The sequence below is a fragment of the Oryza sativa genome, chromosome 10 (assembly GCF_034140825.1).
Source record: "Oryza sativa Japonica Group chromosome 10, ASM3414082v1".
Lineage (NCBI taxonomy): Eukaryota > Viridiplantae > Streptophyta > Magnoliopsida > Poales > Poaceae > Oryza > Oryza sativa.
In genome coordinates, this window is record NC_089044.1 from 15741097 (window position 1) to 15812280 (window position 71184).

The 71184-nt window shown below is 45.8% G+C and overlaps 6 protein-coding genes and 1 pseudogene across 8 annotated transcripts in view; 6 read left to right on the plus strand and 1 right to left on the minus strand.

Annotated features, from left to right (window-relative positions):
• The first annotated feature begins 24019 nt into the window (after nucleotides 1–24019).
• Nucleotides 24020–25804, plus strand: LOC4348669 (BTB/POZ and MATH domain-containing protein 2). The gene has a single exon (XM_015757981.3). It carries the CDS (start codon nucleotides 24325–24327, stop codon nucleotides 25489–25491), a length of 1167 nt encoding a protein of 388 aa, XP_015613467.1. The 5' UTR covers nucleotides 24020–24324; the 3' UTR covers nucleotides 25492–25804.
• A 2510-nt stretch (nucleotides 25805–28314) lies between these two features.
• Nucleotides 28315–29296, plus strand: LOC9271544 (BTB/POZ and MATH domain-containing protein 2-like). Its single transcript, XM_026020623.2, has one exon. The coding sequence runs from the start codon at nucleotides 28682–28684 to the stop codon at nucleotides 29030–29032; it is 351 nt and encodes a 116-aa protein (XP_025876408.1). The 5' UTR covers nucleotides 28315–28681; the 3' UTR covers nucleotides 29033–29296.
• Nucleotides 29297–32404: 3108 nt separating this feature from the next.
• Nucleotides 32405–33565, plus strand: LOC107279093 (BTB/POZ and MATH domain-containing protein 1-like). The gene has a single exon (XM_015758173.1). The coding sequence runs from the start codon at nucleotides 32405–32407 to the stop codon at nucleotides 33563–33565; it is 1161 nt and encodes a 386-aa protein (XP_015613659.1).
• A 12724-nt stretch (nucleotides 33566–46289) lies between these two features.
• Nucleotides 46290–47792, plus strand: LOC4348670 (BTB/POZ and MATH domain-containing protein 1-like; annotated as a pseudogene).
• Nucleotides 47793–60449: 12657 nt separating this feature from the next.
• LOC4348671 (BTB/POZ and MATH domain-containing protein 1) lies at nucleotides 60450–62186 on the plus strand. Its single transcript, XM_015758108.3, has 2 exons — nucleotides 60450–61209; nucleotides 61347–62186. The coding sequence occupies exons 1-2, from the start codon at nucleotides 60610–60612 to the stop codon at nucleotides 61833–61835; spliced, it is 1089 nt and encodes a 362-aa protein (XP_015613594.1). The 5' UTR covers nucleotides 60450–60609; the 3' UTR covers nucleotides 61836–62186.
• A 696-nt stretch (nucleotides 62187–62882) lies between these two features.
• On the minus strand, nucleotides 62883–65408 carry LOC107279064 (uncharacterized). Of its 3 annotated transcripts, none has more exons than XM_066304947.1 (4): nucleotides 64993–65399; nucleotides 64734–64876; nucleotides 64539–64638; nucleotides 62883–63269 (listed from the first exon to the last, which is right to left on the minus strand). In XM_066304947.1, the coding sequence occupies exons 1-4, from the start codon at nucleotides 65095–65097 to the stop codon at nucleotides 63234–63236; spliced, it is 384 nt and encodes a 127-aa protein (XP_066161044.1). In that variant the 5' UTR covers nucleotides 65098–65399; the 3' UTR covers nucleotides 62883–63233. The 3 variants fall into 3 exon arrangements, with proteins under 3 accessions (XP_066161044.1, XP_015613596.1, XP_025876477.1); XM_015758110.3 differs by having other exon boundaries at nucleotides 62883–64001; nucleotides 64993–65398; XM_026020692.2 differs by lacking the exon at nucleotides 62883–63269 and having other exon boundaries at nucleotides 64106–64638; nucleotides 64993–65408.
• Nucleotides 65409–68687: 3279 nt separating this feature from the next.
• The window catches only part of LOC107275981 (protein NEN1), a 9600-nt gene continuing 7103 nt past the window's right edge, over nucleotides 68688–71184 (plus strand). The window contains exons 1-3 of the mRNA XM_066304553.1: nucleotides 68688–68811; nucleotides 68965–69261; nucleotides 70044–70201. Coding sequence (XP_066160650.1) covers nucleotides 68688–68811; nucleotides 68965–69261; nucleotides 70044–70201 — 579 coding nt within the window. The remainder of the gene's footprint in view (nucleotides 68812–68964; nucleotides 69262–70043; nucleotides 70202–71184) is intronic.

Sequence of the window (71184 nt, forward strand, 5' to 3'; positions counted from 1 at the left end):
CCAATGAGGCATTGTTTGGTCGACGATGTCGTACCCCGCTAATGTGGTCCGAGACTGGAGAACGGGCGGTATTTGGACCTGACATTATTCAAGAAGCTGAAGAAAAGGTTCACTTAATCCGTGACCGTCTAAAAGTAGCACAATCACGACAAAAGAGTTACGCCGACACCCGAAGAAGAAACCTGGAATTTAAGGAGGGAGATTACGTTTATCTAAAGGTTTCTCCGATGAGGGGAACAAAAAGGTTTAAGGTCAAAGGAAAACTGGCACCAAGATATGTGGGACCATTCCAGATCATCGCCAGGCGAGGAGAAGTTGCATATCAGTTACAGTTACCAGAGAATATCGCGGATGTGCACCCAGTCTTCCATGTGTCTCAGCTAAAGAAATGTTTACGAGTGTCGGAAGAGCAAGCTCCGCTGGAAGAGATTCACATTAGCAATGATCTCACATATCCAAAACACCCGATCCGGATATTGGATGAAGCCGAAAAGAGGACTAGGAGCAAAGTGTGGCATATGTACAAGGTACAATGGAGCAATCACACTGAGGATGAAGCCACCTGGGAAAGTGAAGAATTTTTGAGGACGGAATACCCGCACCTATTCGAAGACTGGTAAGAAATCTCGGGACGAGATTTATTTAAGGGGGGTAGGTTTGTAACACCCTGAAAATTCGACCGACAAAACCAAAACTCTAAAAATACGGATTTTCAAAAACTTTTTAAACTAATTGCATCATGCCGATCTTATTCGTCTATTTTATCTAGAGTTGATCTCGAAGATTATTAATCGTGAGTAAAGAATAGTTAATTAGAAATAAACCTTAAAAACAAATTGGTAAAATAAATATAAATTAAAAATAAAGATTAGGTGTGGATAGTAATAAATAAAATATTATCGCGACCATATTTGGATCAATTAAATTTCATTGCGATGGAATAAGAATTAACCCTAATTAAAGCTCAAATAAATTATATAAAAATAAAATATGAGTAATATTAATCTAGGGTGAATTCATTAGTTAAGATAACACGAATATTGAGTAAAATGCATATATGTAAAATTAGGAATTGTGGAATCAAATTTAGATGGAAAATACACTAAAATCGGGATAAATAGGAAAAGTCACTGTTCATTGCGCCTAAGGTGTTCGATGTGGTCCCTAGCCTTCCCCCTCCTCTCCCACCTCTGCCCCTAGCCGCCCCGAGCCCGTCCATCGCGTCGCCGCTGCCGCGCCGCGTCGCCGTCGCGTCGCCGTCATCACGCGCCCCGTGCCGCCGCCTCGAGCCCCGTGCCGCCGCCTTGCGCCCCGCGCCGCCGCTGCCACGCTGTCGCCGCGCCGCACGCCCGCCTGCCGCCGTGCAACCGTCCCGTCGCCGCGCCGTGCGCCCGTCCCGTCGCGTCGCTGTCCCGCCGCCCCGCGCGCCCTCGCGCCCGTCACCGACCGTCCCGTCGCCGCGCCGCGCGCCCGTTGTGTCGCCGCTGCCGCCCCGTCCCGTCGCCTCGCGCCCCGCGCGCCGCCTCGCGCCCCGCGCCCCGCGCGCCGCTCGCCCATCGCGTCGCCGCCTCGCGTCCCGCGCCGCTGCCGCGCCGCGGTATCGTCGCGTCGCCGTCGCCGTCACACCTAGCCGCGCCGAGCCCCGCGCGCCGCCCCGAGCCCCGCCGCCCCTCCCCTCTCCTTCTCCCCTCTTCCCTATAAATATTCCCCCTCCCCCATTCTCTCCACTCCATCTCCCCCTTCCTCTCCCCTCTCCCCTCTCCACTGCGCCGCCGTTCCCGTGCCGCCGCGCTGCCGTTCCCGCGCCGCCGTGCCGTCGCTCCTGTGCCACCGTGCCACCGCTTCTGTGCCGCCGTACGCCACCGTCGCCACCGCCGTCGTCGCCGCTGCTGCCGTCGGTGAGCCGCCCTCCTTCCCCCTCGCGTCCACCGCCGCCACCGCTCGGGTAGGAGGGAGAGCCGAGAGAGAGAGAGAGAGAGCCGAGAGAAAGAGAGGAAGAAGAAAAGAAACCGAGGGAGGGAGAAGCCGAGGAAGAGAGAAAGGAGCCGGGAGGGAGAGAAGAAAGGGAAAAAGAAAGAGAGGAGAGAAAGAAAAGAAAAGGAAAAGAGAGAAAAAGAGAAAAAGAAAAGGGAAAAGAGAAAAGAAAAGAAAAAGGAAAGGGAGAAAAAGGAAAAGAAAATAAATAGGAAATTAGAGGGAGTTTGGGGAAGTTTAGAAAATTTAAAATAATTAGAATTTAATTATAGATTAATTATAGTCGTAGAATTGCAAAATTTAATATAAATTATGGATTATTCTTGGTAATTTCTATAAGAAATCAATTCGCGGTAGTAATTTAGATGTAATTAATAACTAAACAAATAGATGAATTCTTACAGATTATTATAGATTATTTTTGGGTAATCCCTATAAGTAATTGATTCACGGTAGAAATTCGGATTTAATCGCTAGGAATTTTAGACGTATATTATATTTAATCGTTTAGTCATAGACTAAATTAAATTGTATAATATTTCTAGGATTTCGTCCAATATTTAGCTCGTAATAGAAATTTCTAACCTATTATATACAATGCTCGGGGAGAGTAAATTATTGACAACGAAATAATTATACCCGCAAAGTAGTTTAAATCGAAATTGGGTTTGCCGTAGTTTGCAGATAGTAAAGTTAATAAGAAGGAATCGACTTTCGCATTCGACTTTCATTTGGATTTATTTGGAATTTTATTTGAATTCTAACCGAATTCAAATCAATTTTTTTGCACGTAACTATAGAGCCCGAGGGAGTTGCGGATCCAAGCAAAGGCCAAGACCCGCAAGACTTTGAGCAAGGCAAGTCATCACTATTCCTTGAACATGTTGATCCTAATTGCGAAATTGTTTTGTTTACAAATAAAATTGCATGCAATGATGAACATCCCACTTGTGATTATGCCATGCCTTGATTATTGTTAACCCTTAAATCTTTGTAACCATGTTTACGTATGAGTCCCTAGTCAACTATGACAATTGCTTAGAAATGCTGTTCTAGAATCATGCATACTCATATTTGTCAAATGCTATATTGTGGACCCCCGTTTTTATAACAGGAATCAATCGTGTAAACAGTACCATTTCCCTGGATCAAGTAGTTTGGTACACACGAATTCATAGCTGGAATACCAAGTGCACATACACGAGTGTCTGATACGAATTATTACATCATAGGCCCGCAGGCATAGCCTTAAATCATCGAACCGAGCGGTCCGGAATACATCCAAAAGCAGAAGTAGATAAGGCAGCGAAATTCAGGCAGCGGCATGCCATTGCCACAGGCAACGACCGTACTAAGACCTACTGGACGCCATCGTCTTCATCTCCCTCCTGATAGTAGGCATAGGGATCCTCCGAGGCTTCATCTCCCGCTTCTGATTAATTTTATATTTGCAAGGGTGAGTACCAACCGTACTCAGCAAGCCACCACAGCAATGATGCACATGACAGAGAAATTCAAAGGATGGCTATGGTTCTTTTGCGCAAAGCAAGTTTTGTAATTCTTTTCACAAGCCTAAGACCTAGCATAGACTGATCAAGTTTTTAATACCAGTGTTCATATTAAACAATGACGGTTCTGTCCACCATCCATTGTGATCCCAAGGATAGCTTCCCGTCATTGAGTCGTTATGGTTTTCTGAGGACGTCCACATTCCCACCTCTCAGGAAGTGGCTCCATCAGCATAAAAATCATCATGCAATATCCCATCCCACACAAGTTAAAGAATTTAGAGTCTAGCCAAGTATAATACATGTCCCAGTGCTCAATAACCGCGAGCACGGCTATTCGAATAGTTTTGGTTTACTCACACTGCAGTGGATGTACACTTTACCCGCACTCCGCAACTGCCCAACACATGAGCCTCGTCCCAACACATGAGACGCGTCACGGCAAAGCTTTTCGATAACCTCGCATTGGCAGTACCCGGTCCATGAACTTAAATCCTCATGCACTCTAGGCGTCCATGTTTCTAGCAGTGAGAGGAGTTCTGGCGCTCCCGGGAAAGAGAAGTCTCACACACTTATTAAATTATGGTTCAAGTTAAGTTCTCTCTCTTACACACTCATGGCAGTCCTACCAATGGCGACACCGATGTAGGGCACGCCTCTCGGCCCTACCTCAACGGCTGTCCCATCGTAGCACACCTGCCTCACTCAAGGGTGAACCATCTATGCAGGGATACTGCCTCCGCTCGGCTATCTAATCCGCTAGGTCTATACCCATTCGAGAAGTACGGTTGTACGGGGGTCGTTTCATGCTTAACTTCATGGCTCGGTCCTTAATTGACCGGGGACGGTACTAGCCTTTTCCAGATACCACCCAAATCCTCCGTCCGCCCCAGTCGAAAACAGTTGTTTAATTTTATTTCTCCTTTCACAAATCATGTCATCAACATCTTGGCAATGTGGCGCTCATGTCTTCACATGCCGCATCTCAATTACCTTCCCTAAGGTAATTGCCCAAGCATATAGCATTTGACAAATATGAGTATGCATGATTCTAGAACAGCGTTTCTAAGCAATTGTCATAGTTGACTAGGGACTCATACGTAAACATGGTTACAAAGATTTAAGGGTTAACAATAATCAAGGCATGACATAATCACAAGTGGGATGTTCATCATTGCATGCAATTTTATTTGTAAACAAAACAATTTCGCAATTAGGATCAACATGTTCAAGGAATAGTGATGACTTGCCTTGCTCAAAGTCTTGCGGGTCTTGGCCTTCGCTTGGATCCGCAACTCCCTCGGGCTCTATAGTTACGTGCAAAAATTGATTTGAATTCGGTTAGAATTCAAATAAAAATCCAAATAAATCCAAATGAAAGTCGAATGCGAAAGTCGATTCCTTCTTATTAACTTTACAATCTGCAAACTACGGTAAACCCAATTTCGATTTAAACTACTTTGCGGGTATAATTATTTCGTTGTCAATAATTTACTCTCCCCGAGCATTGTATATAATAGGTTAGAAATTTCTATTACGAGCTAAATATTGGACGAAATCCTAGAAATATTATACAATTTAATTTAGTCTATGACTAAACGATTAAATATAATATACGTCTAAAATTCCTAGCGATTAAATCCGAATTTCTACCGTGAATCGATTACTTATAGGGATTACCTAAAAATAATCTATAATAATCTGTAAGAATTCATCTATTTGTTTAGTTATTAATTACATCTAAATTACTACCGCGAATTGATTTCTTATAGAAATTACCAAGAATAATCCATAATTTATATTAAATTTTGCAATTCTACGACTATGATTAATCTATAATTAAATTCTAATTATTTTAAATTTTCTAAACTTCCCCAAACTCCCTCTAATTTCCTATTTATTTCCTTTTCCTTTTTCTCCCTTTCCTTTTTCTTTTCTTTTCTCTTTTCCCTTTTCTTTTTCTCTTTTTCTCTCTTTTCCTTTTCTTTTCTTTCTCTCCTCTCTTTCTTTTTCCCTTTCTTCTCTCTTTTCCTTTTCTTTTCTTTCTCTCCTCTCTTTCTTTTTCCCTTTCTTCTCTCCCTCCCGGCTCCTTTCTCTCTTCCTCGGCTTCTCCCTCCCTCGGTTTCTTTTCTTCTTTCTCTCTTTCTCTCGGCTCTCTCTCTCTCTCGGCTCTCCCTCCTACCCGAGCGGTGGCGGCGGTGGACGCGAGAGGGAAGGAGGGCGGCTCACCGACGGCAGCAGCGGCGACGACGGCGGTGGCGACGGTGGCGTACGGCGGCACAGAAGCGGCGGCACGGTGGCACAGGAGCGACGGCACGGCGGCGCGGGAACGGCAGCGCGGCGGCACGGGAACGGCGGCGCAGCGGCACGAAAACGGCGGCGCAGCGGCACGGGAACGGCGGCGCAGCGGCATGGGAACGGCGGCGCAGTGGAGAGAGGAGAGGGGAGAGGAAGGGGAGATGAAGTGGAGAGAATGGGGGAGGGGGAATATTTATAGGGAAGAGGGGGAGAAGGAGAGGGGAGGGGCGGCGGGGCTCGGGGCGGCGCGCGGGGCTCGGCGCGGCTAGGTGTGACGGCGACGGCGAGGCGGCGACGCGATGGGCGAGCGGCGCGCGGGGCGCGGGGCGCGAGGCGGCGCGCGGGGCGCGAGGCGACGGGACGGGGCGGCAGCGGCGACACGACGGGCGCGTGGCGCGGCGACGGGACGGTCGGTGACGGGCGCGAGGGCGCGCGGGGCGGCGGGACAGCGGCGCGACGGGACGGGCGCGCGGCGCGGCGACGGGACGGTTGCACGGCGGCAGGCGGGCGTGCGGCGCGGCGACAGCGTGGCAGCGGCGGCGCGGGGCGCAAGGCGGCGGCACGGGGCTCGAGGTGGCGGCACGGGGCGCGAGGCCAACGGCGACGATGGCGACGGCGATGGCGCGCGGCGTGTGATGACGGCGACGCGATGGCGACGCGGCGCGGCAGCGGCGACGCGATGGACGGGCTCGGGGCGGCTAGGGGCAGAGGTGGGAGAGGAGGGGGAAGGCTAGGGACCACATCGAACACCTTAGGCGCAATGAACAGTGACTTTTCCTATTTATCCCGATTTTAGTGTATTTTCCATCTAAATTTGATTCCACAATTCCTAATTTTACATATATGCATTTTACTCAATATTCGTGTTATCTTAACTAATGAATTCACCCTAGATTAATATTACTCATATTTTATTTTTATATAATTTATTTGAGCTTTAATTAGGGTTAATTCTTATTCCATCGCAATGAAATTTAATTGATCCAAATATGGTCGCGATAATATTTTATTTATTACTATCCACACCTAATCTTTATTTTTAATTTATATTTATTTTACCAATTTGTTTTTAAGGTTTATTTCTAATTAACTATTCTTTACTCACGATTAATAATCTTCGAGATCAACTCCAGATAAAATAGACGAATAAGATCGGCATGATGCAATTAGTTTAAAAAGTTTTTGAAAATCCGTATTTTTAGAGTTTTGGTTTTGTCGGTCGAATTTTCAGGGTGTTACATATATGCTTGGGCAATTACCTTAGGGAAGGTAATTGAGATGCGGCATGTGAAGACATGAGCGCCACATTGCCAAGATGTTGATGACATGATTTGTGAAAGGAGAAATAAAATTAAACAACTGTTTTCGACTGGGGCGGACGGAGGATTTGGGTGGTATCTGGAAAATTCTAGTACCGTCCCCGGTCAATTAAGGACCGAGCCATGAAGTTAAGCATGAAACGACCCCTGTACAACCGTACTTCTCGAATGGGTATAGACCTAGCGGATTAGATAGCCGAGCGGAGGCAGTATCCCTGCATAGATGGTTCACCCCTGAGTGAGGCAGGTGCGCTACGATGGGACAGCCGTTGAGGTAGGGCCGAGAGGCGTGCCCTACATCGGTGTCGCCATTGGTAGGACTGTCATGAGTGTGTGAGAGAGAGAACTTAACTTGAACCATAATTTAATATGTGTGTGAGACTTCTCTTTCCCGGGAGCGCCAGAACTCCTCTCACTGCTAGAAACATGGACGCCTAGAGTGCATGAGGATTTAAGTTCATGGAGCGGGTACTGCCAATGCGAGGTTATCGAAAAGCTTTGTCGTGACGCGTCTCATGTGTTGGGACGAGGCTCATGTGTTGGGCAGTTGCGGAGTGCGGGTAAAGTGTACATCCACTGCAGTGTGAGTAAACCAAATCTATTCGAATAGCCGTGCTCGCGGTTATTGAGCACCGGGACATGTATTATACTTGGCTAGACTCTAAATTCTTTAACTTGTGTGGGATGGGATATTGCATGATGATTTTTATGCTGATGGAGCCACTTCCTGAGAGGCGGGAATGTGGACGTCCTCAGAAAACCATAACGATTCAATGGCGGGAAGCTATCCTTGGGATCACAATGGATGGTGGACAGAACCGTCATTGTTTACTATTAACACTGGTATTAAAACTTGATCAATCTATGCTAGGTCTTAGGCTTGTGAAAAGAATTACAAAATTTGCTTTGCGCAAAAGAACCATAGCCATCCTTTGAATTCCTCTGTCATGTGCATCATTGCTGTGGTGGCTTGCCGAGTACGGCTGGTACTCATCCTTGCAAATATAAAATTTATCAGACGCGGAAGATGAAGCCTCGGAGGATCCCTATGCCTACTATCAGGAGGGAGATGAAGACGAAGGCGTCCAGTAGGTCTTAGTACGGTCGTTGCCTGTGACAATGGCATGCCGCTGCCTGAATTCCGCTGCCTTATCTATTTCTGCTTTTGGATGTATTCCGGACCGCTCGGTCCGATGAATTAAGACTATGCCTGCGGGCCTATAATGTAATAATTCGTATTAGACACTCGTGTATGTGCACTTGGTATTCCAGCTATGAATCCGTGTGTACCAAACTACTTGATCCAGGGAAATGGTACTGTTTACACGATTGATTCCTGTTATAAAAACGGGGTCCACATAGCTGGTGTAACATCCCAGCGTAGGGCTTAATAGGATTAATAGAATACTCATATCAACAAGTTGCAACTTCTTTTCCGGAAGCCAATCTCCAAAGAACTCCAGGGTTAAGCGTGCTTGGCCTGGAGCAATTTGGGATGGGTGACCGACCGGGAAATTCTTCCCGGGTGCACACGTGCACACGAGTGAGGACAAATTGTCTCGTGTGCACAAATTGTGCAGAAAAGACATGTGTTGGTCTGTGAGGGCAGTCTATGACCTATGAAAGCTATCATATGTAAGCGGGCCCGGCCTGGGGGAAGGCGGGACGTTACAAAATGGTATCAGAGCCGACTCTCGCGGTTTCACGGAAATGGTATCAGAGCCGACTCTCGCGGTTTCACGGGCGCGTGTGTCGCAGTTGCGCAGGCATGATGCGCATGGCTGGTGTAGACCGGGAGTGGTTACACAGCATGGCACATGTGCTGGCACTGGACACATGGACGTGGCCAAGAGAGGACGTTCCTGGCCTAGGGTTGATCGACGGGGGCGTCGATCTCTCTTAAGGGGGTGAGGGTGTAACATCCCAGCCTAGGGCTTAATAGGATTAATAGAATACTCATATCAACAAGTTGCAACTTCTTTTCCGGAAGCCAATCTCCAAAGAACTCCAGGGTTAAGCGTGCTTGGCCTGGAGCAATTTGGGGAAATTCTTCCCGGGTGCACACGAGTGAGGACAAAGTGTGCAGAAAAGACAGGAAATTCTTCCCGGGTGCACACGAGTGAGGACAAAGTGTGCAGAAAAGACATATGTTGGTCTGTGAGGGTAGTCTATGACCTATGAAAGCTATCATATGTAAGCGGGCCTGGCCTGGGGGAAGGCGGGACGTTACAATAGGTAAACCCATGGACGCTTGCTACACTCTCCAAACCACCAGATGCTAAGGCACAATGGCCTCGTGTGACCCGTTCTCGCCGGCTGCTACGAACACTACTAGAAAACCTATTTTCACAAACGACACCCATTTTACTATGCAGGCGGACTAAAATTTTATACCCAAAACACCGCCTGCATTGTTATGGATGGGAAACCCATGGAGGCTTGCTACACTCTCCAAACCACCGGATGCTAAGGCACAATGGCCTCGTGTGACCCGTTCTCGCCGGCTGCTACGAACACTACTAGAAAACCTATTTTCACAAACGACACCCATTTTACTATGCAGGCGGACTAAAATTTTATACCCAAAACACCGCCTGCATTGTTATGGATGGGGATACGGTGACCATCCAAATACATCTTCGCAGGCGAACGACTTAAGTTGTCCACCTGCGAAGATATATATTTTTTGTAGGCGGACCTTATAAGGCTACGCTTGTGAAAATCGATTTTTGCAGACGGAGCCTTAGGAGCTCCGCCTGCGAAAATCAGTTCGCAGTTTAAAAATGGGTCCGGCCATAGGATTTTCAGCCTCCGAGATCTGGCCTCCCCAACTTTCTCCTCATCCCCCTCCTCCTCCCCCACTTTCTCCTCTACTCCTCCTCTTCCCTCCCTCTCTCTCCTCAGACATGGCACGGGGCGGACGGCCGTGGGGCGTGACCGTGCGGTGGCGGCGGAGCTACGTCGTGGTGAGGGCGGAGGCGATGCTCCCACCTTCCAGATCTGGCCGACGGCGGCCCTTCCATCCCCTACCCTCCCGGATCCAACTGTGTCGTGGGGAGGGTGGCGATGGCGGCTGCATGCAGCGGCGGAGGTGGGAGGTCAAAGGTGGCGGCGGCGGCACTCTCCTCCCCTTCCCTTCTGAATCCGGCTACGTCGTGGGGAGGGCGGTGGTGGCGCTCCCACCTCCTAGATCCGGTCGACGGTGACCCTTCCCTCCCCTCCCCTCCCCACGATTTAAGCTAAGGAAGTATTTTTAATAAATGGAATTGCATTTAAGAAATAATTTAAATTGAAAAAGGTTTTAAAAAGTCTCTTTTGGCTTTGGGCCGAAAGTCGGCCCAAAACCCCTCTCTCTCTCCTCGGCCCAGTTCGGCCCAGTCCGCCGCGCGCGCGCCCTCTCGCTGTCGCTGACAGGTGGGTCCCGCCTGTCAGGACCTTCGTCCTCCTTCGGCCGCCGCCGCCGAAACCCTAGTTTCGCGCCGCCGCCGTTTCCTTCCAAATCCGGCCGTTCCTTTCCTTCTCCGGTCGAATCAAAAGAGGGGAAACAATCTCCGGGATCTCCTCTGCCTTTTTCTCCTTTGGAATCTTCGGCTAAATCGGTTTGGAAGTTCGTGGAATCGAGTTCGATTCGGATCGACCTCTTTCCTTCAAGCCGCGAGTTTCCTTCGCCGTTGCCGCCGTCGTGGGCCTTTGCCGCCGCCTCCGAGCCCCTTTAAAAGGACCCTCGGTGTCTCCTCTACCCGCCGCCACCCTCGCCTTCGCCTCTCGTCGCCGGAAGAGCTCTAGCGCCGTGTGCCCTAGCTTTGCCGTCGCCGCCGCCGCTCCAGCCGTGCGCCGTCGTCGCTTCAGCCGTCACCGTCGCTCGGGAAGACCGTCGTCATGGTCGCCGTCGCGTCGCCGTTCTCGTCCGCCTCTTCGCCGTTGCCGGAGATCGCCGGAGCTTCGTCGCCGTCGACAACCCGAAGGTTTCCGCCGTTTCCTCCTCGTCGTCGTCGTCGTCCGTTGTTCTTCCGCCGCCGTTTTGGTCACCGGTGTGTTCGCCGCGTCGTCCTCTACGTGCTGGTGCCCTCCGTTTGTGTCCTGGTGCCGCCGTTCGCCGGCAAGCGTGCACCGCCCGAGCCGTCCGCTCCGCCGAGCCGCCGCCGCTGTCGGTGACGTCACCGCTGACGTCATCGGGGTCGTCCGCCGTGAGCCGGTCGTGGACCGTTCGATCTCGGCCGTCCGTTTTGGATTGGTTCGATCTCGGCCGTCCGTTCGTGTGAACCGCCGCCCGTGCGCCCGGTCCACCAAACCCTAGCCGCTGACGCAATAATTCCCTTTTCCTTTTCAAAAATAATTCATTATTGCGTCATAATTCAAATTTAACCGATATAAGTGTTTTAATCTGATTTAATCTTTAAAAATTCATAACTAATTCATCTTAGCTCCGATTTAGTTGGTTCAAGTCTCTAAATTTTTCTAAAATTGAGATTTACACTTTAAAAATATCCATATGTACTGTTCATGCTTGTTTATGTGCTGTTTTGGTGATTTTGCTCTTTTCTGCTTAGATTCCGTCGTTTCCGGAGAGTCCGTTTTCGCAGAAGAAGAGTTGGAAGAGTTCCAAGGCCAGCAAGGCAAGTCACACAGATCCCAAACAACCCTTTGAGCATGTTGATCCTATTTAAAGCTATTGTTTCTATTCAACTATTGCATCTATTTTCGAATGTCATTGGGTGGAATTGACCTATTCTTTGTTATGGCCCTTTTGTACTTGATTACCTTATTCCTTGATACCTTGGGTTATTACAATTTGACTAGTTGAGCTTTATTTATATTGGTTCAACTAGATATTAGATATAATTGCTTAGCCCTGCTTAGAAACATTAGCACACATTCGGGATAACTAATGACTCACTAATATTTCATGATGGTTTCATGATAGTTCACGATGGTCAATCGTGATTAGTTAATTAATTAATGTGCCAACTAAAACCTGGTAATGGTGGGTTGTGAGCACATGGTTTTGTTGGTCGTGCTCATGACAATTAAGGACCGGTTCACGAGTTTCGGTTGTGAAACATTAACCGTGCCAACCACAAGCCAGCATGGGCAACGGCTTTATCTTTTGTATAGCATGGTTCATTGCGGGGCACCAGACTGAGAAGTGGCGGAGATAAGCCCATGGGGGTCGCTGGGGAGTCCATGCCTTGTTTATAAGGGGGTGATTATGATCCAGGAAGGTGCGCTGCAGTGGATTGTGTTATGCGAGGGGTATTGTCACAACTCCTTTCCGAGATACCGTGGTGGTATTGAGGCACATGGTGACATGATGTGGGGTTGTGTCTTGTGGGTACAGTGGTACACCTCTGATCAGAGTAAAACTATTCGAATAGCCGTGCCCGCGGTTATGGGCGGGTCTAACAATGTCTTTCGTGATTAGTCTCACACCTCTCATCATTGTAAAAGATGCTTAAACTGGTAATAATTTGATTAGCTCCTGGTTTGGAATGGTATATTCCTGGTTTGGAGATAGAACTGTGCAGCCAGGGTGGTTGTTCAGAATGGTTGGGCCTATACAACAGGGTATGTTGTATAGCGTTGGATTAATATTGTTTAATTACTTAACTGTTTTATCAAATTCTCAAATGTTTGCTAAATGCTGCTTTTGCAAATGCAACCCTATTATGCCATCCTTTGTTATCCTGTGCACTTGCATATTTGCTGCGTGGCTTGCTGAGTATGTCATATACTCACCTTGCAATCATTCATCAGAGGAAGAGTTCTACAATGAGGCTGATGGTGTGGAGGATTAGGTGTAGCCTTGGTCAAGCTGCCTGTGGAGTGGAGCCGTCTGCGCCGTTTATTTATTTTCCGCTGCTTAGATCTTTATTGATTGAGAGGAACTATCTACCTCTGTAATGACATTTTATTCGCTTATTAATTAGAGTAATATTTGTACTCTATTATCAATTTGTTATTGTGTGCCTCGGCTGATTCCTGGACGAGGGTTCACACACATGTAAGCGTTTGGAATTTTGGATAGAAATTCCGGGCGTGACAAGTTGGTATCAAAGCCTCTTTGACCCTAGGTTATGCCAAATGGTTATCCATAGAAGCCCTCTAAAAATATTGGAAAAGTAGAACTGTTCTCCTCCCTTTCTCTTTTAATTAAACCAAACTAATGGCACATGCACTTCATAATCTCTTTTAATGGTTCTCATTAAAAATTTATTCCAGTGTTATTAGTACTGTACATCTATTACTGTACTAATGGCTCATTTACCAGCAAAAGTTTTACAATACTGTTTTATTTAATCTTGCTGCAATAAAATAAATTTAGCATGTTGATTTTATAATTTTCTTTCATTTCTTTTGAAACCAGTTATTCAAAATTACAAAATTTGTGACCTCGTTTCCAACTGTTTTAACTTATCTCGCAAAGCTTGGTTTACTTTATTTACTTACCTTTTTACTCTGATTTTCTAACTTTATTCAAATTAATCCAAAAACTTGTGCTATTAATTGGATAAAGGTCTTAACTCCCTCCTTTCACTTGTCTTTAGATGCCGCGCTACAAGCCTGAGTACTTGTTTGGTGTTGAGGGTTTTGTCCAGGAGTTGCATACGATGTCCTTTGTCATTGGATTTGGGACTGCCCCTTTTTATGCCCAGATTCCTCATGATCGTCATGAAGAGAAGTGCCGAGTCAAAGTCACCTTGAACAGTAATAGTGAAGATATCCCCTCAGTGATGTTTGAAGCTGGAGGAAGAAACTACATCCATGCATGTCAGGAGGTGGCAAGGATCGCCATAGGAGAGCTCCGTGATCGCTACAGTGATCAATTGGCCGACACTGAGTATCGCTACCATCCTCGCCAACCCCAGGGAAGTGACCGTGGCAGTTACCTTGAGACTGAAGGAATTGAGAATGATGCTACCACGAAGCATTTGGTTGAGATGTTGTGGGCTATGGATGAAAGTCGTGCGGAGACTGTGTTAGCCGCTCAAGATCGTGAAGACCGGAATCGTGGTAAGATTTGCAAGTTAGAAGACAAGGTGGATCGTTTGGAGAAGGAATTAGCCGCATTGAAGGGAGAAGCACCGCCGCAGAAGGCCAGGATTCGTCTTACCGCAAGGAAGAGAGCTCTATTTGTCCCTCGCTATCAACTGGCGCCAAAGGTTCGTGTGGTGGAGAAAGAAGTTGCCCCAGCACAAGCGGATCCTCCGGTCATCATCATAAGTAGTGATGAAGAAGAAGAATCCAAGCGCAACAATTCCAAGATTGAGTGGGTAGCAACTCAGGATGATAAAGACGAGCCTTCAATCGACCTCCGATGCTTGGAAGCACTAGAGTGACTTGTTAAGTCGTTGTCTTAGATCGTTGTGTTAGTTTGCTTGCTTAAAGTTTGCTTGTGTGTGGCTCGCATGTGATTTACATCAGTGGTGGGATGTAAGTGCATGCGTTTGTTTGCTTTTGAGTGTTAGGAAGTTGGTGAGTTTAGTGGTGTGAGAGTCTTTAGTTTGTAATAATGAAACTCAGTTAAGATCAATAAAAGTTAAAGTAATTCTCTGTCCTAAGTAGTTTCCCCGGTTTCTCTTCTTGTGCCCTGCCCATGCCAGATGGTGAACACTCGCAGCAATGGGAATGGTCCCAACAACCCCAATAACAACAACAATGGAGAGAATCCCACTCTTGCTCAAGTTCTTGCTCAACAGACACAGCTTATGAACATGATGATGCAGCAATTTCAGAATCAGCAAAACCAAGGAAATAATCATGCACCTCCACAGAACAAGTTAGCAGAATTTCTTCGTGTGAGGCCGCCTGTTTTCTCTAGTACCACTAATCCTGTTGAAGCTAGTGATTGGCTGCATGCCATAGAGAAGAAGTTGGATTTACTTCAGTGTACTGATCAGGAGAAGGTCTCATTTGCATCACATCAGTTGCATGGCCCTGCCTCTGAATGGTGGGATCACTTCCGCCTTAACAGGACTACTGATGAACCTATCACTTGGCTTGAATTCACCGCTGCTTTCCGGAAGACGCATATACCATCAGGAGTAGTGTCTCTCAAGAAGAAGGAGTTCAGGTCGCTTACCCAGGGATCTCGCTCTATTACGGAGTATCTGCACGAGTTCAATCGTCTTGCTCGTTATGCTCCGGAAGATGTGCGCAATGATGAAGAGCGCCAGGAGAAGTTTTTGGGAGGACTTAATGATGAGCTTTCTTACCCTACTCATGATATTGAGTTAGCTGCAGTCGTTCATGCATTGAAGATTTGGCGTCATTATCTTTTCGGTACTCGTACAGAAGTGTACACCGATCACAAGAGTTTAAAGTATATCTTTACTCAGCCGGATCTGAACATGAGACAACGGAGATGGTTGGAATTAATTAAGGATTATGACATGGGAATTCATTATCATCCGGGAAAGGCTAATGTTGTAGCAGACGCTCTTAGCAGAAAAGGCTATTGCAATGCTACAGAAGGACGACAGTTGCCATTGGAATTATGCAAGGAATTTGAAAGATTAAATTTGGGAATTGTCGGTAGAGGTTTCGTTGCAGCCTTAGAAGCGAAACCCACTCTAATTGATCAAGTTAGAGAAGCCCAAATTAATGATCCTGATATTCAAGAGATCAAGAAGAATATGAGAAGAGGAAAAGCTATTGGTTTCTTGGAGGATGAGCAAGGAACTGTATGGTTGGGTGAGAGAATCTGTGTCCCCGACAACAAAGATCTAAAAGATGCAGTTCTGAAAGAAGCTCATGATACTTTATACTCCATTCACCCTGGTAGTACTAAGATGTACCAGGATCTCAAGGAAAGATTTTGGTGGGCAAGTATGAAGCGTGAAATCGCGGAATATGTAGCAGTATGTGATGTTTGTCAGCGAGTCAAGGCAGAACATCAGAAACCCGCCGGTTTGTTGCAGCCTTTGAAGATTCCTGAATGGAAATGGGAAGAAATAGGTATGGATTTTATTACTGGTTTACCCAGAACGTCATCAGGCCATGACTCTATTTGGGTGATAGTCGACAGACTTACCAAAGTAGCTCATTTTATTCCGGTAAAGACAACCTATTCCGGAAGTCGCTTGGCGGAATTGTATATGGCAAGGATTGTGTGTTTGCATGGCGTCCCTAAGAAGATAGTGTCTGATCGAGGTAGTCAGTTTACTTCAAATTTTTGGAAGAAACTTCAGGAAGAGATGGGTTCTAAGCTGAACTTTAGTACTGCTTATCATCCACAGATAGACGGACAAACCGAAAGGGTGAATCAGATTTTGGAAGACATGTTGAGAGCTTGTGCTTTAGATTTCGGTGGAAGTTGGGATAAGAATCTACCTTATGCAGAATTTTCATACAACAACAGTTATCAAGCTAGTTTACAGATGGCTCCTTACGAAGCACTGTATGGTCGGAAGTGCCGCACTCCGCTTTTGTGGGATCAAACGGGAGAACGTCAGGTTTTCGGGACGGATATCCTAAGGGAAGCAGAAGAAAAGGTAAAGGTCATTCAAGAAAGATTGCGAGTGGCTCAGTCTCGACATAAGAGTTATGCCGACAATCGCCGTAGAGATTTGAGTTTTGAAGAAGGAGACTATGTGTATCTTCGTGTCACGCCTCTTCGAGGAGTTCATCATTTTCACACCAAGGGAAAATTGGCACCGCGTTTTGTGGGACCTTATAAGATTGTCAGTAGAAGAGGAGAGGTTGCTTATCAGATAGAATTACCTCAATCTTTGGCAGGAGTCCATAATGTGTTCCATGTGTCACAATTGAAAAAATGTTTAAGGGTACCTACCGAAGAAGCTAATATTGAGCAGATAGAAGTCCAAGAGGATTTGACTTATGTTGAGAAACCAATCCGTATCCTGGAAACAAATGAGAGAAGAACCAGGAATCGAGTTATCCGTTTTTGCAAAGTTCAATGGAGTAATCACTCGGAAGAAGAATCAACTTGGGAACGAGAAGATGAATTGAAGTCAGCTCATCCGCACCTGTTCGCCAGTTCTTCCGAATCTCGAGGACGAGATTCTGTTTAAGGGGGGTAGGTTTGTCACACCCTGAAAATTTAAAATTTATAAATTGTTGTTTAAATAGAATTTTTAGAAATAATTTTAAAAGTCTTGAAGAGAAGATCTAGTTTTAATTAATAAATTCCAATATAAAATGGGCCCAGATAAAATTTCATTAAATACTTTGCTTAATTCTATAATTCCTAGATTTTTCTGGGATTTATTTGAGCTAAGGAAGTATTTTTAATAAATGGAATTGCATTTAAGAAATAATTTAAATTGAAAAAGGTTTTAAAAAGTCTCTTTTGGCTTTGGGCCGAAAGTCGGCCCAAAACCCCTCTCTCTCTCCTCGGCCCAGTTCGGCCCAGTCCGCCGCGCGCGCGCCCTCTCGCTGTCGCTGACAGGTGGGTCCCGCCTGTCAGGACCTTCGTCCTCCTTCGGCCGCCGCCGCCGAAACCCTAGTTTCGCGCCGCCGCCGTTTCCTTCCAAATCCGGCCGTTCCTTTCCTTCTCCGGTCGAATCAAAAGAGGGGAAACAATCTCCGGGATCTCCTCTGCCTTTTTCTCCTTTGGAATCTTCGGCTAAATCGGTTTGGAAGTTCGTGGAATCGAGTTCGATTCGGATCGACCTCTTTCCTTCAAGCCGCGAGTTTCCTTCGCCGTTGCCGCCGTCGTGGGCCTTTGCCGCCGCCTCCGAGCCCCTTTAAAAGGACCCTCGGTGTCTCCTCTACCCGCCGCCACCCTCGCCTTCGCCTCTCGTCGCCGGAAGAGCTCTAGCACCGTGTGCCCTAGCTTTGTCGTCGCCGCCGCCGCTCCAGCCGTGCGCCGTCGTCGCTTCAGCCGTCACCGTCGCTCGGGAAGACCGTCGTCGTGGTCGCCGTCGCGTCGCCGTTCTCGTCCGCCCCTTCGCCGTTGCCGGAGATCGCCGGAGCTTCGTCGCCGTCGACAACCCGAAGGTTTCCGCCGTTTCCTCCTTGTCGTCGTCGTCGTCCGTTGTTCTTCCGCCGCCGTTTTGGTCACCGGTGTGTTCGCCGCGTCGTCCTCTACGTGCTGGTGCCCTCCGTTTGCATCCTGGTGCCGCCGTTCGCCGGCAAGCGTGCGCCGCCCGAGCCGTCCGCTCCGCCGAGTCGCCGCCGCTGTCGGTGACGTCACCGCTGACGTCATCGGGGTCGTCCGCCGTGAGCCGGTCGTGGACCGTTCGATCTCGGCCGTCCGTTTTGGATTGGTTCGATCTCGGCCGTCCGTTCGTGTGAACCGCCGCCTGTGCGCCCGGTCCACCAAACCCTAGCCGCTGACGCAATAATTCCCTTTTCCTTTTCAAAAATAATTCATTATTGCGTCATAATTCAATTTTAACCGATATAAGTGTTTTAATCCGATTTAATCTTTAAAAATTCATAACTAATTCATCTTAGCTCCGATTTAGTTGGTTCAAGTCTCTAAATTTTTCTAAAATTGAGATTTACACTTTAAAAATATCCACATGTACTGTTCATGCTTGTTTATGTGCTGTTTTCGTGATTTTGCTCTTTTCTGCTTAGATTCCGTCGTTTCCGGAGAGTCCGTTTTCGCAGAAGAAGAGTTGGAAGAGTTCCAAGGCCAGCAAGGCAAGTCACACAGATCCCAAACAACCCTTTGAGCATGTTGATCCTATTTAAAGCTATTGTTTCTATTCAACTATTGCATCTATTTTCGAATGTCATTGGGTGGAATTGACCTATTCTTTGTTATGGCCCTTTTGTACTTGATTACCTTATTCCTTGATACCTTGGGTTATTACAATTTGACTAGTTGAGCTTTATTTATATTGGTTCAACTAGATATTAGATATAATTGCTTAGCCCTGCTTAGAAACATTAGCACACATTCGGGATAACTAATGACTCACTAATATTTCATGATGGTTTCATGATAGTTCACGATGGTCAATCGTGATTAGTTAATTAATTAATGTGCCAACTAAAACCTGGTAATGGTGGGTTGTGAGCACATGGTTTTGTTGGTCGTGCTCATGACAATTAAGGACCGGTTCACGAGTTTCGGTTGTGAAACATTAACCGTGCCAACCACAAGCCAGCATGGGCAACGGCTTTATCTTTTGTATAGCATGGTTCATTGCGGGGCACCAGACTGAGAAGTGACGGAGATAAGCCCACGGGGGTCGCTGGGGAGTCCATGCCTTGTTTATAAGGGGGTGATTATGATCCAGGAAGGTGCGCTGCAGTGGATTGTGTTATGCGAGGGGTATTGTCACAACTCCTTTCCGAGATACCGTGGTGGTATTGAGGCACATGGTGACATGATGTGGGGTTGTGTCTTGTGGGTACAGTGGTACACCTCTGATCAGAGTAAAACTATTCGAATAGCCGTGCCCGCGGTTATGGGCGGGTCTAACAATGTCTTTCGTGATTAGTCTCACACCTCTCATCATTGTAAAAGATGCTTAAACTGGTAATAATTTGATTAGCTCCTGGTTTGAAATGGTATATTCCTGGTTTGGAGATAGAACTGTGCAGCCGGGGTGGTTGTTCAGAATGGTTGGGCCTATACAACAGGGTATGTTGTATAGCGTTGGATTAATATTGTTTAATTACTTAACTGTTTTATCAAATTCTCAAATGTTTGCTAAATGCTGCTTTTGCAAATGCAACCCTATTATGCCATCCTTTGTTATCCTGTGCACTTGCATATTTGCTGCGTGGCTTGCTGAGTATGTCATATACTCACCTTGCAATCATTCATCAGAGGAAGAGTTCTACAATGAGGCTGATGGTGTGGAGGATTAGGTGTAGCCTTGGTCAAGCTGCCTGTGGAGTGGAGCCGTCTGCGCCGTTTATTTATTTTCCGCTGCTTAGATCTTTATTGATTGAGAGGAACTATCTACCTCTGTAATGACATTTTATTCGCTTATTAATTAGAGTAATATTTGTACTCTATTATCAATTTGTTATTGTGTGCCTCGGCTGATTCCTGGACGAGGGTTCACACACATGTAAGCGTTTGGAATTTTGGATAGAAATTCCGGGCGTGACAAGATCCGACGACAGCAGCGCAACTCCCCTCCCCTTCCTCTCCCTCCCAAAACCCTAACCCTAGATCCGGCCGGAGGGGAGGGCCGCGGTGGGTAGGGCTGGTGGCGGCGGATTATTTTTTATGCCTAAAGTATTTTCGCAGGCGAGTGAATTTAGCGCCTGCGAAGATAGAGAGGTCGCATGCGAAAGTGATTTTCTTAGGCGGACAAGGGATCCGCCTGCAAAAATCATTGATTTTCGCAGGACTTTAGGTTATGGCTGCCTGCAGAAATATTTTTTCTAGTAGTGAAATCTAAGGATGACATGGAGGAAGAGAGTGTCGGAAAGGCTGATTGCGGAGCAGATCTGATGGTTGAGTGGGACACGAAGGCACGATGCAATCCAGATCCCCCATAACTGATGCTTCCCCCCTCTTCCATCATTGCATGATTCATCTTCCATACAACGACTGGTCCATGCTAGAGTCGCTTTGAGCACCATCTATAGCTCCGCCTCTCTATTAGAGAGACCTGTCCCCCTATGTGAGCCATCTACATGGGACCAAATCTGAAGCTAGAAACACCATATTTTCCATGAGACTAACTCCCTCTCTCCGAGAAAAAAATGAATCTAGGACTGGATGTGACACATCCTAGATTTGATTCTTTTGGGACGAAGGGAGTGCTCGAGTAGGGAAGAAGAAGAACGGGTCAAACCCAACTACAACACTAATTCAACTACGAGATTAACTCAACTAGGTACTAGGACAACTGGGGGATAGAGGGGACCTGAACCTTACCCGTCTCCCATCTTTCGCCGATGGTGGGGCTATTTCTTCCTAGTTCATTGGAAGATTCGCAAGAAATAACTTTGAGGGAGTGGTGACGTACGTAGTGTGTAATACTACACAGCGCAAAGTTTGGTGTGTATGGGATATACATGCATGCACGCTACGTGAATACTACCTCAAAGCCTACTCTAGGTTCATTGCTGAGAGGGGCCGCCTGCAAAATCTCCACAGCATAAAGTTTGGTCTGTGTGGGGCACGCCGTGGCAATTTTGCAAGCAGCCCCTCTCAAGGATAAATTGTTCGGTCGCCTGCAAAATTATCACGGCGCACCTCCTAAATGGTGCCACCACCACTTCACATAGATTGCTCTACCGTAGGCTGATTTATAAGCCTTGTCGTACGATAGGGCGGGTGAAGGTATATTTATGTAAAACTGAATTTATTTATATAAATCTTTTAAAAATAAATAAAAAATTCGGAGATTGATGACACAGCCGTTAAAGTTGTCCATAAGTCCCAAGGCCAGACAGCCTGACCCAAGGCATGGGATTTTGGCTCGGGCCAGGCACGGCACGGCCTGATCTTTGTCGGGCCCGTGCCGGCACGACCCGGCTGTTGGGCCGTGCCTGGGCCTATGCCTCGGCACGGTGAGCCGGCTCGGCACGACACGAACTTTAGGGAGGTGAAATAGACTTATTTTCAACCATATGTAAGACAGCGCACTAAGAATAGGGAGGACAAATAGATGTATTATATGGCATGGCTCAAAGAGCAGGGACTTAAAATAGACTTATTTTAACTATATATATATATCACAACCCAAAGAAGAGGGAAGGAAAATAAACTTACTTCAAATAAAGCACGATGGGTTGTCTATGCCTTCGGGTTGGCTCGGCATAGCCCGACCCTTATTTGGCTGTGCCTGAGCCACAGGTAGAGCACGTGGGCCGGCACGGCACGGCACGGCCCAGCGTGTGCCGTGCTGGCCCGAAAAATTTTTGCCGGGTGGCCCATATGGCCAACTATAACAGCCGTTGAGGAGCGCGGCCTGTCGAGCGTAAGGTAGGGGGCGCGAAGATGCGGTCCCGGCCCGGCCCCGTAGTCGTGACGCGGAAAGGAGCGTGGTGACACAGGCACAGTCGGAAAGCCGGATTAATTTTTCTTTTTCTAAAGTATAGCTTTCCCGACATTTTTAGATTGGAGAATATACAGTGGCGTCGAAAAGATAAGGAAAAAGATAATCAATATGGTGAGTCCCACACACTCACCAGCCTTGAGCTCGATGAAGACTTCAGCTTGAAGCCTTATCAGCATCTCATATGGCAGCGCTACAATTTTCAATTCTTTCCCAATATAAATATACTTTGATATTTTTCATCTCTTACACTACACATATTAGGTCGTATATATATATATACGGGTTCTAGAAATTTGAGAATATAAAATTGAAATTGAAGTATATAGCGATATGATAAATTCGAATACCATATATCCAATTAAAATAGCTAGACGTTGAATTGGTAAAAAAAATACATGCAAAGTTTAAAATAAAAAAAGTAGTTAAAATATTTTTATAAATTTAATTGAATTGGTAACGGCATGTGCCGCTGAGGCCAAGGGTGGAGCTAGGGCATCGAGGGGGTGCCCAGGTAGGGGTGGGCGTTCGGTCAGGCCGAAAAATTTGGTCTTAGTCTTCGGTTTTTCGGGTAGTTCGGTCTTTGGAAACTCAGGACCGAATTTCATCAAAAAAAATTTAGAACCGGTAAATTCGGTCTCGGTCTGACCAAAATTTCAGGAGATTTTGAAATGAAAAAAAATTTTCACTGGCTCACTGCCTCCCGATGGAGACGATGCGGGATGCGGCCGGCGGGATGTATGCGCCGAAGCGGAGGTGGGCTGGCTGGAGAGTGGAGTCGGAGGCGACGCCGAGGCGCAGGCGGCGCCGGCGCTGGATGCGGAGGCGGAGACGGCGCCGAGGCGGAGGCGGAGGCCGACGCTGGAGGAGGTGGAGCCGCGGAGGGCGGAGGCTGCGCCAGCGCTGGAGATGGAGCCGCGGGGAGCGGAGGCGGCGGCGCGATGGAGGCAGCGCCGAGGCGGAGGCGAAGGCCGGCGCTGAAGGCAGAGGGCGGAGACGGCGGCGCGATGGAGGCGGCGCCGGCGGCCCGACGCGATGGACTCGGAGGCGGATGCATGTCGGCGCGGCGCTGGTAGGGGATGGAGTCGGAGTGGATGCGTGAGGGGCTTAAGGGGTGGCTAGGGTTTGTTGTATTTACTGTGCTTATTTGGCCTCCTAAGCCTGTTGGGCCACAATTCGGTTTTTTGGTTAATTCGGTTAACCGAAGACTATAACTGAATTACCCGAAAAAAAAACCGGTCTTTTGATGGCTGAGACCGATCTACTAACCGAATTTCTCGGTCTCGGTCTTTTCGGTTCGGTTCTACGGTTCGGTCTTATTTTGCCCACCCTATACCCAGGAACCCGATCAAGAAATTTTTTAAGTTATATCTCATCTATTTTCACCATGTGTACACCTCCCTCAATATAAACTTAGATACCCACGTCAAATTAAAATCGATATAAAGTAGAGTAACACTACAAGAAAAATTAGCTATTGCCACGAAAGTATTACCACGAAAAATAATTGGTGACAATATATCATATTATTAATGATCACATGTGTTGGAAAGAAACAAGCGTGGAGGGTCGCGCTCACCACGATGGACTTTTCCTAGAGAGGGATCTATCACGAAGATGCGAACCCCCCGTAGCGTAGCTGCTGCTAGAGCTAGCTCGCCAACTTGTCCTAACGTGGAAAAAGGTGGTGAGTCATGCATGCAGCCAGATCAATTTGTAGGGCATGATTAGATCCTAATTTTCTAAAGTAGCTTTTCCGGCAATTTGAAGATGGAGAAAAGGTGGTGGTCTTCAAAAAAGAGACAATAGGAAAAAGGATGCATGGAGGATAGGATAGGGGGAATCATCAGTCACGCACTCACACCTGAGCACTTGAGCTCGCTGAAGACTGATCGAAGCTATCGATCGGCATCATATATATGGCAGCGATTTTTTTTCAATATAATGTACCCTCTAATGATTAAGAGCCGTATTGCTTTAGATCTAATAGATCTCTATTATATATCGTAAAATCTAAACCGAGAGGCTTCTCGCTTTAGTCGTATCACGCGACACGCCTCACAGCCGTTCGATCGTGCTTGTCATCCTGACGTACAACCGCGTGTGCTACAAACTTGTCGCGGATTAGGACTAGCGCGCTACTATATATGCACCGTGTAGTTGCGTCCCACTACTTAAGTTTCCCAAACAGGACTAGTTTGACCTACTTCGTTCTTAGCCCAAAAACACACAACACTCTCAGTGGCCACTGCCCCTCGTCCACTAGTTCGATCGATCGCCGCCGCCATGTCGTCGTCATCAACATCCTCTGCCAGCAACAACGGCATCCCTTCGCGCTCGTCGTCGTCGGCGATCGTGGTGAGCGGGTGCCATGTCCTCAAGATCGACGGCTACTCGCACACCAAGGAGATGCTCTCCCAAGGCGACTGCTCCAGATCGTGCACCTTTCGCGTCGGAACGCATTCTTGGTACCTCGAGTACTACCCCAACGGCAGATCCTTGCACAACGCCAGCGACCACATAGCCATCTGCCTCGTCCGCGACGACGACGACGGCGGCGACCTTGGATACGGCGGCGCCGCGCGCGAGCAGATGACGGCTCGGTTCCACCTGCTCGACCACCACGCCGGGAAGCCGGTGCCCGGGCACACCCGCGGCGTCACGTCGCCGCTGCTGAGCGGCAAGGTGTGGGCGTGCTCCAACTTGGTCACGAGGAAGGAGCTGGAGGAGCACGTCCTCGACGGCGACTGCTTTGCGGTCAGGTGCGACATCACCATCGTCAAGGTTCCCCGTCGTGCTGCACCGGCACCGGCGGTCGTCGTCGACGTGCCGCCGGCTGCTGCAGCAGCTGCTCCGGATCTGCCAAGCCAGATGGGCGCCCTCCTCCTGAGCATGGAGGGCGCGGATGTGACGCTCCAGGTGGGCGGCGGCGAGGTCGAGACGACGACGTTCGCGGCGCACCGGTGCGTGCTCGCCGCCCGGTCGTCGGTGTTCAGGTCGGAGCTCTTCGGCGCCACCGCCACCTCCAAAGCCGGCAGCGGCGGGCTCGTGCACGTCGTCGACGACGGCATCGGCGCGCGGGCCTTCGAGGCTCTGCTCCGCTTCATATACACGGACGCGCCGCCGGAGCTCGACGAAGAAGACGACGACGCCTCCTCCATGGCTCGGCTCCTCCTCGGCGCGGCGGATCGGTACAACGTGGAGCGGCTGAAGATGATCTGCGAGAACGAGCTGTGCAAGCGGATCGACGTGAACACCGTCGCGACCACGCTGGCTTTGGCTGAGCAGCATCACTGCTCTAGCCTGAAGAAAGCGTGCATGGACCTCGTCGACGCCAACCCGAGAGCGGTCGAGGCGGCCGGTGGCTTCGAGTATCTGTCCAACAAGTGCCCGTCTATCTTGAGGGAGCTAATCGCGAGGCTTGCTGACTTTGATTTGAAGAACGATGGGTAAATTTCGCAAAATTACAAATACTCTGTTAAACTAGCTACCCATGGAATTCAGATCCTCTGCTGTGGAGGAGAAAATGCATAGGTGCTATAGTGCCCGGTATTAGGAGAACTGTGGACCGTCCGATCGAGGACGGATGGACAAGATAAGGCGCTGCTACAGTACTGCCATCCCTGTAGGTGCAGTAGAGATGGCAATGAGGACCCATGACCCGATACCCGACGGGTCTTTACTCTATTGGAAGCTAATCATGTTCTAACTCTTATATCCATGGGTCTATTGACGAACGAAAACTCTTACCCATTGGGTACATTCTTTACCCACCCATACCCACCAACCCGTGGGTGAAAAAAACCCGTAGATTGAGTCTAAGACTATAAGTAATATAAGTCCCCACTACTACTAAATCATAGCATAAAACTCATTTCACATCTTAAGCATTGTTCTAATCTAGTTATATGAAATTACTATTTAATTTCTTTATTATGTAATGTGGTTGTAGAATTTTTTACTTGCCTTTGAACGCTAATGTTAATAGCATTGTTGCTAGAGAAAATATTGATGGTTTACAGTTCTAATATGACTAATTACAGTACGAAACTATAAATGCTACAAGTCAATTATATGGGTATGGGTACCTATTGGGTACCCGTTACCCGCATGGTGTGGGTATGGGGACGATTTTGTACCCACGGCAGGTGTGGGTATTTAAGTGAAAATATTTAGCCATCGCGAGTGTGGGTATGGGTCAAAGAGAACCCGATGATGAATATGCACCCGTTGCCATCTATAAGGTGCAGTGAATCACCCCTGTAGCGTCATTGTTCTGTGCATTGAGAAATGTTCTCCTCACATATTACTGTAGCTACAGTGACCCTCTGCATTGATGCAGAGGATCCGAATCCCTAGCCATGAATATTACTCCCTCCATCTACTACTTTTGATAGGCATATTTCTAAATCTGAAAATTTTATTTTTGATAGATATATTTTAATCCAACAACCAATCATCTTAATGACTTTCTCGGATTTAATTCGTGACTCTCCATTCTTCCACACAAGATTGGTTACATGGGCATCGAGAAATGTAAATATTAATGAATCGCTTGTTTACGAGGAATAATTAGTAGCATGTTTAAATGGATGATAAGTAAAATTACTTATCATTGGTCTATTTGCCAAGATAAAATATGATTATCAAAAATAGATGGAGTGAGTATATGAATGTCCACGTACTCCCTCCATCCAAAAAAAATGAATCTAGGACTAGATGTGACACATTCTAGTACAATGAATTTGAACAGAGATATGTAAAGATTCGTAGTACTAGGATGTGTCACATCCAGTACTAGGTTGGTTTTTTATGGAACGGAGGGAGTATATGGGAGATGGATTGTTTGTCCATCAAAGAGACGTCCACTCATTTCAACTAAACTAGCATGGTGGTCCGCTCAGATTGCACGGCTAGCATCGTTAGATTGTTTTTTCTCATATAATAGCTTAAAAATTTTCACACTTTATTATTAAAACATATTAAAATGATAACATAATTTTAAATTCTTGGTTGAACTGATAAATTGTGATATTTTTATTGTATTGAATATACATGATAGTTATTTATAAATTATATTTCTATACGGACTCCAGAATCATCTTTTAATATTCCTTATTTTTTAAATTTTGAATTTCCTTTATTCATAAATTCTGTTCCTATATGTATTTTGGAATACTCTTCCAATATTCATTTTTCTTAACTCTGAATTTTAATTATTTATAAATTGTATTTCTACATGGACTCTAAACTCTTCTTTCAATATTTTATTTTTTAATTTTGAATTTCAATTATTGGTTAATTTTATTTCTATATTGATTCTAGACTTATTTTTCCATTATTTCTTTTTTTTAATTTCAGTTGTTTCTAATTGTATTCCTATCTGAACACTAGACTTTTTTTCCCAATATTCCTTATTTGTTAATTTCGAATTTTAGTGATTTATAAATTGTATTCCTATATAGACTCCAGACTCTTTTTTTCAAATTTCAGTGATTTATTTGTTAATTTCGAATTTCAGTGATTTATAAATTTCAGTTGTTTCTAATTGTATTCCTATATGGACGCTAGACTTTTTTTCGACTTTTTTTCCATTTTTGAATTTAAGTTATTTATAAATTGTATTCCTGTATAGACTCCAGACTCTTTTTTTTATAATATTTATTTTTTATTTCGAATTTCAGTTATTTTATAAATTGTATTCATATATGTACTCTAGAGTCTTCTCCCAATCTTGCTTTTTGTAATTTTAAATTTTAGTTATTTCTAAATTGTATTTCTATATGGACTCTAACTTATATTTTTAGTTTTCCTATTTTTAATTCCTAATTTTAATTAATTCTAAATTGTATATTTGTATAGACTCTAGTCTACTCTTTCAACACTCCTTATTTTTAATTCTGAATTTCAGTTATTTTTAAATTCTATTCCTATATGGACTCTACTTTTTCTTTTCTCCGATTAATGTGGAAATTTCTAGGCCATGAGAGCAAACGTGGTGGACCGTAGACTCTTCTTCCAATATTTCTACTTTTCTAATTCCCAATCTATTATTTCTAATTATATTTCAATATGGACTCTAAATTCATTTTTAAATATTTTGTTTTTTCAATTGTTGGGTTTAGTCCCACATCGGTAATTGATGATGGGGGAGCACGATTTAAAAGGTGGGGACGGTCCTCACCCATCAGACTGGTCTTTTGGGTTGTGTAGGCTCAGAACCTAAAGTTATGGCTCTGGTTGGGCCAGTGGTGGAGCATGCCCAATGTGACCTGGGTGGCCCATGGTTAGTGAGCCGAGCTGCGCACTCTAACAAGTGATATCAGAGCCTAGGTTGGGAACCTGAAACAATTTCCATGGGTCACATGGTGGCGAGGCCAGGTAACAAGTCTTCGGGGTCACATGGGTTGATGTGACGGGGGAGATTGTTGGGCCTGATGTGTGACAGGGGCCCATGGTTAGTGAGCCGAGCTGCGCACTCTAACAAGTGATATCAGAGCCTAGGTTGGGAACCTGAAACAATCTCTATGGGTCACATGGTGGCGAGGCCAGGTAACAAGTCTTCGGGGTCACATGGGTTGATGTGACGGGGGAGATTGTTGGGCCTGATGTGTGACAGGGGAGATTGTTGGGTTTAGTCCTCATGAAGGAACCATCCGCCGTGGCTGATCCTCCGGCCGTCGTCGACGTCGCCGTGCCGTTGCCGGAGCTGAACAGGGACATGGAGGCGCTCCTCCAGAGCGAGGAGGGCGCCGACGTGACGTTCGAGGTCGGCGGCGAGTCGTTCGCCGCGCACAGGTGCGTGCTCGCCGCCCGGTCGTCGGTGTTCCGGGCGGAGCTCTTCGGCGCCATGAAGGAGAGCACCGCCGGCGGCGGCAAGGCGCGCGTGGACGGCGTCGAGGCGCGGGCGTTCAAGGCGCTCCTCCACTTCATATACACGGACGCGGCGCCGGAGTTGGACGGGAAGGATCAGGATGTTGGAATAACTATGTAATCTTGAGCATTTTATATTTCAGTTTTGCATGCACGTAGTGGCTGGCTGAAGGTTGTTTTGGCTGGCCGGTAGAATAGCTGTTTCCTTCTGCATGTTTTCAGTTTTGGTTTAGCTGCCGAATGACCCGGTTTCAGATCGTGGGATGGCGCGGTCAGTAGCCGATCCGGGTTGCTCGTTTCTTTCAGTTGTGCATGTAACAAACTCCGTTTTGGTGGAGGAGAATAAAGAGAGAAAAACCGAAAAGCAGCCGAAGTTGCGCTGTACAAAAAATTCTACTCTGTTCTTCAGTTTTTTGACGTTTCCTGAACTTCTTCAGGTTACTGTCGTTGTCCGGCAATCTTCAGAGTGAGCGAGTGTGAGCGATTTCAGAGTTTGATCATTCCGTTTTGCTGACACAGGAGACCTCATCCATGGCGCAGCATCTGCTCGTCGCGGCGGACAGGTACAACCTGGAGAGGCTGAAGCTGATCTGCGAGGACAAGCTGTGCAAGCGGATAGACGTGAGCTCCGCCGCGACCACGCTGGCGCTGGCTGAGCAGCACCGCTGCCCGAGCTTGAAGAAGGCGTGCATGGATTTCCTCTACTCACCCGGGAATCTCAAGGCAGTGGAGGCGACGGATGGGTTTGAGCATCTGGCCACAAGCTGCCCCGTTATCCTGAGGGAGCTAATCGCTAAGCTTGTTGCGCTTTGATTTCTTTTGAACAAATTTTCTTGTTTCATGTACCACTCGTACTTGTATTTGTATGAGTTTTATAATTAGGAGCATGTATGCTTTACCCTTGTAATCATCTCCTACAATGCGCCAATGTGGAACAGCTTCAAAAACCACACCCTTAAAATAACCGAGGAAATCATTTTACACAATTTTAATACTGATAGGAGTTCATATCCTATCTTAGTATAAATTTATCCCCCACTAACTCCTTAAGCTTAACATGCAAAGATGCTACATCATCATCCACTAACAAGATGTCACATCATCATCCACTAATTAACAAGATACCACATCATCATCCACTAACTATCATCACATTTAAACATCATGCAAACATGCTATATTTTTATAGCTTTTTATAATTTAAGAGCTTTTCAAATACAAACATGTTAAATTATCATCCAACATAATTTACAAAATGTTTCAATGCATATTTTTATTATGTTTTATGATATTCTATATACTTATATAGTTCATCCTCACTTAGTTAGTGCTTAAATGATTAATCTATGGTCCAAATTATCTTTCTCTTTTTTCTTCTAATCAAGTCATATCACATCAATTGTTTTTAGCCTTTAGATGATTAATCTACGGTCCAAACTATTTTCCTATTTTTCTTCTTCCATAAAGTCATACCACCTTACTTTTAACGTTTGAATCACTATTCTACATACTATTTAAATTTAAATTATCATAAACCACATTTATTTACTTAATCTTATATTATCTAGCTATCTTACATATTTTTTTTTATTGTTATCATACTAAATTCTCGCAACAATGCTCGGGGTTTCACCTAGTATATTAGGTTTTATGGTTAAGGGAAACGAATTAGATCTAACCTATAGTTAAGGGACTCGAACTGGACTTTTTTTTGTTTTCTTTCCTTTAATCGGCCAGTTTTCATAGAAACCAGACTTCCTTTCCACTTGGAGTGGACCTCAGGCTCTCCCCGCTTTCCCATTCCTGCTGGCATCCACCACCTCGCTGCGTATCATTCTCATCCCAAAGTGGATCTCACCGCGTTTTTACTGTCTTCTAGAAAAAAAATCATGTTTATCATGTCCTCTAGAAAAGATCATGTTCTTTTTTTTGCGAGGAAAAAAGATCATGTTCTAAAATGTCTTATAACGAATTTTGCTCAGAAAAACAGAAAAAGGAAAAGCTAATCGAGTTAAACGTCCACTTGATTTACTGCCAAAACTGAGAACAATTGGCTTAGCCAAAACAACTACAAGCTCAAACACCGGAAAAAAATTGAAAATATACTTTTATTTTTCATATTTTGCATTTATATACCTGTCTGAGATTAATTTACAAAAATATATCTAATCCGCGGAATGGTTGCGCGGGAGCGAGAACGTACCGCAGACTCGAGTCAGTCACGCGGAACCGGGATGCGCGACCGAACCGGTCCCGCACGGCCAGACTGCGGGACCGAGTCGGTACCGCGGCGCCGATACGCGGGAGCGATGGGACGTCAGCTCCGCGGGTGAGCGCGGCGGTATCGCATAATAGCGGCGTGGGACCAGCGCGGTCCCGCGGTTCCAGTGCGCGGTACCGAGCGAGTCTCTTGTTATTCCGTGTTAATCCCCCAATTTTTTCCAACTCATCTTCTTCATTTTTCACGCGCACGCTTTTCAAACTGCTAAACGTTGTATTTTTTGCAAAAAGTTTCTATACTAAAGTTGCTCGAAAAAATCTTATTAATCCATTTTTGAAAAAAAGTTTAACTAATAATTAATTTATCATGTGCTAATGTACTGCTCCGTTTTCCGTGCAGGACATGTATTCACAGTTTGGAAAGGTATTCACAATTTGGAAAGGACAGAGTGGCAGTCCCGCGCATCCGCCGTGCGGGAGAGAGGGGCCGGTTATGCGGAAGCGATCCGGTTTCCTGTGGTATTCCCCTAATTTTTTCAACTCATCTCCTTCCTTTTCCACGCGCACGCTTTTCAAAGTACTAAACAGTACATTTTTAACAAAAAAAAGTTTTTATACAAAATTTACTTAAAATAATTATATTGATCCAATTTTGAAAAAAAACTAATAATTAATTAATCACGTGCCAATCTACTGCTCCGTTTTCCGTGCGGGACATTATTCACAATTCAGGAGGAGACGCGTGCGGGAGCCGCGGTCCCGCACATCCAATATGCGGGAGCGCTCGGCATGCAACGCCCGCCTGTCCTGCGGGACCGGCGCGATACCGCATCTCTAGCCTGCGGGACCGGTCGCTCCCGCGCATCTAATCTGCGGATTAGGTATATTTTTGCAAATTAATCTCGAACATATATATAAATGCAAAATATGAAAAATAAAAATATATTTTTAAATTTTTTTCCTCAAACACCTACCAAAATTTGGCAACATACCAAATAACCGCGTACTATTACCAAAAGAAATATGGCGTGCGAACTGCGAAGAACTCCTTCCATTGCTACTCCAGACAGTAATAGGAGTATTTTGGTAAGGTTTATTATAGAATGGTAACTATCCAGACTGCGTCGGATCTGTACGTGCGTCACGCATTTTCAGTACAAAAGGAGTCCAATAGTCTTTCTCCCCGATCATCTTCCTCCTCTCATCGCCGGCACCGTCATCCTCTACCGTCGCCGCCGCGGCCGCGTCCCACCGCTTCACCCGGGCCACCATCATGCGCCGACCGATACACCGACGGACCACGCGTGCCTCCGCCGCTGCCGCCGCCGCCACCGGGTCAACCTCCACCATCTTCGCCGGCGCCATGAGATACGAGCTCAAGATCGTCGAGTACTCACGCACCAAGGCCGTCCCCAATGGCTGCAGCATGAAGTATCCGGCGTTCACCGCGGCAGGCCACACCTGGCATGTGGGGTACTTCCCCAATGGGGTTATTGGCGCCGAGGAAGCTGAAGCCGATTACGTGGCCTTCTTCCTCTACCTCAATGACAATGACGCCGCGGAGGAGGCCGTGAAAGCGCAGGCCATCTTCAGTTTACTCGTCATTGAGGGGAATCCGGTATCGTCCTACACATTCACCACCGTGCTGGTAAACTTCTCCGAGAAGAAGTATTGGGGTTACAAGAACTTCATCAAGAGGGAATCTCTGGAGAATCCACTGTATCTCAAGGACGATTGCTTCAGCATCAGAATAGACCTGGCCGTCACGCCGCCGCTTACCGTCGTCGTGCCGCCGTCCGACATGCACCGGCATTACGGCCGTCTCCTGATCAGCAAGGAAGCCGCCGACGTCGAGTTCCAGGTGGGAAAGAAGGTGTTCGACGCGCACCGGCTGGTGCTCGCGGCGCGGTCGCCGGTGTTCAAGGCGGAGCTCTATGGCCGGATGAAGGAGAGCACCACCAAGAGCGCCATAGCTATCGACGACATGGAGGAGGAGGTGTTTGAGGCCATGCTTACTTTCATCTACACCGACTCGTTGCCGAAGATGAAGCGGCGGGACGAGGCGGCGATGGCCCAGCATCTGCTCGTCGCGGCGGACAGGTACAACCTAGAGAGGCTGAAGCTGATCTGCGAAGATAAGTTGTCCAAGAACATTGACACGGGTTCGATTGCGAATATTTTGTTACTAGCTGAGAAACATAGTTGCCACGCGCTCAAGGAGGCATGCTTCGAGTTCCTCAGGACGTCAAGATCTCTGAATGCAGTCATGGAAACCGATGAGTTTGAGTACTTAATCGACACATGCCCAGGTGTTATTAAGGAGCTGATGTCCAAGCTTATTGTTAACTTGGGACAATCAAATGAATGGCGTAGGGATGGGGCTTTAGTCATACCTATTGCAAAATTAATACTCCGATACTATCAAGTTCAGTAGTACTAGCTATGTTTAGTCTTATACTCCCTCCATCCCAAAATGTTTGACGCCGTTGATTTTTTTAAAAATGTTTGACTGTTTGTCTTATTCAAAAAATTTAAATAATTATTAATTCTTTTTCTATCATTTGATTTATTATTAAATATACTCTTATGTATACACATAGTTTTACACATTTCACAAAAATTTTTAAATAAGACAAACGGTCAAACATGTTTAAAAAAGTTAACGGCGTCAAATAAGGAGGGAGTATATACTCCAGCGTCATATCGATGTATTGTTTTTCCCTTTTTTTTTTTTGGTCAGGAGAGTTGTGTCTATCATTTCCGGAGAACTAAGAACAATTAGTGCACTTGACTGTCTTGCTTCTTCAGTGTTTAGTATCGGAAAAACTTATTCAATTGTTCCATTTGTGTGTGTCACTTCCATGTGGTAAACCATTTTTCGTCGGTCGGCCGATTTCCACAATAGTCCCGGATGCAATAAAAACCGGGGCTAAAAATGATTTTTAGTCCCGGTTCAAAAGGGTAACGGGCATATTTGATCTTTTTTACCAACCGGGACTAAACATCATCTTTAGTCCCGGTTCGAATGCTGTCAGGGCATGTTAGGCCCCCCCGGGATCTTTAGTCCCGGTTGGTAATAAAGATCGTAACTTTAGTCCCGGTTGGTATTACCAACCGGGGCTAAAGATCCTGGTGATCTTTAGCCCCGGTTGGTGCTACCAACCGGGACTAAAGTCCCACCCCTATATATATGTCTTCTTCCTTCTCCAACTGCCCGAGCAAGCTTCAAAATTTCTTCAAAAAAGAGGGGAGGTCATGCCAAAATTTTTATTGAATTTATTTTGGTGATTACATACAAATCGGAGGTGCCTAAAAGGTTTGCAACTTCATCGTCCAATGTTTTTTTTTGTCATACTACATTTGCACCTATGTTTTGCACACTTTTTTTGTCTCTAAAATTTAGTTGTAAGTTGATGAGAGAGAAAATGTGTGTGGGGAAGAAAGAATATATAGAAATTTAGTTCATTTGGTAAACAAGGTTTTATAAAATAGTTGATAAGGAAAACTCTAGTGAAAGTTAATCTTAAATAATAGAAAACAAACTAAAATGAAAATTAAAAGAAGTAAAACACATTAAAATTAGTTTAAAACTTTACAAATAGTTTTTAAGAATTATTTGGTGTAATATTTTATGATTTTTGTATGAATAAAGATATCTTATAATTATTGTATGACTGTCATTATTGTAAGAATAATTATTTGTGTACGGTTTTTTTTGACTCATGTAGATGGATCGGCAATGGATGTACGCTGACCGGCGGTCCAAAGAGTTTATTGACGGCGTGCACTATTTTCTGAGAGTGGCCGAAGCTAACAGGCAAAGCGGTTTTATTTGTTGTCCATGCAATAAGTGTAAGAATCAGAAGGAGTATTCTGCATCCAGGACTATTCATTTCTACTTGTTTGAGTCGGGGTTCATGCCAAGCTATAATTGTTGGACATCCCACGGAGAGCAAGGTGTTGAAATGGAAGAAGATGAAGTGGAAGACGACAATATTCCGGACTTTGCTCAGTATGTTGGATTTGAAGAAAATCAAACGGGCGAGGAGGAAATAGCTGCTGATTGTAACGACGTTGCGGATGATCTTGGTCAGATGTTGCAGGACACTAGGGAGGACTGCGAAAGTGAAAAGGAGGCCCATAAATTGGACAAGATGTTGGAGGACCACAGAACTTCGTTGTACCCAGGTTGCGAGCAGGGGCACAAAAAGTTGGATACCACTCTGGAGTTCTTGCAATGGAAGGCAAAAAATGGGGTTAGTGATAAGGCATTTGGCGATTTATTGAAACTCGTCAAGAACATTCTTCCGGGGGGAAACAAATTGTCCGAGACAACGTACGAGGCTAAGAAGATAGTCTGCCCATTAGGACTGGAAGTTCAAAAGATTCACGCATGTCCGAACGATTTTATCCTATATCGTGGTGAGGAGTATGAGAACCTAGAAGCATGCCCTGTTTGCAAAGCACTACGATACAAGATTAGACGAGACGATCCAGGAGAAGTTGACGGGCAGCTAACAAAGAAGAGAATTCCTACTAAGGTGATGTGGTATTTCCCTATAATACCACGGCTAAGGCGTTTGTTCAGGAACAAGGGGAATGCTAGAATGTTGCGATGGCACGCTGAAGAGCGTCAACAGGACGGGATGCTGAGACACCCCGCCGATGGTTCGCAGTGACGAAACATCGACAGAAAATTTAAAGAATTTGGAAAGGACGCACGAAACATACGGTTTGGTTTGAGTACGGATGGCATGAATCCTTTTGGAGAGATGAGCAGCGGCCATAGCACTTGGCCCGTTACGATGTGTATCTACAACCTCCCCCCCTGGCTATGCATGAAGAGGAAGTACATAATGATGCCGATTATTATTCAAGGCCCCAAGCAACCTGGTAACGACATCGATGTGTACCTAAGACCACTGGTCGAAGATCTTAAACAGTTGTGGAAGAAAGAAGGTGTCCCCATGTGGGACGAGGACAAACAGGAGGAGTTTAACCTACGAGCGCTGCTGTTCGTAACCATCAACGATTGGCCTGCACTTAGCAACCTATCCGGACAGTCCAATAAGGGGTACAAGGCTTGCACTCACTGTATGGATAAAACAGAAAGTACGTATCTTAAGCACTGTAGGAAGGTTGTATACATGGGTCATCGTCGATTCCTTGCAGCAAACCACCCGGTACGGAAGAAAGGCAAGCACTTCAAACATAAGGCCAACCTCCGTACGAAGCCTAAACATCGCAGCGGAAAAACAGTGTTTGCTATGGTTAAAGATCTTAAAGTAGTGTTCGGAAAGGGGCCTGGAAGCCAGCCTATAGAGAGCGAAGATGGTCACGCGGCGATGTGGAAAAAGAACTCTATATTTTGGGAGTTACCATATTGGGAATTCTTGGACATATGCCACGCAATCGACGTGATGCACCTCACTAAGAACCTTTGCGTAAACCTTCTTGGCTTCCTAGGTGTATACGGAAAGTCGAAAGATACACTGGAAGCACGTAATGATCTGAAGCATATGGAACAACGCGGCGACCTTCACCCGGAACCAAAGGAGAAAGGAAGCCATTACTTGAGTCCAGCCAGCTACACTCTTAGCAAGGCAGAGAAGGAAAGTATGTTTGAATGCTTGGAGAGCATAAAGGTACCGTCTGGATACTCCACGAATATCAAGCGAATAATAAGCACGAAGGAGAAGAAGTTCACAAACCTAAAGTCTCATGACTGTCACGTGTTGATGACACAACTGCTACCAGTTGTAATAAGGGGTATCCTTCCAGACAATGTCCGGGCAACAATAACAAAGCGATGTGCATTCATGAACGCAATTTCGCAGAAGGTTATCGATCCGGATAGATTAGAAGCCCTTCAGAATGAAGTGGTGCAATGTCTCGTCAGTTTTGAGTTGATATTTCCATCTTCATTTTTCAATATAATGACACATCTGCTTTGTCACCTTGTGAAAGAGATCCGTATTCTCGGGCCTGTGTACCTACACAACATGTTTCCTTTCGAGAGGTACATGGGCGTTCTGAAGAAGTATGTTCATAACCGTGCTCGTCCAGAGGCAAGCATCGCCAAGGGTTATGGAACAGAGGAGGTCATCGAATTTTGCGTAGAATTTATCGAAAACCTTCGCCCAATCGGGGTACCTGAATCACGCTATGAAGGGAGACTACGGGGAAAGGGAACTCTCGGAAGGAAAACAATAATGACGATAGACAACAATTTATTCCGTAAAGCCCATTTCACTGTTCTGCAACACTCTTCATTGGTAGCTCCTTACATCGAGGAGCACTTGGCTCTAGTTCACGCCAGGAACATCGGTAAGTCCGATGCATGGATTACACGGCATCACATTGATACTTTCCCCACGTGGCTACGACAACATCTCATGGGTAACGAGTCGATCAACCAACAACTTGCCTTCCTGGCGAGGGGACCGTCTGGGTCGATCGCGACATTCCAGAGATATGAGATCAATGGGTACACATTCTACACGAGAGCCCAAGACATGAAGAGCACGAACCAAAACAGCGCTATTCGTGTCGATGCCATGGGACACGATGGAACAACTGCCACGTATTACGGTGCCATCGAGGATATATGGGAACTTGACTATGGTCCTCTCAAGGTTCCTCTGTTCCGGTGCCAATGGGTTAGGTTGACTGGTGAAGGCGTAATGATTGATGACAGTGGTATGACAACTGTTGACCTTAACAAGGTTGGATACTCAGACGAACCTTTTGTACTTGCCAATGATGTAACGCAAGTCTTTTTCGTGAAGGACATGTCTAGCAAAGGAAAGAAGGGCAGAGGGCCTGATGAGCCTAAGCGTCAAGTGGTTCTCCCAGGCAAAAGAAAAATCGTCGGAGTTAAGGACAAGACTGACGAGGATTACGATCAGTTGGATGGGCAATCCCCTTTCACGGTGACGATTGACCCTGGCATCCTCCTATCAAATGAAGACACCCCTTACTCACGCAGCGATCACAAGGAGGGAACAATAGTGAGGAGAAAGTACGTGCGGTCAACCGTCACCGCCGATGTAATGCCGTAATTATTGTGTACACGATGTAAACTATTTTGGATGTATTGATTATCCATATAAATCAATTGATGTATGGCATAATTTACTATCATTCATATGCTACATTTAATTGAATATCATTCATATGCTAATTATAATTGACTAGAGAATTTTTAAAAGTATTAAATCATTCATGTGGCATTTACAAATGTTAATTAGAGTTTTTCACAATTTAATTTACTATCTTTCATATGCTACTTATATATGACTATTCGAATTTTTAAAAGGTTTAAATCATGCATGTGGCATTTACATATGTTAATTAGAGTTTTTAACATTTAATTTAATATAATTCCTATGCTAAGTATGTATGATGATTACAATTTTTATTAATTTTAAATCATGCAGTATGTACATACAAATCTTAATTAGAGTTTTTACCAATTTAATAATATCATTTATATGCTAAGTATATATGATTATTGGAATTTTTATTAATTTTAAGTCATATATTTGCTTATTACGATTTATCCACTTAATTTATTACAGACAAAAATAATTTTTCGAAGTAATTGTCATTAATCTTTGTACTTTAAATAATGTTAATGCATTAACTTCTATTTTAGAAACACATATGTAAGCGAAAATAATATGCAGTGCTATAATCTTTAGTCCCGGTTCTTAACCCTAACCGGGTTTAAAAAGAATTTGGAAATAGCGGGAAAATATCTTTAGTCCCGGTTGATGAGAACAACCGGGAGTAAAGATCTTTTCTTTAGTCCCGGTTGTTGAGAACAACCGGGACTAAAGAAAAGATCTTTACTCCCGGTTGTTCTCATCAACCGGGACTAAAGATCGAGGGCTATATATATTCCCGATGCGCGCCCTCGTCTTCACCACCAACACTTAACGTTTTCGGCCGATCGATCTCTCTCGGCCTCTCTCCTTCGCCGCCACTGCCTAGGGCAAATCCCCGCGCCGACGCCGCCGTATCTCGCAGTCGTCTCGAGCTCGTCGTCCTCGCTGCCGCCTCCGCCTCCTCCGCCGCCGCCGCATCTCTTGGGTAAGAGCCGCCGCCGCCTCTCCCTTCATCGCGATCTCCGATCTCGATTTCTCTCTCCATCGCGCCGCCCGCCACGAGACGCCGCGCCACAACGACGCCGTGCCACGCCGACGCCGCGCCACGCAACCGCCGGCACGCCACGCCGCCGCCTTCGTCGCCACGCGCGCAACGCCGCCGCCGCCACGCCACGCCGCCGCCTTCGCCGCCGCATGCAACGCCACGCCGCTGCCGCCGTCGCCACGCCGCCGCCGCCGCAGCCGCCACGCCGCCGCGCCAAGCGCTGGCCCGATGCCGCCACACCGCCGTTAACGAACACGTGAACGAGAATGAACACGTCAACGTACATTGCCGCGAGAACGTGAACGAGAACGAGAACGATCGAACTAACGAGAGCGAGAACGAGAACGATCGAACGAATTAACGTAAACGAGAACGACAACGAACGTGAACGAGAACGAACGTGAATGAGAACGAGCGAACGAACGTGAACGTGAAATGCAATATATATATATATGTTACTTCGCATTTATCCTAATACATATTTTTTGTATCTTGCAGAAAAGACGTGTTGTCAGAGTTGTCCCTCAAGCCGGAGTGGAAGAGCTAGCCCAAGAAGGAATTCGTGCAGGCAAGTGACGTAATAATATAAATGATTGTTATATTTGTAATGCAATTAAGAATATTAGACTTGTAATTAGACTTAGCATATAAGATTGTATAGTGTTCTAATATTATTTGAGTTTTAATATAAGATTATTTTATTGCAAATTAGACTTAGTATGTAATTATTGACTACGGAATTGGTGCGACTCCTAGCAATTGACTATTGTAGTCTTAATTAGACTTAGCATATACGCACGAAACACTTAGCATACATGACTATTTTAATCTTAGCATGTAATATTATTTGAGTTTAATATAAGATTATTTTATTTGTAATTAGACTTAGTATATAATTATTTACTACGGAATTGGTGCGACTCCTAGCAATTGACAATTTTAGTCTTAATTAGACTTAGCATATACGACAGTTACACTTAGCATACATGACTCTTTCAGTCTTAGCATGTAATATTATTTGAGTTTTAATATAAGATTACTTTATTTGTAATTAGAATTAGTATGTAATTATTGACTACGGAATTGATGCGACTCCTAGCAATTGACTATTGTAGTCTTAATTAGACTTAGGATATACGCACGAAACACTTAGCATATACATGACTATTTTAGTCTTAGCATGTAATATTATTTGAGTTTTAATATAAGATTATTTTATTTGTAATTAGACTTAGTATATAATTATTTACTAGCTAGGGTTGTATAATATACGTCACCTAGACTTAGCTTATATCAAGATTTGTAATTAGACTTAGCACGTAAGATTGTGTAGGGTTCTAATGTATGACATTTACACTTAGCATACATGACTTAGATTGTTAAAACATAAATGTCTCGTGACTTAGCAGATGTTTCTTGTATCAACAGATGGCTGACCGCGATGAGGAACAGATATTGTACGATACAATCGCGGAGGGAAGCAGCCAGTACTGGAATGAAGAAAAGGGGAACGAGGATCCAAACCAGTACTTGAACGAGGAAGGGAATGTGGAGAGGGATGCGGAGGGGAACCAGCAGGGGCACGTGGAAAGGGATGTGGAGGGGAACCAGGAGGAGGAGGCTAGTGGTAGTCAACCCTCCGTTGGACAGAAGAGGGCACGTGGGCAACGAGGTGCAGCGAAGAAGCTTGAGGGTCGGCACATCATAATGGAAGTGGAAGAAGATGGACATCCTAGTGCCCCAGCCGAAGCTGCCAAGAACTATGTACGTCACAGCGGTTAGGTTGTGCGGGATTACGTGCCTGTCAGTACGGTGTACTGGCGAAGAACAAGGGCACGCAGAGATCATGAGAGCTTTGTCCCAGATTCGGAGAAAGAGATGTTGTGGACCACAATGCTTGAGACATTCACCCTTCCCGCGGGTACAGAGGACAAAGTGAAAAGATGGACTCTGAAGAAAATGGCAGAACAGTTTCAGAGCTTCAAGGGAGAGCTGTACAAGAAATATATCCTGAAGGGGCAGACACCGAACTTCGACACATTCCCAAAGCTAAGGGATCACTGGGACGAGTTCGTTGCATATAAGACAGGTGAACAAGGGCAGGCGATGATGGAAAGAAACAAAGAAAATGCCGCCAAGAAGAAGTACCATCACAACTTGGGGTCAGGAGGCTATAGCGTCGCGATGCCGAAGTGGGAGGAGATGGAGGCTAGCTTGATTGAGAGGGGTATCGAACCGGCAACCGCCAATTGGCCGGAACGATCGAAGTTCTGGTACTATGCTCACGGTGGAACGCTCAACCCAATTGATGGCTCACTGGTCTTCGGCGATTAGATACGAGAGGCTGCGCGACGACTAACAGATGTAGTGTAAGCCTCCTCTCAGGGCACGTTCCGACCGGACAGAGATAGGGACGAGCTGACACTCGCCCTGCAGACTCCAGAGCATCCAGGACGAACACGAGGGAAAGGGGTGATTCCTTGGAAGATTGGTTTCAAGGAGGATATCCACATGTACAGGAGTCGGATGAGGAGTAAGAGAGATACCGAGGCGAAGATTGCAGATCTAGAGTTCCGGGTATCGAGCTACGAACTCAGCATGCAAGAGGAGGTGGCAAGGAAGGTTGATGAACGCATGGCCGCACATCGGTCCCATGATCCCCAGCCGACCATTCCTCCTGCAATGGTGAGCCCGTCAGGAAACCGTAGCAGCTGCGCCTCAACGGGGCAGGTAGGATCACAGAGCATGGACGCCATGCAAACACAGGACGAATCGACCTGTCCCGTTGATGACATCACTCAGCGGACACCATGTGAGCTGCATATTCCTTACAAGAACTTATCAATAAAGGTAAGCTCGTAGTTTATATATTTTAGATTTAGCCATTCCGCTAGTTGCTGCTTATATATGTTGATTACTAATAAATAATCTCTCACAACATGAAGGTGGCGTCGGGCATGGCCATCCCAACGGACCCTTCAGGTACTTACCACTACAGGCTGATTCCAGCAGGATACTCGAAGGTCGAAGTTGAGTTGGTCAAAGGCGCATACGAGGACCTCGAGCTGGATTACCCTAGAGGAGACGGTGAGACGCATCTACGAGACACAAGCCATGCCATTATTCTATGGCGCAGGCGGTACATCATCCTCCCTAGGCGACAAGCGGCGTCTCGTGCATCATCTCCTCCGGCTCCGCCATCTCCTCCTCAGGATCCTGCACCGTCTCCTTCTCATGATCCGCCAGCACCGTCTCCACCTCAGGCTCCAGCACCGACTCCTCCTCAGGATCCTGCACCGACTCCTCCTCGGGCTCCTACACCTACTCCTCCGCAAGCTCCTCTTCCGGCACCTTCAAAGTCAAGGGCCCCCCCAGCTCCACCGCCTGCCCACACAAGGGCAACGAAGAAGGCGAAAGTTGACGCCGCCAAGAACAAGGACCCGGGGTACGATTGCACGCAAGAGGAGCTTGACGCTTATGTTGCATCAGAAGTCAAGAGACAATTCAAGCCTCGAAGTCCAGAAAAGAAGATTCCTATAGACCCCAGTGTCAGGAACTTCTTCAGGGGTATGTCTGCATCTGTCAAGGAGGCCATCAAGCTATCGGACTATGAGCGAACGCTGAAGAAAGCATCTTCTGGAAAGTCCAAACCAGACCCTCAGCTTGGAGAGCAACCAAACCAGGAGATCGAGCCGTTGGTGACCGGTAAAGAAATGACGATAGGACAATTTATTACTGACACCGGTCTAACTACGGATCAATTGCTAGGAGTCACACCAATCGAAAAGGCGGAAGTGAAATACATGTACGAACTTGGTAAACCGCTTGTCAAGCCTGAGCTGCTGCAGTCCCTACCCACACAAATGTACAAGTTCCATCAGCTGTACATGGAGATGAGCGCCACCGGTAGAGAGATGATCGGAGCGAGGATCAGGGACACGGACTTCTTGCAAGGAGATGACATTCTCTGGATCAATTTCAGGGGAATCTACGAACTATACCAGCTGGACGCCCTCAACGTCTCTATTATGAGTTGCTGGATTTTGTAAGTATATCGTTCAGTTAGATTTCTTACTATACGTCTCCTTTAATTAATTAGGTCCTTGTATATAAGTAGACTATAGAAAATAATATACTCCCTTTTATCGTTGTAGAATGGAGATTCAAAGGGCCCGACGACGGAGGGTTTTCGATACTGGATTCATCGACCCTCGGAGAGTAAACGTCGCAATGCTCGACCAATATCCACAAGAAACAAAGGACAATCTCGTCCATCTCCTGAAGGCACAGCATTACAAGACGTTCATACTGTTGCCGTACAACACAGAGTTAGTTTAATTTTACTGTCTTCCTACATACCAAATTTCATTCCCGTACGAACTTGCTAAGTGTTTCATATGTAATGCATCCCACGCACATTGCATATTCCACTGGGTGCTTTTACTCTTCGACCTGTCGGCCTGCACCGTCAACGTATATGACTCAATGGATAAAAAAGAGTCTACGTTCGACAAGGTTTTCGAACTTATAGACAGGTACTGTCATAAGTTCCTCTGTTAATTAAGAAAATCTTGTTATGTTAATTGCTACTACGAATCATAGCTTTAAACTCCATGTAGGGCTTGGTATCGGTTCCGTCATTTGGTCCGCGGCAAATGGAGAGAAAGACTTAGGCGGAAGTTCAAATTTCCTGTGAGTACACATGCTCTACATTTATATTTCTCCGATTCAAATACATACAAGTGTATATTAATTAGATCTCTCGTTGTTTGTCATTTATTTGTAGTGCGCAAAGCAAAAGTAGGGAACTAACTTGTGCGGCTATTACGTGTGCGAGTATTGCCACTGCCTTACAGACCAAATCATCACCACAAGAGAGCTCGATGTACATACAAATAAATTCAAAATTTCATTACATAACGATTTCTTGTTTAATTACTAATCAATTTCATACATTCATATAGTTTATTCGCATGAGGGATAACCTGACCACACACAAGGAATTTACCGCGGCGGTTCAAGAATAACTCATGGGATTCATCAACGAAGAAATCCTTGATCCCAAGGGTGAATTCTACTACGATGGAAACACAATTCACCGGTCCTTAGCTTCTGAGATAGCAGCGAGTACTACTACTACGTCGAAATCGTAGCTAACTAGGACATATAATGGATTGTAATTAATACATGACTACATATGTTTCTATATGCATGTGTACACATTTTCTATAATATAAATATATTTTGATATATATATATATATATATATATATATATATATATATATATATATATATATATATATATATATATATATATATATATATATATATAAACCATGCAGCAACAGGGCCATGCAAAAAAAAAAAAGGTCAGCTCGATCTTTAGTCCCGGTTGGTAACAGATGGCTCAGCCGGCCACGTGGCTGAGGCATCTTTAGTAGATCGATCTTTAGTCCCGGTTATTTCACCCGGGACTAAAGACAGCGATCTCTAGTCTCGGATTGGTACTCCCGATTTGGAAATCGGGACTAAAGGGGGATTACAAACCGGGACTACAAAGGGTTTGTTCACCAGTGAAAGCATTTTTAATATGTTGTAACTTGACATGAAAAGGCCTGAAGTGCAAGTGCCAAGTAAGTATCTACAATTTCTCTAGAATCAAAAACTCTCCTAAGACCTAAACAGTTTAACTTTTCGTCAAAATTATAAGAAATTGTAGTTGTACAATATATAAAATATAAACAAGAAATGAGAAGTTGGTAATGAGTTATTTTTCAACATGTAAAGCTACCGAAAACATGCCTTCAAAAAGGTTGCATTTCCTTCGCTCATTCACTTGAAGAGTAATTGATTTTGCATGAAGATGTAGGATACAAGCTCACTTTTGAACCTTCAAGTACAACTCAAACCATAGATATGACACACGTCTTAATATTCGTAGAGTTGAGTTGACGATATCATCAAAAGATGAGTTTTATTCCGTTAAGGTATATACACCCGGCCGCTTCATACATTCGTGGTCGTGGAGCTGTTGAACTTCTGAGTACACTCCACTCTACAGTCTACACGTCTGCACAACAAGCAAGAGCAAGGCTAAGAGTACAGCTCGATGTTGACTCTAAAATAACATCATACTACTAAAATAACAACATCATACTACTACAGCCAATGACAGAAGCTAATCAATACAATAATGGACTGTATATACATCTCTACACACGTCCCATAGGCTTTGATTTTTTTAATCTTCAATTGAATGCTGCAATTGGCTGAGAGCAATAGCTTGAATGCATGCATGAGAAAAAGGTAGTAACAGAAAATTTGGAGCAGTGTACAGCCAGGCTGTAAATTAGTCACCGAGCTGCTCTCTCTCTTTCTCTCTTCCCTTCATCCCTCCAACTCACTCCTCAAATCTACGTGGAGTCGCCGAGCTGCTCTCTCTCTTTCTCTCTTCCCTTCATCCCTCCAGCTCACTCCTCAAATCTACGTGGAGTCAGTATCGCCGGCCTATGAGGGTTATTATACCTGCTCTAACTTTTGCTCTGCGCTTGAGCCATTCAACTTAGACTATTTTATTTTGGCCCCTTAGTTTTATCGTATTTTATTTTTCTGCTTCTCTTTCTGAATTTCCATATCAAATAATTGGCAGAAAACAATGAAAATTTTCCATCATAGCTAAATAATTTCTATACATGGTTTCAAAAATAACTCTACATACAAAAATTATCCTCTAATAAGATTTATATTGTCACATAGATATAAAGCTTTGACCTCAATGAAGTGTTATGTACTGTCAGTTTATTTTAATATATTTTCCGCAATGTTTTTTTTTTCATTGTTGCATTTAAGAGTTTAGAGTTAGAACTATACTGGCGACGGGTATGTCACTGACTCAAAATTGCCTGGCCGTCCGATCTGCATCGCACGACATGGATTCAGCCGAAAAGAAGTCCAACACAACTTTCCTCCCCCTCGTCTTCCCCTTCTCAGAAAAAAGAAAAACAGAAAAAAAAATAAAACAAACAAAAACCCTCGAAACCCTCGCCGTCGCCTCCCTGCATCCTCTCCGGCCGCCGCCGAAACCCACCGCGGGTCCGCGGCCGCGTCCCGCCGGCGGCGGCGACGGGCTCCACCCGGCCCACCGCTCCCCGGCCATTACCCACACGCACCATGCCTGCCTCCTCGCGCGCCTCCGCCTCCGCATCCGACGGGGCCTCCTCCTCCGCCATCGTCGCCGGCACGGTGAACGGCTACCACGTGCTCAAGATCGTCGGGTACTCCCTCACCAAGGCCGTCCCCAATGGCAAGAGCATCAAGTCTCGGCCGTTCCGCGCAGGAGGCCACACCTGGCACGTGGCGTACTACCCCAATGGGCAAAACGCCGAGAAAGCCGAGTACATGGCCTTCTTCCTCTGCCTCGATGACACCGCGAGCAAGGGCGTGGAGGCGAAGGCCATCTTCAGTTTACTTGACATGGAGGGGAATTCGGTTTCATCCCACAGTTTCACCACCAGGGTGGTCAACTTCTCGGAGGAGAGGAGTTGGGGTTATAGTGAATTCATGAAAAGGGGATCTTTGGAGAAATCAGAGTATCTCAAGGATGATTGTTTCAAGATCAGGATAGACGTTTCTGTTATTGCAGATTTCCACGAGGAGGAGACGCCGCTCATCGTGGTGCCGCCGTCAGACATGCACCGGCAATTTGGTGATCTTCTGCTGAGCAAACAAGGCGTGGATGTCGAATTCCAGGTGGGCAAGAAGAAATTCGACGTGCACTGATTGGTGCTCGCAGCGCGCTCGCCGGTCTTCAGGGTGCAATTCTATGGCAGGATGAGGGAGAGTACCACCAAACGTGCCATAAAAATTGATGACATGGAGGTAGAAGTGTTTGCGGCGATGCTTACTTTCATTTACACAGATGCATTGCCTGAGATGAAGCAGCAAGAAGAAGCTGCAATGGCTCAGCATTTGCTTGTCGCGGCTGACAGGTATAATCTGGAGAGGATGAAGCTGATTTGTGAAGATAAGTTGTCCAAGCACATTGACGCAGGCTCCGTGGCGAACATTTTGGCACTAGCTGAGCAGCACAGTTGCCACACGCTTAAGGAAGCATGCTTGGAGTTCCTCAGGTCATCAAGATCTCTGAAGGCAGTCGTGGAAACTGATGGGTTTCGGTACTTAATTGGTAGCTGCCCAGGTCTTATTAAGGATATCTTTTCCAAGCTTTCTCCTCGTTAACTTGGGGGAATCAAATCAAGGGGCATATGGATGAGGATTTAGTCATACCTATTGCAAAACTAATACTCCGATACTATCAAGTTTAATAGTACTTGATCCGATGTATTTCCTCCCTTTTTTTGTCAGGAGAGCTGTGTCTATCCTTTCCGGAGAACTAAGAAGAATTAGTGCACTTGTCTGTCTTGCTCCGTCACTGTTTACACAATTCCTCTTCACTGTTTAGTATCTGAAAACCTTATTCAATCATTATTCCATTTGTGTTTGTCACTTCCATGTGGTACAAGATGCTGGGCACTCAAATAGATTATGGCTTTGAAAGCTAGATTGAGAAAGTTGTTTTTTTATCCATGGAGGTAGTGTTTTGTTTAGAAGCTGAGGCAAAGTCTTGATGGTGATGACAGGTTTTCCGTTTTTGAATTTAGGTGCATGAATGTATGTATTAGGGTCCAAGGACTGGAGTTAGTGCAATTGCTCTTGATTATCTCGCCTGTCTACAACCGAAGGCTCCAAGGCCTTGTTAACAGATGGTATATGTGTATATTATTCATGAAACATTATGTTAGGCGCTGGCCCTAAGTGGCGTAGCGCGTAGCTGTGCTCGACGGGAGGGCGAGGGCGCACGCCTCGCCTCCCCGGAGCCGTGGTGGAAACTAACAGGAACTGGGATTAACTTCTTTCTTGATTAATCACTTAAACCGAATGGCCTATATAGGCTTACAATGGAAAACCAAACAGCTACTAACCAGGAACTAACAACTTAATCTTCCTAACAAACTTAATCACTAAAACTAATCCTAACAACTTAATCCAACCTCACGGCGCCTGCTCTGGCTGTTGGCGTCGGTTCCGGCGCTGATACTGAATGCCCCACATAACACATTAGTTTCACACTTGGTGATGGTTCAATCTTTTATGTAGAGTATGCCTCTTCATATTTCTATACTATTTGCACATCTTTTGTCACTTAAAGCTAACTTTCGTTCTGTATTTCCAGTTCTTATCCATGAGCTATACAAGTATTTTTAATATCTGGTAACTTGACAATGAGAGGCCTGGAGAGCAAGTGCCAACTGCCATGCAGATATCTACCATGTTGTTCACAATCTGTACTACACTAAGACCATGCTTCCTAATATTGTTACCCTGCCAGTCTTTTGTAATGTATATGTTTGGTAAAACATCATATTTTCTCATGTTGTTTACAATGATTAGTAGTAGCATTATATAATCATCCATATGCTAGTAGGAAGATGTGATGGGATTTTTCTTTTTAAATAGAATTAACATTAAGTGAACCAAATTAAGATTTAACAATAGTAGATGCACATCTAGTATGATATGGTCTGGACAAATTTATCATTTGCTTTGGGATAATATTTTTTTAGGGTAGTTGTATTGGGATAAAATTGCAAAGTATCCTATACTATGCCCTGTATTTACTTAGCTATTGGAAGTATAAGCCGTGTTTGCATGCATGACTCAATAGATTAATTCTTAACCCATTTAAAGATATCTGCTTAACTAAAATTATATTTATATTACTGTTGTCACTTTGTCAAGCCTAATTCATCAGCATTTTTAACAAGAGTGCAAAACTTAAACAACCATGTTTAATTTTTGCTTGTTTATTTCATTGGAAATTTCTGTATTTTATAATAGCTCCATAGAGGATAGATTATTGACAAGCTTTTGGAACCTACATTTTCTGCTGGGTGGTGGAGGCTAGTGCAATTTCCAGTGAGGAACATTTTATTTCAGTTGCTGAGGACAAATGCATTTGTCAATAACATAAACTTAATGCTCTGCTACTATCAAATTTAATAGTACGAGCTATATTTAGTCTTGTAGTATGGAGGATGCGATGTATTCCTGCCTTTCTTTTTCTCAGAAAAGTTGTTTTATCCTTTATGGAGTATTGAAAACAATTAGTGCACTTGTCTGGCTTGCTTGTTCAGTCCTCACTTTTCATACAATTCCTCTTAGTATTGCAAAACCTTATTCAATTGTTCCATTTGTGCGTGTCTCTTCCATGTGGTGCAAGATGCTGTGCACTTATCAGGTCCTGGCTTTGAATGCTGGATTGGAAAAGTTGTTTTTTATCCATTGAGCTCTAGTGTTTTTTATACAAGCTGAAGTTAATGTCTATAAGTTCCTTGTTTTTTGTATTTAGTAGTAATAATATTATGTGCATATCTACAAGGGTCCAAGGACTGAGGATAGGCACTTGCCCTTGATTGTCTGGCCATGCTGCCAGCCAAAGCTCCAAGACCTTGACTGACGGATGGTGCGTGCATATTTTCTTTATGGTATATTAGTTTCACTAGTGATGGATCTTTTTTTTTTTTGGGGGGGGGGGGGGGGGGGTGTTTAGAGTGTGCCCTCTATGTGTTGCTAATTTGCTATACCATGTAAACATTTATTTTTGTTACTAGAAGCTAACATTTTGTGCTGTATCTCCAGTGTTTTTCTATGAGTCATTCATGTAACTACCTTTCTTATCTGGTAAAAGATGCCTGGAGTGCAAGGGGGCCAATAGATGTCTACCCAGTTATTCGATCGGAATCTCTGCTAAACCAATAAGGCCCTGCTAATATTTTTACTGTCATTCTGTTGCCATGTGCTTGGTAAAACATCATGTTCTATCATGTCGTTTTAAATCACTAATCAGATGACATTATATGATTCTCCATATCTTAATAGGACAATGAGATGGAATTTTGTTTTTAAATAGACTTAGCATGAACTGAACCAAATCAACATTTATAGCAATAGTGTATGCACATCTGGTATGGTATGATCTGAATAAATTTACTGTTTGCTTTGGGATAAAATTGCGAATATCCTACACTATGTGCTGTATTTAGCTCTTGCAAGTATATATAATCAGTGTTTGCATGCATGACTCAGTATACCAATCCTCAACCTGTTCAAAATTACTAAATTAGAATTGAAATTATATTTACACTACCATGTCTATGGCCACTTTGTCAAGGCTAATTCATTCGCATGCATGTTAGAGGGTAAAAACTTAATCGGCATATGTATTCTATAACGACTGGAGAAGTTACTGATTTGAGGTCGCATTCTCGGGAATTTGTTCTGAACTTCTTGTATTTGTGATATGTGCGTAGATATTCTTGTGATATTTAGCAGCTCTGATTCCATGAAAAGGCAGGTGTGGATGTGACAATTTCCTGGCTCATCTGCATTTTTCTTTTGCGGCTGATGATGCATGGGGTTCAGTTCAAAAACTGGTAAAATAGAGCTGTAAAGTGTATTCCTAATTAAACTGAAAATTCATTTCATCTGCACATATTAGGCCCAATCATTACAAGTCCTCCTTTAGTTTCAACATCTGCAGCCCTTGATGGATCAGAACAAGACTTTTAGAGTCCAAAGAAGAGATTTCCATGCCTTTGTCACACCCCAATCCGGCACCGCCGTACAACGGCACCTGATAGGAGCGTGTCGTAGGAAAAACGGCGCGAATCGCTTCCTACGAAACTGCGATCTTAGTACCAGTCCCAGGACATAGCGTTGGTACCCACGGTGACAAACATGAATCATTGCAATCCTTAAAATAAATAGAGAATTTATTTACCTTAACTTAGGTTGCAGCTCAGGACAGCCTGATAATACAACCGAAGACACAGACGAGAAAACACCAGCAGCAGCAGCAGAACCAACGGTCTAACACCCAACACCACAGGCGACGGCTGGGAACCAGGACGAAACCCTAATCTTCACTTCACTTCATCTTCTCTTCAGGGCGGAGGAACTATATATATTTATATAGAGTAAGGGTGAGTACTTTCGTACTCAGCAAGTCACAGGAATTTAGGTGTTTGATGCAAGCTTGGAAGAGAGGCAAGATTGTTTTGCAAATCTTTTGTTTTGAAATCATTTTGAAATCACTAAGTGGTTTATTTTTTTCTAAGTTTGGGCCGAAAAGAGACTTGCGTCTCAATTCGACTTTAAGAGATGTTTTTCAACAACTCAATTGGTAATGTACCGACCCCCCGGGTCAAATTATTACTTCTCGGCTCCCAGAGCCATTTCACTTGATTAATCGGCTCCCAGAGCCTTTTCATTTTCTCGGACTCCCAGAGTCCAGCTGCCCAACAGCACAACAATCCGCTTCCACTCGGGAAGCCTAGTCTATGATGCCCTGTAGACCCCCGTTTTTATAACAGGAATCAATAGTGTAAACCGTACCATTTCCCTGGATCAAGTAGTTTGGTACACACGAACTCATAGCTGAAATATCAAGTGCACATACACGAGAGTCTAGTACGAATTATTACATCATAAGCCCGCAGGCACAGTCTTAAATCATCGGACCGAGCGGTCCGGAATACATTCCAAAAACAGAAGTAGGTAAGGCAGCGGAGTTAAGGCAGCGGCACGCCATTGCCACAGGCAACGACCGTAACTAAGACCTACTGAGCGCCATCGTCCTCATCACCCTCTTGGTAATAGGCATAGGGATCCTCCGAAGCTTCATCTCCGGCCTCTGATTAAGTTTGAATATTACAAGGGTGAGTACCAACCGTACTCAGCAAGCCACCACAACAATAATGCACATGACAGAGGAATTCAAAGGATGGCTATGGTTCTTTTGCGCAAAGCAAATTTTGTAATTCTTTTTACAAGCCTAAGACCTAGCATAGACTAATCAAGTTTTAATACCAGTGTTCACATTAAACAACGACGGTTCTGTCCACCATCCATTGTGATCCCAAGGATAGCTTTCCGCCATTGAGTCGTCATGGTTTTCTGAGGACGTCCACATTCCCGCCTCTCATGAAGTGGCTCCATCAGCATAAATAAAAAAAAATCATCATGTAATATCCCATCCCACACAAGTTAAAGAATTTAGAGTCTAGCCAAGTGTAATACATGTCCCGGTGCTCAATAACCGCGAGCACGGCTATTCGAATAGATTTGGTTTACTCACACTGCAGTGGATGTACACTTTACACGCACTCCGCGACTGCCCAACACATGAGCCTCGTCCCAACACATGAGACGCGTCACGGCAAAGCTTTTCGATAACCTCGCATTGGCAGTACCCGCTCCATGAACTTAAATCCTCATGCACTCTAGGCGTCCATGTTTCTAGCAGTGAGAGGAGTTCTGGCGCTCCCGGGAAAGAGAAGTCTCACACACATATTAAATTATGGTTCAAGTTAAGTTCTCTCTCTCACACACTCATGGCAGTCCTACCAATGGCGACACTGATGTAGAGCACGCTTCTCGGCCCTACCTCAACGGCTGCCCCACCGTAGCGCTCCTGCCTCATTCAGGGGTGAACCATCTATGCAGGGATACTGCCTCCGCTCGGCTATCTAATCCGCTAGGTCTATACCCATTCGAGAAGTACGGTTGTACGGGGGTCGTTTCATGCTTAACTTCATGGCTCGGTCCTTAATTGACCGGGGACGGTACTAGCCTTTTCCAAATACCACCCAAATCCTCCGTCCGCCCCAGTCGAAAACCGTTGTTTTCATTTTATTTTCCTTTCCCAAATCATGTCATCAATTTCTTGGCAATGTGGTGCTCATGTCTCCACAGGCCGCATCTCAATTACCTTCCCAAAGGTAATTGCCCAAGCATTTAGCATTTGATAAATATGAGTATGCATGATTCTAGAATAGCATTTCTAAGCAATTGTCATAATTGACTAGGGACTCATACGTAAACATGGTTATGAAGGAATAAGGGTAACCAATAATCAAGACATGGTATAAACACAAGTAGGATGTTCATCATTGTATGCAATTTTATTTATAAACAAAATAATTTCGCAATTGGGATCAACATGTTCAAGGGATAGTGATGACTTGCCTTGCTCAAAGTCTTGCGGTTCTTGGTCCTCGCTTGGATCCGCAACTCCCTCGGGCTCTAAAATTACGTGCGAAGAAACGATTTGAATTCGGTTAAAATTCAAATAAGGACCCAAATAAATCCAAATGGAAGTTGAATGCGAAAGTTGATTCTTTTATATTAACTTTACTATTTGCGAACTAGGGCAAATCCAATTTCGATTTATACATCCTAAACTATTTTGCGGGTATAAATATTTTGTTAGCATAAGTTTTTAATTTAATCTACCCGAGCATTATATCCATATAATAGGTAGAAATTTTCTATCACGAGCTAAATATCGGACGGTATCCAAAAATTATCTTATAATATTATACAATTTAATTTAGCCTATGACTAACCGATTAAATATAATATACGTCTAAAATTCCTAGTGATTAAATCCGAACTTCTATAGTGAATCGATTACTTATAGAGATTATCCAAAACTAATCTATAATAGTCTATAAAAATTCATCTAATTATTTAGTCGTTAATTACATCTAAACTACTACCGCGAATTGATTTCTTTTAGAAATTACCAAGAATAATCTATAATTTATATTAAATTTTGCAATTCTATGACCATAATTAATCTATAATTAAATTCTAATTATTTTAGATTTTCTTAAACTATTAACCTCCTTAATTTCTTCCTAATTTTCTATTTATTTTTCCTTTTCTTTTTCTCCATTCTCTCTTCTCTTTTTCTTCCTTTTTCTTTCTTTTCTCTCTTTCTCTCTTTTTCTCTCTATCGGCCTATCTTTTCCTCTCCCTCTCTCTCTCGGCTCTCTCCCACCCGAGCGGCGGCGGCGGTGGACGTGAGGGGGAAGGAGGGCGGCTCACCGGCGGCGGCGGCGGCAGCGGCGGCGACGGTGGCGCACGGCGGCGCGGGAGCGGCGGCGCGGCAGCACGGGAACGGCGGCGCGGTGGCACGAGAGCGGCGGCGCGGCGGCACGGGAGCGGCAGCGCGGTGGCACGAGAGCGGTGGCGCAGTGGAGAGGGAAGAGGGGATGAAGGGTGAGATGGGGTGGGGGAAAATGGAGAGAGGGGGGTATTTGTAGAGAGGGGAGAAGGAGAGGGGGAGGGGTGGCGGCGTAATGGCGACGCGACGGCGGCGCTCGGGGCGGGACGACGGCGACGCGCGGGCGGCGACACGATGGCGGCGCGGGCCTCGGAGCGGCGATGCGACGGGCGGCGGTGCGGGGCTCGAGACGGGCGACGCGACGGGTGGCGTGGGGCTCGACGCGGCAATGGTGACGGCGCGCTGCGATGGAATGGCGACGCGGCAGGTGGCGAGCGAGCGGCGTGACAAGCGGGGCGACGCGACGCGCGCGGCGGCACGGGGCTCGGCGCGATGGAATGGGCGGCGCGGGAGCGGCGCGGGGCGTAGGCGCGAGCGGACGGGCGCGCGGCGGCTCGAGGCGCGAGGCCGACGGCGACGCGACGGTGATGGCGCGGCAGCGGCGGCGGCGCGCGCGATGGGCGGGCGACGCGGCGCACGCGGCAGGGGAGGGGGTGGGGCTAGGGGGACCACGATCGAACACCTATGCCGCAATGAACAGTAACTTTTCCTATTTATCCCGATTTTAGCCCATTTTCTATTTAAATATAGCCCGATAAATTCTAATTTTTGCATAAATGAAGTTTACTACATATTTGTGTTATCCTAACTAAAAATTCACCCTAATTTAATATCACTCATATTTTGTTTATATAATTTATTTGAATTTTTAATTAGGGTTAATTCTCATTCCATCGTACTAAAATTTAATTATTGCTAATATGGTCGCGATAATATTTTATTTATTTCCAATCCCACCTAATCTTTATTTTAATTTACATTTTAATTATTTATTTAGCCAACTTGATTTTTAGGGTTTATTCCCAGTTAGTTATTCATTATTTGCGATTAATAAATTCCGAGATCAAAATCCAATGAAATAGGCGAATAAAATCGGCATGATGCAATTTATTACTTAAAAAGTTTTTGAAAATCCGTATTTTTGGTGTTTTGGTTTCGTTGGTCGAATTTTCAGGGTGTTACATGCCCGTAGACATCCCGAATCACACAGATTCGTTTCTTGACCACTCAAGTCATCCATCTGCCACATAGGCTGATTCTGGTAACGATTCCCACACCACAACAACTTTTCACAAAGCACAGGCAAACAAATCTACGCTACAGGAAACACCTCACATCCGCCCATGACCGCGGGCACGGCTGTTCGAACAGTTAGTTCAGAGGGGGTACACTTTATCCACACGACATTACTAACCCGGATCATCCAACCCGTGGAGAACAGCCATGTCTGGTGACCTTAAGGCTTTCATGACAAGGCATTTCGAAAGCCGACACAGGGTCGCCATATGCCAACGAGAGGGGTCCCAGACCGACAACAGGTTAGGTCCCAGACCATACTGTGCCAGGAAGCCCGAGGGTTCTACCCGACACCACCCCGTTGAATTCACATGTCTCTTGGCATCAAGGCTTCCCTGGTTTGCTATTTACTCAGCCAGGGGCATCCTATTGCACCCGTGTGGTCGCACTTGTTATATGCTCGGATGAATTTCCCACAGGAATCGGTCCTTATATGCGAATACGGGACAATGCCACACAGGCACAACCCCCGCATCGCGAGTTTTCATAATTTATTTTATTTTCAAACACGCCGACACCACATGTCGGGTTTTCAAGGCTTTTCAAACCCATTTCCCAAGTTTTCGACAAACAACGGTGTATGTGGGATATTTGGTATACGCGCTCAGAGAGCACGGATACCGAGGTACCACAAAGGTGGAATTAGTGCGACTACTAGGTAGGTCCGTCGGTTTGGCATTCAAACTGAGGCCAAGCAAGTTAAACGGGTGATTCTAATAATGCAAGTTGCAAACAAAATAATAATGTTTTTCCAATTATAGGAGCAATTGGTCAAAGGGTGACTTGCCTTGCTCAAGGTCTTCACGAGGCTTCACGAATCTTCGAGAAAATCGCGATCGACGAAAATCCGGTAACCGCGACTATACGCAAACAATCAAAAACCTAAGCAAGGACCAAAAGAGACATCCTATTTAGGCTAATTAATAGTGCCATTAAATAGATCTCAATTTTAGAGAAAAACTGGAAGTGGAACGGAGTCAATCGGAGTTACGGATAGAGAGATATGAATTTTGGAAGTTTAATTGGAATATCTGGAATAGGAGAAATTGTTTACGAAAGTTTATAGAAATAATATTCTCAAGAGTATTATTGACGGTTACTGACATGCGGGGCCAAGGGAATGAATTATTGGAATTCCCGGGTCAAGAGGAAGGATTTATGGAATTTTGGACTATAGGAAAATGATTTATTGAATTTCTAGAAAAGAGAGGTATTTGTGGAATATTGGAAAAGATATTCTCAAGAATATCTTTGACTCATTGACAAGTGGGGCCAACAAGAAGGTGAGAGAGAGTAAATTGAGAAGGAGCAGATATGGACTTTTAGTTTATGAGTGATGGATACTGGGCTTGGAATGAGGGAGTATATGTGGACTTTTGTTCGCTTTAAGGGGCCGATGGGAAGGTGCGCCGATGGGCCAAGCCCACAAGCATGGGAGAGAGGGGGAGGAGTGGGACGGCTGACTGGGCGCTGGCTTGACCCAGTCAAGCGGGGCCGACGGCTGAGGTGGTGCCAACGTGAACGTCACGTCGGATGGGGAAGGGAGAGGAGGCCGGGCGGCTCATCGGACGGCTCACGGCGCGCGGCGGAATCCGGCGAACGGCGGCGAGCCGGAGGGAGATGCGTGCACTGGTAGAAGGAGGAGGAGACGGGGAACTCATTCCACGGCTTGGATTGGAGAGAGGGGACACGACGGCGGCCGGCAGCGGTGACGAAATTCGCCGGGATGCCGATGCGGACGAGCGAGAGAAGGGACAAAGGGGCGCGGGGTTGGGCTTAGCTGACACGGAAAGGAATTGCGACACGCACGTGGTGACGCGGGACCCGAAGGTCGCCAGCGACGCGCGCGCGGCGGCGCTATGCGGCGGCGGAAGAAGGCGGCACGGCGCGGAAGCAAAGGAGAAGGCCGGCGGCTGGGGCGGTGGTTCGAGGAGAGTCAAGGGGGCTCAAGGAGGGTGGCGGCACGAGGAATTGACAAGAGGGAAGCCGATGGCGGTGGATTTCGATGGCGATCGTCGGCGGCGAGGAAAGAGGGAAAGTGGCGGCAGTCGACGAGGGCTCGATTCCGGGCGGCGGGAGCACCACCGGGACCGAGGGAATGCATTCCCAACCTCGGATGGAGCGGAGGGACACTGAGAGAGGCCGACGACGAGAGGCGGCCTCCGGGACAGAGCAAGATGGCCGGCGAGCCTAGGCGAGCGGCGGCGGCGGTCGGGGTGACGCCAACTAGCTACTGGAAGGCTACTCGCACTACTGCCCGGAGCTAAGGGGAGGAGAGGGAGCGAGGAGGGAGAACGGAGAGTGTGTACTACTGAGCCGAGATGGGCGCTGTGACGAGCGGCTGATGGCGCGGGAGCGAGCTCTCCGGCCTCGGGCTGGGGAAGGGGAAGAAGAGGGGTGCCCGTAGTCCTCGTCTCGCGTCCTCGCACGCACCAGTCTCCTTGGTGCTTCGGCGACGGACGACGAGGGCGACTGTAGGGCAAGGGCGGCAACAAGGCGGCGATGGTGTGATGGGGGCAAAAACGGGAGATTGGGATGGTGAGAAGGGCTCGGCTTGGGTTTTATAGCAGAGGCGAGGTCGGTTTGGGAGGGGAGAACCGACCTTGGCGGTCAAGCGCTCGGCTGGCGGCCACGGCGGTTTCGTGGGCGGTGCAAAAGCGGCGACGGTGTGGATGTGTGGGGCGGCGAAGGCGGTGGATCGGGCGGCATGAATTGAATCACGAGCGCGGGCTGGCGCGGTCAAGGTGGGGGCGGCGAGCTGGCGCGTGGCGTAAGGGCGCTCGCAGTCCATGGCGCTAGGGGCTAGGTGATGGATGCAGGGCATTGGTTCGGGAAAGGAAAAAGGGAAAAGAAGGGGGAAAAAGGGGAGCTTGACCGTGCTGGTTTGGGAGGAGGAGGTGGAAGAGGGAGAGCTCTGCCTCCGGGATTTGGACGGACGCGGGTGTAGCGGCTTGCGCACGCGCTGTAGAGCTCGCGGCAGGCAGCGGGGCCGAGCGGCAGCGCGGCGTGGGCGCTGACGGCGGTGGCGACCGGGCGGTCGGCCACGACCGACACGTGCGCGGGAACCAAAGGCGGTGGCTGGAATCGGCGCCGGGGAGAGAGGAAGCAGAGAGGGCGAGAGAGAGAGAGGGCGGCGCTCTCTCTCGGCTCGGGCACGACGCGCGTGCTCAACACATGCGAAGGGGAGGGGAAACGGGCTGAGAGGAGGGATGGATCGAGGGAAAGGAATTCGGCCCACAAAAACAGAGGGAGGCAAAATAGACTTTTATAGGGAATTTGAGTTGGAGGGATTTGGGGCTTGGGTTTAAATTTCAAATTTGAGATTCGATCTCGGGGGTTTAGGGAGGAATCAAGGGAGACTCAAGGAAAGGAGTCGAGATGGGAATTTGATATTTTCGGAAATGGGGACAGGTATTTGGCGGGGATTCAAAGGAGAGGATTTGAATTTCGGAATTTGATTTGGGAGACTTGAATTGGAAGAGGAAATCTTGAGGTGGACGATTTTGATGGCGATGAGAGGGAACAAGGACGGATTTGAATTGAGATCCATGGCACGACTTAGACTCGCACACAAAGAACGAAATTTTCGCAATTAGGATTTTGCCGAGTTAGTTTTTAACATCTCGCTAAAAGCGCGGCATTACAGCCTTGCTAAAAATGCCTCTTATTATTTCCTAAGCTCAGTCCTTTCAAAAACAAAGTGATTCCTTTTTTCTTTTTTTAGGGAATGCCATTGGGCTAGCTTTATTGATCATTAAATTACATCGTTTGCCAAAGTGCTTAGAGTATAGACAGGAGATTCATCGACCCAAGTACAATACTCTTTCCTACTAAAAGCTACCCTGGCCAATTCATGAGCAACTTTGTTTGCTTCTCTATTACAATGTTCAATAGATATGCTATCAAAACCTCTCCATATTAGATTACATTCTTCGTAAATAGTTGCTAAGGCTGTTGCCGAATAACCTACATACAACATAGTATCGACAACCTGCAAGCAATCTGAGTGGATCATTATCCTATTAATTCCTAATCTTTGGGCCAGCATTAAGCCATCTCTCAATGCATAAGCTTCCGCCATATGTGCATCCGAAACATGTGGTAGAATCTCTTGAGTTGCTGCAACACAAGCTCCATAGATATCTCGTATCACCACACCCGTATTGCCACTCTCCGAGTCCACATCGAAACCTGCATTAACATTAACCATCAATTTACCTTCCGGTGGTTTCTTCCATCCCTACCGAATTTTTGTTTCTCCCTTATTTGATGAAGATTTATAGTTGATGGCCAACTATAAATATAATTAGGACTCTCATATGTTGGCTAATAAAGGGATTAGGATGGCATTGAAAGGAAAGTTAGAAGATAAATTGGCATGCGATAGGATTTATTATGTATTAATTTGAGTTTCAGTGGGAAACAGAAACACTAGCGAGTTCTAGGGGTTATTTAGATTTTTTTTTCCCAAACTTTTATGAAGCGTCGTTTATTAGCTTTGACAAAATTTCCAAACGGCATGTTTGGTTGGAGGGAGTTTTTAGGAATGATTGGGAGTTTAGAGGGATGAGGCTATTAAGTGTCAGGTAATTGGAAGGGATTTCCTCCTTTACTTTTTCTAAGCAAATCTCAATCATCCGTTTTTATTAATGACCTAATCTCTAACTAAACTCCCTATCAATTTACATCATCTCTACCAAACAAGATATTGGGATTAAAAATCAAATTCTCATCTTAATCTCATCATCAATTCCCTCGTGTAAACTCCTAATCCCCTTCCCTCGAGTTACCAAACAAGCCGAAAACTTATTCGATGCGTGGCGGTCTGATCTGTATCGCACGTCACGGATTTCAGCCACAAAAGAAGTCCAATACGACAGCAGCATTCTCTGCCTCGTCTACACTTTCTCTTCTTCAGAAGAACAGAAAAAAGAAATAACAAATTAATTAAAAAGAAACCCTCAAAATCCCCTCGCCGTTGCCTCCCTCCTCTCCTCCCGCTGGCGACGGGATACACCGTGGTCACCTCTCGCCGACCACCATCCACCGCCGCGCGCCATGACCGCCTCCTCGCTCGCCGCCGCCGCCTCCGACGGGGCCTCCTCAAGCTCAGGGTCCGCCTCCGCCATCGTCGCCGGCACGGTGAACGGCCACCACGTGCTCAAGATCGTCGGGTACTCCTTCACCAAGGCCGTCCCCAGTGGCAAGAGCATCAGGTCTCGGCCGTTCCGCGCAGGAGGCCACACCTGGCACGTGCTGTACTACCCCAATGGGAATCGAGCCGAGAAAGCCGATTTCGTGGCCTTCTACCTCTGCCTCGATGACGCCGAGGCCTGCAGCGAGGCCGTGGAGGCGAAGGCCATCTTCAGTTTACTCGACATGGAGGGGAATCCGGTATCGTCCTACAGATTCACCACCAGGGTGGTCAACTTCATGGAGCATAAGAAGGGTTGGGGTTTTGATTTCATGAAAAGGGAATCTTTGGAGGAATCAGAGTATCTCAAGGATGATTGTTTCAAGATCCGGATTGACGTCGTCGTCATTACAGATTTCCACACGGAGGAGGAGACGCCGCTCATCGTGGCGCCGCCGTCAGACATGCGCCGGCAATTCGGTGATCTTCTGCTGAGCAAACAAGGCGCGGATGTCAAGTTCCAGGTGAGAGAGAAACGCCCGGGGGTCTTCAGCCTAGTTTCACAAGGTGGTGAGCTAGATGACCTGGGTTCGAAGCCTCGCCCCTTCCAGTTATTTGATATTAGGTCATTCCCTAATATTCGCGTCTATTTAAATTCCAGGTGGGCAAGAAGAAGTTCGACGCGCACCGATCGGTGCTCGCGGCGCGCTCTCCGGTCTTCAAGGCGCAGCTCTATGGCAGGATGAGGGAGAGTACCACCAGAGGTGCCATAAGAATCGATGACATGGAGGAAGAAGTGTTCAGGGCTATGCTAACCTTTGTTTACACGGACGATTTGCCTGAGATGAAGCAGCAAGACGAAGCTGCAATGGCTCAGCATTTGCTTGTAGCGGCTGACAGGTACAATCTGGAGAGGATGAAGCTGATTTGTGAACATAATTTGTCTAAGCACATTGACACGGACTCCGTGGTGAACATTTTGGTACTAGCTGAGCAGCACAGCTGCCACATGCTTAAGGAAGCATGCTTGAAGTTCCTCAGGTCGTCAAGATCTCTGAAGGCCGTCATGGAAACTAATGGGTTTGGGCACTTAATCAGTAGCTGCCCAGGTCTTATTAAGGATATAATGTCCAAGCTTTCTCCTTGTTAACTTGGGAGAATCAAATCAAGGGCATATATAGGGATGAGTCTTCAGTCATGGCAATTGCATTTGTCTATAAGTTAAACTTAGTGCCCCGCTATTATCAAATTTAATAGCACTAGATATATTTAATCTTATACTTCGGTCGATGCAATGTATTAGTACACTTACAAATTATAGGCATTTAAGTTCACTGGAATGTCTGTCGAGCTTCTTCACTGTTCACAGAATTCCTCTTAGAATGGAAAACCTTATTCAGCTGTTCTGTTTGTACGTATCTCTTCCATGTGGAGATTCTGAGCGCTTAGCAGGTTCAGATAAATCTTGTCTTTGAATGCTGGATTTGGAAGTTGTGTTTTATCCATTGGCGTAGAATGTTTTATTTACAAGCTGTGGAAAGCCTTGATGGTGTCTATGGGTTTCTTGTTTTTGAATTTAGTAGACTAATGTAACAAATGGTCCTTGATTGGTTGCCCATGCCACCAGCCAAGGCTCTGAGGCCTTGTTAACAAATGGTATTGTATTTATTTTTTTTCATGGAATACTTGCTTCAGTAGTGATGGTTAAATTTTTGGGTAGAAAATGCCTCTGTGTAGTGATGTACTATTTACAATTTTTTTGTTGCGTAAAGATGAAATTTGCGCTGTATGTTATGCAAGTATATATTTATCATATCTGGTAACTTGACATGAAGAGGCTTGGAGTGCAAGTGCCAAGTAGATATCTACCCTGTTATTTACAATCTCTGCTACATCAAGGCCCTGATAATATTGTTAGTTGTTATCCTGCCAGGCTGCCACTCTCGTCATGTATTTGTCTGGTAAAACATCGTGTTTTCTCTTGTTTAGAATCACTAATCCTGGAACATTACATATTTTTTTGCGCGTTCGCGAAAAAGAACATTACATAATTAGCCCTATCTTAGAAAGAAAAGTTTATGGGATTTTTTCTTTATATAGAATTAGCAGGGAGTGAATTAACTTAATATTTAACAAAATAGGAGATGCAAATCTGGTGCCCCTTCTGTTCAGTATTATATGATTCAATTGAGTCCCTAGGCTAAAAAATAACTAATTGCACATATTGCGACTAATTTGTGAGACAACTCTTTTAAGCCTGATTGTTCCATGATTTGACAATGTGTTGCTACAGTAAACATGTGCTAATGACGAATTAATTAGGCTTAATAAATTCGTCTCGCGGTTTACTGAAGCAAACACCCTATGAACAACTTTACACCTTGCATCTAAATACCCTCTAAATTCAATTCTATTTTTTTAAAATTACACAGTATAACACTGGTACTCACAATGCACACACACTCACCCCTACGAACGCATGCACATAAACCCTACCCCTATGAGCATCTTCGAAGACTGGGCCGGTAAATCCTAGAGATTGACGAAGTCACCACAGGCACCTCGATGTCGACGAGTACGTCGCCTACCAATGAAAGCACAGAGCCGTTAAATCCTATAAAATTCGCTCCCATGAGGAGTCAAGCCCCGGACCTAAGGTGCTACTAAGGCTCTTGTAAACACTAAGTTACAGGCCCTTTCGCAATTCAATTCTATTCTATTTTATGGTTGTGTTTAGATCTAGGGGTAAAAAGTTTAGGCGTGCCACAATAGATATACGGACACAAATTTAAAGTACTATACGTAGACTAATAACAAAACAAATTACAGATTCCGCATGTAAACTGCAAAACGAATTTATTAAGCCTAATTAATCCGTGATTAGCAAATGTTTACGGTAGCACCACATTGTTAGATCATGGAGCAATTAGGTTTAAAAGATTCGTCTCGCAATTTACACGCAATATGTGTAATTATTTTTTTCCTATATTTAATACTTCATACATGTGTCCAGACATTAAATGTGACGAGGTAAAAAATTTTACTCCTACATGGGATCTTAGGCTGTGTTTAGATCTAAAGTTTGGATCCAAACTTCAGTCCTTTTCCATCACATCAACCTGTCATATACACACAACTTTTCAGTCACAACATCTTCAATTTCAACCAAAATTCAAACTTTGCGCTGAACTAAACACAGCCTTATATGTAGCATATCGGACGAAGGTAGAATCTTCCAGGCTTCCACATGAAAATGTGGGCTGTGTTTAGATCCAAAGTTTGGATTCAAACTTCAGTCCTTTTCCATCACATCAACCTGTCATACATACGCAACTTTTCAGTCACATTATTTACAATTTCAACCAAAATTCAAACTTAAGGCTGTGTTTAGATCGTTGCAAAGTTTGGAAAAGGACTGAAATTGGAGATGATGTAACTGAAAAGTTGCGTGTGTATTACAGGTTGATGTGATGGAAAATGACTGAAGTTTGGATCCAAACTTTGGATCTAAACACAGCCTTTGCGCTAAACCAAACACAACCCTGCTTGTGTAGAGGGGGATCAATGACTACACCTGCGGTAGGTGAGTAGGTGACCTGCCCGTAGAGCTGGGACTTGGGCCGTGCCGGGCTAGCACGGCCTGGCCCGTCGTGCTTCGTGCTAGAATGGGCCGTGCCGGGCCGGCACGGCCTGCTAATCGTGCCGGGCCGTGCCAGGCCAAGGTGGGCCGGCACGGCCTGCTAATCGTGCCGGGCCGTGCCAGGCCAAGGTGGAGAAGAGAAAGCCCAAGCACGGCCCAAAGATATGTCGGGCCTGTTCGGGCCGTGCTGGCCCAAGCACGGCCCAGAATTACCTGAGCAGGAGCTAGGGCCCGCGTAGTCGCGCCGCGCCGCCGTCGCTGATGCCGACTTGGCCCGTGCGCGGTCACCACCTCCTCGTCCTCCGGCGTCACCCTGCGTGGCCGCACACACGCCCAAGCATGTCAGACGATCAGATCTCGATCAAAGCCATGGACGTCGAATGATGAAATGGGTGTTCTCTCAATCACCTGGAAGCGTACAGCAACTGGAGGAAGGCGAAGTCGCGAAGACGGCGTCGGAGGAGACGCCGAGGACGCGGAATGATGCACTCGGTGTTCCACCCCCGCCGTGCCCGCTCGATCATCCGCTCCAGCACCGGCGACGCCGTGCCCTTCACACCAAACCCAGAAACAGAAAACCATCAGCCTCAATGCAAGGTCGTCAAGAACCCCTGATCCATCCAGAATTCACCACCAGTAACAGAGAAGAACCAGAAGTCCATCTTACAAGAACGAAGGAATGTGTGGCGATGCTCTTCCCATCCGACGTGACGACCTGCACGTCGGCGGCCACCGCCGGCCGGAGCACGTCCAGATCCGCCCACCGCGTCATCGATCAGAAACTCCCAAGAATACCCAAATTCTCTTGATCAACAATTCGACTGGCCGGCTAACCAAGAAACGATCTACTGAAATAAGGGAGGGAAAAAATAAGAGGGCTGCCGCCGCCGCCGACCCCGAGGGCTGCGACGGGCGGTCCGCCGCCCGCGGACGCCGAGAGCCACCGCCGCTGACGCCGATGACCGACGCCGCGCGGCCGCGCAGAGCCGCCGCCGCCTGCTCCCTGCTACGCTGCCCGCGCCGGCCGCCGACAAGCCGAGAGCCGCCGCCGCCTGCTGGGCCGCCGCCGACGCCTCGGCTGCCAGCCTAGGCCCTATGGTTCTAGCCTGACTTGTGCTCTGCAAGTCTGCAGTCTGCCCGATAAGTGAAAAAGTAAGAGGGGAAAAATAAGAGAGGGAAAATGAGGGGGAAACTAAAATAATGGAGGGAAAAATAAGATAGGGAAAATGAAAAAACAATGAGATAATAATGTATATGGCTTAATGAACACAATTAGAATTGACATAATATCATAAATAACTTGAGACAATAAAATTGGGGGAAATATATATATATATATTAATAATCTGAATATATAGTTGTTGCCTCGTTAAAAACCTTACGCCCTAGAGTAGGGTTCCCCCGTAAGGAAAAAAGAGTACAACAACTATTTTACATTATAGCATCAATTACTCCGGATCAACAGCACCATCATCTTTGGTAAGGCAAATTTCCGCCAATGCGTCTTCCACTGCATCGGCAAGCTCTTGATCATCTAGACGGTGTTGTGTTCGTTCATCTGCTTTCATCCAGTCTTTAAGACAAAAGATTGACTCAACCGTCTCGGGTGTTAGGCATGACCTTCGTTCTTCAATAATTCTTCCAGTAGCGCTGAATGCTTGCTCGGAAGAAACGGAGGAGGCCGGAACCAGAAGAATATCTCGAGCAAAGTGAGCTAACATAGGAAGAGTTCGCTCTTTCTCTTTCCACCACCCAAGGAGATCGACATCGTCGCCATCAAGCGTCGGATCATGCTCAGTATGATCGGTGACGAGGTAGTGGTTAAGCTCTGAATCCGGGTTCCATGTTGATTTGTTCTGTGAGGATGGAGAGGCTTGGTCCTTGCCTGTATGCTGCTTCCACAAATTTAGTGCACTTGACTTGCTTGCTTTCTTTTGTGAGGTCTGCTCAGGAACTCGGGGAGTACCACCAAGCTTGGTTCGGTACAGACGGAAAACCCTATAGAGCTCATTATTGACATGTTGAAAAGCTTCAGAATAATCAAGCCCCACTGCATCACCTATTGAGTTCATGGCAACCTTGGCAATTTCCAACTTTTTGCGAGGATCAAGTATCAAAGCAAAGCAATAAAGGTGAGGTATAGCGGTGAAGTATTTGAGAAATTTTTCTTCCATGGGTTTAACAATGGAAGACAGAATACGATCAGACCGGTTTTCATCCAAAACAAGTGCCAGCTTCCAAATCCACTCAAGCACCAAACAAGATGTAGGATAGTAAATTCCTGATAATTGAACTGTAGCATTATAAAAGGGCTTCAGAAATTTACGCACACGTGTAGCAATCTCCCAATCCTGATCGGTGAGAATCAAAATCTCACCATCACCGTCGTCATCGGTATCCTTCATTCTGACATGCATCGAATTGATGAAAATAGAAATTAACTCCTCATACCCTTTTAATTGTCGCAGCAACAGGTATGTTGTGTTCCACCTATGTTTGACATCAATGCCAAACATCCGTCCAGGTTTATTCTTCACAATGCCAAACATCCGTCCAGGTTTATTCTTCGCTTTACAGTAGTCTTGGAACCTCGCTTTGACCACTGTGTTACCTCCTATGATACGAACAGAACGGCGAATTTTGTTTAACAATTTATCCAGAACAATCATGCCTGCAAAAAAATAGGTCGCATATATTAAAATAAATAAGCAATATGCCGCATACACTAAAATCAATAAATTATTAATAACATTAGTACCTGGTTGAACGATGAGATTGATGACGTGACAAATGCATCTCTGATGAATGACAAAGCCTCCAACATAACTTCTTAGATCCGGCTCCAAAATCGACATGGCCGTTGTGTTTGCTGATGCATTGTCAAGAGTAATGGAAACAACCCTAGATTGTAAATTGATTTCTCTCAATACCTCTAGGATTATCGTGGCTATGGCATCTCCCGTGTGTGACGTCATGAGTTTGAACCCTATGACTCTCTTATTCAACGACCGATTGTTGTCAAGATAATGAAGAACAACACTAAGATAAGATGTTCTTTGGTGTTGGGATGTCCAGATGTCCGATGTCACAGCAAATGAAAAACTAGTAGTACTCAAAGTTTGCTTCAACACACTCAACTTAGAACGATATATAGCTGTAATATCGTTCTTGGTGGTTTTCCTAGAAACTTTTTTGTACTGTGGGCAAAAAGCTTTTTGGATCATTCTCTCAAAATGTTTGCTTTCCCCCATTCTAATTGGTAGATCCTCAGCAACAATAAACTTAGCAATCTCTTCTCTAGCTATTTTTGAATCATAGGTCCATGTACTTACTGAACCGTCAGGGCCGAAGGACAAATGTGTCTGTCTTGCTCCTGCCGGCGCCTTGTTCTTGAGATGCGCCAAGTAATGCCGGTTGAGATGGCCTGTCCCTGAAGAAGTAGCTGCAGACAAAATTTTTTCGCAATATTTGCATTGAGCACGAGGTATACTTTTACCGTCAACCATCTCGGTGAATAATTCGAAGTGTCGCCAACACTCCGCTCTTCTGGCAGATGGCTGGTTATCGGAATTTGGTGTGGGCAACGTCGTGGCGTCGACGTCGACGGAGAAGTTGGCCTCGCCAGGAGATGGCTGATCACCGTCATCGCCCTCCAGACCATCCATGTGGCGATCATCCATCCCGTAGTCGTCCATGCCCGGGGATAGCTGCCGGGCATCGACCGACCTCTGGTATGGACCGGTTGTCGACTCGTGTTGACGCTTTTTGGACCTCCGCATATTTTCTATGAAAAATAGATACGGTGGGGAGATGTGTTGAAAGAAGAAGAAGAAGTGTGTTGAAATCAGAAAATAGGTATGGTTTATATAGGGTATGCCAGGGCCGGTCCGCCGGCCGGCGACGCGTCTGAACACTGAACTGATCTGAACGACTCTCGGCGGCTACCGATCGACTCTTCGGTTCAGCGGCTCGGTTGAACGCGTGACGTCAGGAGCGCAGGAGACGGCTGCGGCTAGAAGCCTGGAACGCTGCGGCTGCGTGACTCCTCGCGGGTCGCGGCGACGCGGCCGGCCATATCTGAAGTTTCTGAACGACTGAACGCGTCGGGCGTCGGCCACGCACGCACACACATTGAACTACTGAAGTCTGAACGGCTGAAGTTTGAGTGTCAGTCTGAGTGACCACGCACTTAGTTCTGGCCTTCTGGGCATGCCGCATGCGGCACAGCAACAGGCAAGGCGACCATGCACATCTGCATGAGTGCATGGCACTGTTCCCTTGAGAAATTAATCACCGCGTCTACATGAGTTAAATTCCATTCAAAACAAGAGGAAGAAATTAATCACCGCGTCGCATGCAGCCATGCACGCGCTCGGCGCTCCTGCGGTGACTTACGGGCCGACTCCTGCGCTCCTGACTTTCGGCCATTTTTCGTGCTGGGCCGGCCTTCGGGCCTTCGGGCCTTTTTCGTGCTGGGCTGGCCCAGGCACTGCCCAATAGCCTGCCGTGCCGCCCAGCGTGCCTCAACTTACGGCCCAGGCACGGCCCAACTACGGGCCGTGCCGGCCCGGCCCATAGCCGTGCCGTGCTGGGCGTGCTTTCTCTCGTGCTGGGCCATCGTGCCTTGGGCCGGCCCAAGAAAGCACGGCCCAAGTCCCACCTCTAGTTGAGGAGGAGCCGGAGATCACCTTCTTCGACGTGGAGACCTCCATGCCATGGGGTCCTAGGGAGAGGCGCACGCTGCTCGAGTTCGGGTCCATCTTCCTCTGCCCGCGACAGCTGGTTGAGGTCGCGGAGCCCTTCGTCACGCTCGTGCGCCCCTCCGACCTTGGGGTGGTCACGGAGGCGCTTGAGCGTAAGGGCATCACGCGTGGCGCCCTCGAACACGCCCCGCCCTTCTGTGACGTTGCTAATAACATCCACAACGTCCTGCACGGTGAGGGGAGGGGGTTCTTGTCATTGTATTTCTTGACATGTCTCCTTCCTTGACTTTCAGGAATGAGGAATCCATTTTCTTTCCCTTTCCATTTTCTTTTCTCTCAAGGAAATATGTAGTTTACTACTGCAGCCATATACTAGCAAGCACGTTCCAAGCATGTACATTGTTGGGTGAGTTTGAATAAAAGCTTTTATTATCTAAAATTCGATACATGCACATGGTTCAATGCCAACTAAATAAAAAAAAATCTTTCTTTCCAACTCCAACTTACTATGCTGCATGACTCAACGGTTATCAATTCTAATACATCAACAGTCACTGCTTTGGGCCTGTTCTTTTGATACTATTTTCAACCTTACCAAATTTTGGTAAAGTTGTCAAAAAAATTGGCTACATTTAGTTTGCTGCCAAATTTGGGTAACTATATAAAAAATCCTGCTAAAATTTTGGTAAGTTGCCAAAATTTTGGCAAAATTTGGTAATGTTTTTTTTTATCAAAGTGAACAGGCCTTTAACTCCGTTTTCAATTTCAATCAGAGCCACTTTTTACAATACAAGCACAATATCATATCGATGCCAACACACCATAGAAGAAGAATAAGATTTAATTAGCACTTGAGTGACATGATAGTTTCATCAACGCTAGACGAATGCACAATATCCATTTTAGTGTTCTATAATGGTTAATTTTTTACCACTGTAAAGATTTTTTTTTAAAAAAAAACTACTTTATTTTGGCCCTTTTCGTAGTGCTCTCTAACGTTGTTAGTTCTGGACAGGGCGAATCTGGGCTGGTCACAACATCATTTCGTTTGACTCAGAGATAATAAGGGAAGCATTCGCTGAAATTGGACGGTCGCCTCCTGAACCAAAGGGGATGATCGACACCTTACCTCTGCTTACCCAGACGTTTGGGAGGAGAGCAGGGAACATGAAGGTGATGACCTTGTTGTTTGCATAAAATCACTTACAATTTCAAACTAAGAATGCTTTAGGTTCAGTTTGACATTGCGGCATATGGATCCTGATCATAAACTCGTTTGCTGCAACAACTTTTTGACATTTTGGTGTTTGTTAAACTGATTTTCTTATAATCTTGTCAATATTATTATGGTATGAAAATACGAAACAATTGGAAGAGACGTGAAAGTTGGATAATATATATAATCATAATTCAATCTATAAACCAAACGACCAAAATTATATGTTCAAATTTTTAGAGCAATTTTAAAAATGAGCACAGCGCAACACCAACACAACAACCACAAACCGAGCCTTAGTTATAGATGTACCATAAAAGATAGGAAAAACTACAAAAACCATCCCATAAGTCACTTGAAGTTTGATAAGTTATTTTGTAACAAATGTCCACTCCATGCTCTGTTTTGTTGTAAAAATCACCCTAGTGCGCATGTCACACCCCAATCCGGCACCGCCGTACAACGGCACCTGATAGGAGCGTGTCGTAAGAAAAACGGCGCGAACCGCTACCTACGAAACCGCGATCTCGGTACCAGTCCCAGGACATAGTGCTGGTACCCACGGTGACAAATATGAATCATTGCAAATCCTTAAAATAAATAGAGGACTTATTTACCTTAACTTAGGTTGCAGCTCAGAACAACCCGAGAATGCAACCGACGACACGGACGAGTAAACACCAACAACAGCAGCAGCAGCGGAACCAACGAACTAACACCCAACACCACAGGCGACGGCTGGGAACAAGGACGAAACCCTAATCTTCACTTCACTTCATCTTCACTTCAAGGCGGAGGAACTATATATATTTATATAGAGCAAGGGTGAGTACTTTCGTACTCAGCAAGTCACGGGAATTTAGGTGTTTAATGCAAGCTTGGAAGAGAGGCAAGGTTGTTTTGCAAATCCTTTGTTTGAATTCATTTTGAAAACACTAAG

Coding starts and splice junctions, on each gene's coding strand:
- LOC4348669 (XM_015757981.3), top strand. CDS start 24,325: ATGTCGTCGTCATCAACATCCTCTGCCAGCAACAACGGCATCCCTTCG.
- LOC9271544 (XM_026020623.2), top strand. CDS start 28,682: ATGAAGGAACCATCCGCCGTGGCTGATCCTCCGGCCGTCGTCGACGTC.
- LOC107279093 (XM_015758173.1), top strand. CDS start 32,405: ATGCGCCGACCGATACACCGACGGACCACGCGTGCCTCCGCCGCTGCC.
- LOC4348671 (XM_015758108.3), top strand. CDS start 60,610: ATGACCGCCTCCTCGCTCGCCGCCGCCGCCTCCGACGGGGCCTCCTCA. Junction 61,210..61,346: donor GCGCGGATGTCAAGTTCCAG/GTGAGAGAGAAA, acceptor TTTAAATTCCAG/GTGGGCAAGAAGAAGTTCGA.
- LOC107279064 (XM_026020692.2), bottom strand. CDS start 65,097: ATGACGCGGTGGGCGGATCTGGACGTGCTCCGGCCGGCGGTGGCCGCC. Junction 64,877..64,992: donor CCACACATTCCTTCGTTCTT/GTAAGATGGACT, acceptor TTTGGTGTGAAG/GGCACGGCGTCGCCGGTGCT. Junction 64,639..64,733: donor CAGTTGCTGTACGCTTCCAG/GTGATTGAGAGA, acceptor GCGGCCACGCAG/GGTGACGCCGGAGGACGAGG.